At 36.2% G+C, this 72,089-nt stretch overlaps 1 protein-coding gene across 2 annotated transcripts; it reads right to left on the reverse strand.

Moving 5' to 3' along the window:
- Nucleotides 1-19,035: 19,035 nt before the first annotated feature.
- LOC149846876 (TATA-binding related factor (TRF) of subunit 20 of Mediator complex) lies at nt 19,036-59,020 on the reverse strand. Of its 2 annotated transcripts, XM_089998186.1 has the most exons (5): nt 58,921-59,020; nt 36,440-36,582; nt 36,176-36,354; nt 29,848-29,937; nt 19,036-19,575 (listed from the first exon to the last, which is right to left on the reverse strand). In XM_089998186.1, the coding sequence occupies exons 1-5, from the start codon at nt 58,932-58,934 to the stop codon at nt 19,351-19,353; spliced, it is 651 nt and encodes a 216-aa protein (XP_089854312.1). In that variant the 5' UTR covers nt 58,935-59,020; the 3' UTR covers nt 19,036-19,350. The 2 variants fall into 2 exon arrangements, with proteins under 2 accessions (XP_089854312.1, XP_089854313.1); XM_089998187.1 differs by lacking the exon at nt 29,848-29,937 and having other exon boundaries at nt 19,214-19,575.
- Between the last annotated feature and the right edge of the window lie 13,069 nt (nt 59,021-72,089).

A 72,089-nucleotide genomic window follows, 5' to 3' on the forward strand; every position in this document is an offset into this window, starting at 1 on the left:
TCATAGGTTGTATTGTAAGTTGTTATTTCTTTTGTGTAAAAAGAAGGACTCCTTGGTGTAAAGGAGTTGTTTGCTTTCAGTGGGATTGTTACTGAAAGTGGGACCGGTTATGGTCCGTGTGATCTTGTAGTTTACAAGGTTGATAGTGGAAAATTTCAAGCGGGTTTTGCTTGGGGACTGGATGTAGGTCGGGTTTGACCGAACCAGGATAAAATCTTGTGTTCTTTGTGTGTTTGCTTTGAGATTTGCAAAATCCTTCAATATTCCGCAGAAAGTTTTAAAAGCACTATTCACCCCCCCTCTAGTGCTCGTTGCCTCGATCCTAGTGCACTTTCATTTGGTATCAGAGCACAGGTTTGCTATTACTTTGATTTGACCATCAAATAGCATGGCAACTACAACATCTCAGCACAAAGAAGGAAGCTCCTCCGTTCGTCCTCCTCTCTTCGACGGAACAAACTATGGATACTGGAAAGTAAGAATGACAATATTCCTGCAATCCATGGATCTCGATATCTGGAGAGTTGTTTTAGAAAAGTACCAAACTCCATCAACTGATTTCAGCAGATGGACCGATGATGAAAAGAAGACTGCTTCACTGAATGCCAAAGCCATGAATGCATTATATTGTGGCGTTGACAAAGTAGAATTCAATCGCATCTCTCAATGCTCTACAGCAAATGAAATCTGGCATACTCTTCTCGTGACACACGAAGGTACATCAAAGGTAGAAGAATCTAATGAAGAAGTCACCAACATGTGTTTTGTAGCACAAGAGAATTCGGTAAGTCAATTTGACTATGATGAATTATTTGAAGCATTTAATGATTTATATGCTAAATTTAAGAGTCTTAGTTCTAAAAATAAAGAGTTAAAAACTGAAAATTTAACTCTTGACTCTCAAAATAAAGTGTTACTTCAAGAAATAGAAGATCTCAAGAAGGAAAATTCTTGCCAGGCAATTGAGATAAAAGAAATTGGAGTTAGAACCAATCTCTTACAAAAAGAAATATCTAGTCTTAAAGAAAAGTCAAATGATTTTCTTTCTATAGTGACCAAATTTACAAATGGTCAAGAGAATCTAGAAAAACTTCTTGGTTCTCAAAGATGCTCGGTTAATAAAACCGGATTGGGATATAGCTTCTTTGATAATCAAAATAGACCAAACTATGTGGTGAAAAATCAAAGACATTATTCTCAACCTTTTGTTCATAAAACTAAACTTTCTAGTTCTAATAGAAATGCATCTAGAAATGATTATTCTAGAAATGTTTATTCTAAATTCTTTTATAGAAAAAATATTTATTATCAAAGGAAACCAAAATCCAAATGGATATGGGTTCCTAAGACTAACTCTCATGAACCTGAAAATAGAAAGGGGTCAAATGCTCTGTTTTCTGATTTTGTTGTAGGTACACAACATAAGGAGCAAATGGATATTGGACAACGGCTGTTCCAAACATATGACTGGAAGGCCGGAGTTATTTTCAACCCTCCAAAATAAGGATGGAGGAACCGTCACCTTTGGTGACAATAACAAGGGAAAAGTGATAGGTATTGGTAATATTGGTAATCCAAAATTTTCCTTGATAGAAAATGTTCTTTTAGTGAATGGTTTAATGCATAATTTAATATCTATTAGTCAATTATGTGATAAAGGTTTTCATGTTTCTTTTGAAAATGATTTATGCTTAATTTCTGATTTTCAATCTAAAAAGATCATTTTTAAAGGTAAAAGAAGAAACAATGTGTATGAACTATATCTAGATGAATTACCCTCTTTTAATGAAAAATGTCTTATTGTTTCAAATGAAATTCAATGGTTATGGCACAAGAGACTTGGACATGTTAATTTTAAAATTATTTCAAAATTATCCATGAATGATCTTGTAAGAGGCCTACCTAGAATACCATATAAAAAGGATCACTTATGTGATGCTTGTCAAAAGGGTAAACAAATTAAGAGTTCTTTTAAAGCTAAAGATATAGTTTCAACAAAACGTCCTCTTGAACTTTTACATTTAGATCTATTTGGACCATCTAGAATTCAAAGTTTGAATGGTAGCAAGTATGCTTTTGTTATAGTAGATGATTATTCTCGGTTTACATGGGTGATTTTTCTAAAAAGCAAAAATGATGCTTTTTCAGAATTTTCTAAACTTTGTAGAAGAATTACAAATGAAAAATCTACATCTATTATTAAAATTCGTAGTGATCATGGTGGTGAATTTAAAAATGAATCTTTTCTAAAGTTTTGTGATTTACATGTTATATTTCATAACTTTGCTTTTCCTAGAGCGGCTCCACAAAATGGAGTTGTTGAAAGAAAGAATAGAACTTTGCAAGAATGTGCTAGAACCATGCTTCAAGATAAAAATTTACCAAAATATTTTTGGGCTGAAGCAATTAATACAGCATGTTATGTCTTAAATTGTGTTCTTATTCGACCAATTTTACATAAAACATGTTTTGAATTGTATTATGATCGTATACCCAAGATTTTATATTTCAAAATTTTTGGTAATAAATGTTTCTTGTTAAATACTAAAGATAATCTTGATAAGTTTGATTCAAAATCAGATGAATCAATATTTCTTGGATATTCTTCTAGAAGTAAAGCATATCGTATTTTCAATAAAAGAACGTCTTGTATTGAAGAATCTTTACATGTTGCATTTGATGAGAATTGTGAGCAGGTTATTCCTCTAAGCGAAGAAGGAGAAGCAACACTTCAAGAAGAACCCTTGATAGAGAGTACTTCTCAAGAAAATATTCCTCTTCAACCGGTTTGGAAAAAAGTTCCTAATCATCCACATGAACAAGTTATTGGTGAAATACAGAGTGGTGTCCAAACTAGAAGGCAGTTAGAAAAATATATTGCAAATGTTGCTTTCATATCTAAATTAGAACCAAAAAATATCAATGAGGCATGTGATGATGAATTTTGGCTTTTAGCCATGTCTGAAAAACTTAACCAATTTACTATGAATGATGTTTGGGATCTAGTTGATAGACCAAAGGATCATCCAGTAATTGGAACAAGATGGGTCTTCCAAAATAAGCTGGATGAAAATGGTGAAGTCATTCGTAACAAAGCAAGGCTAGTGGCACAAGGCTATAATCAAGAAGAAGGCATAGATTTTGATGAAACCTATGCACTTGTGGCTCGATTAGAGTCAATTCGTATGATGCTTGCTTTTGCTAGTTACATGAACTTCAAGTTATATCAAATTGATGTTAAGAGTGCATTCTTAAATGGACACATCAATGAAGAAGTTTATGTAGAGCAACCCCCAGGTTTTGAAAATGAGAAATATCCAAAAAAGGTCTTCAAATTGAAAAGAGCTTTGTATGGACTCAAACAAGCACCAAGAGCGTGGTATGAAAGACTACGAATTTTTTTAGAACAATCTGGTTTTTCATTGGTCGGGTAGACTCCACTTTATTTATTAAACATTTTAATTCAGATATTCTTATTGTGCAAATTTATGTTGATGACATAATATTTGGTTCTACTAATGATTCTCTTTGTAAAGAATTTGCTAAGGCTATGCAGGAAGAGTTTGAAATGAGCTTGATGGGCGAATTAAACTACTTCCTTGGACTTCAAATAAAGCAAACTGAAGAAAGAATCTTCATCAATCAGGCTAAGTATACAAAAGAACTTCTCAAGAGATTTGGGATGGACTCATCGAAATCAAGAAGGAATCCTATGAGTACAACTACTTCTCTTGATAAAGATGAAAATGGTAAAAGTGTAGATACTAAGATCTACAGAGGTATGATCGGATCTCTATTATACTTAACTGCTAGTCGACCTGATATTATGTTTAGTGTTTGTATGTGTGCAAGATTTCAAGCTAATCCAAAGGAATCTCACTTAACTGCAGTAAAACAAATTCTTCGTTATTTGAAAGATACTTCAGATTTCGGTTTGTTTTACCCAAAATCATCTTCCTTTGATTTAGTTTCATATAGTGATGCAGATTTTGCAGGAAGTAAATCTGATCGCAAGAGTACTAGTGGAACTTGTCATTTCTTGGGAAATTCCTTAGTCTCTTGGTTTAGTAAAAAGCAAAATTCAGTATCACTCTCAACAACTGAAGCTGAATATATAGCGGCTAGTTTAGCGTGTTCACAAGTACTTTGGATGAAACAGACCTTAAAAGATTTTGGTTTGAACTACTCCACAACAACTATTTATTGTGATAACACTAGCGCTATAAATCTTTCAAAAAATCCTATTCAGCACTCAAGAACTAAGCATATTGAAGTTAGACATCATTTTTTAAGAGATCATGTGTTAAAAGGAGATATTTCGTTAAATTTTATTTCCACTAAAGAACAACATGCCGATATCTTCACTAAACCTCTTAAAAATGAAGATTTTATGAGAATTAGGAGAGAACTAGGTATTTGCTCATTTTTGGATTTATAAAAATGCTGATTTTTGAACAAAATCTCAAAATCGCACTACATTAGTCGACCGATAAAATTCTAGTCGACTGATGTTTTATATTTTGGAAAGTATCGCACCATATTAGTCGACCGATATATTTCTAGTCGACTGATGATATTTTTAGAATTAGTCGCATTATTAGTCGACCGATAAAGTTTTAGTCGACTAAGATTTTTAAAACTTAAATGAAGGGACCCGACACCCCTTGGATTTGTTTTTTAAAACCCGTTTTTTTAAAGAAGGCATCGTTTCACTTTGTTTGTTTTTTTTTCACACCTTTTCGTTTTTTTTAACAAAACCCTTAAACCGAAAACCCCTCTTTCTCCTTTGTCTCTCTCTCTCTCTCTCTCTTCCGAAAAACCCTCGGAGTACCGTTCGACTCCATCATCGCCGGGAGTTTCTTACCGTAACAGGGAGACGCCGGAATCTTCTGGTTGTGATCTTCAAACGCCGGAATCATCTTGCAGCAACTGGCGCATCTTCAAAACACTCCGGAACTCTCTTGCCGTGACAGTGCATTACCGGAATCCCCTTTTGGCCGACCTCTCCTCACCGACAGCCACCACATTGTCCTTCGTTTTTTATCGCCGGAAAAGCTTTTTCCCTTTGCCGGACGTCATTTGGAAGCCGACATTTTGGTAACCATGCCTCGCACGAAGTCTACATCTGCAAAAGGTTTAGGTTCTCCTCCTCCTACACCTACTTCAAGACATGGTTTTTCACTAAGATTACTTCGTAACCCTCTTCTCTATGGCACTTTTGGATCAATTTCTGTACCAAGCTGAAATGTTCTATTTCACTTATTTTCTCGTTACAAAATAAGAGAATTATTTCCTGGTATTTCACATCTTTTTGATGCTTGTGCAGATACACTTCACTATCCTTTTCTCATTCATTTGTTTTACACAAATTTACAAATGAATCATGAAACTGGAATTTTATCTTCTCTTGTTCGTGATGTTGAAATCGAGTTTGATTCGAAATTACTTGGAGAAATTCTTGAAATTCCATCTTCAGACACTCTTTTCAACACTATTGAAATGAATGATAAAAGAGTTTTTGAACAAATTCTTCTTTCAGAAGCACCTCACTGCCCTCCTTTCAAAAATACTAATCTTCAAACTCGTGCACGCATTGCTGGACGAATCCTTGCCCACAATGTTCTACCCAAAACTGGTTCTTTTGATTATTATTCCACAGATCTATCTACGGCTCTTTATGTTTTATTTGGGAATATTTCTGTCAACTGGGCCAATGTGTATTTTACAAACTTGTGGAAACAAAAACCATTTCTTCCTTATGGTTGTCTTTTAACCCGTATTTTTAGACATTTTAAAGTTCCTTTAACAAATGAAAAGTACATTGAGCAAAAAGAGTTCTTTGATCAAACAATTTTTAAAAGAATGAAAATTAAATATCTGCCTCCCTTAAATGTTGATCAAACCGAACCATCTGATCCTAATGAACCATCTATTTCTGAACCTTCACCTTCTGCGACACCTTCATCTCATGCAAAAAGAAAGAAATTTTCGACAAATCAAGACCATGATGAAGTTATGCAGAGACTGGAAGCTTTGGAGCTACATCAACACACCTTTCGTGAAGATGTGACTCAACAACTTGCTTCAATTCAGAAGGTTGTAACTGCCATTAAGGATTTGCTAAACTCTCTTTTCTGATCTTTGATCTTTGAAAAACATACTTTATGGGTTGTAATATTTTAAACTTATCTTTATTTCTGCTTATGCTATTTTTGCCCTTACTCTTTTTTATTCTGACAAAGGGGGAGAAAAAGATAAAGATAGCATTACATTGAAATTGCAGGGAGATCTTGAGAAAAAGATGATAGCAATTATATTACAGGAGAGATTTTTCATAAGAAATGCAAAATTAAGAGAAAAAGAAAGCTTTGAATGAATGTATTTCTAAATACATGAATACATGATGAATGGAAATGCAAACCAATCAATATGTGATATATGTGCTTTAAATGTGCTAACTTTTAATGTTTTGCAGCATATTGATAGGGGGAGTAAAATCTCCATCTATGCATCTAAATGCTTCATCTTTGATTAAGTTTGTCATCATCAAAAAGGGGGAGATTGTTACGACAATGAAGCCATACATGATATTTCAAGTACAAGGTTTTGATGATGAGCAAGTAGAATCAACTGCATTTCAGCTAAGGCTATGAAGAAATTGAAGAATTCGGTGAAGAATCCTTGAAGACTAGTGTGCAAATGTTTAATTCATTAAAAGTCTTAGATTCTTGTAAGAGCCTTACTTAGAGTGCATATTTAGGTTGCATTTCACCTAAAAAGTCTTTAGAAAAACTTTTCTAAAAGAAACTCTTTTGAAAATCTTTTTAGAAAACTCTTTTCTTAAATTTTCATGTTTATTAGTCGACCAATAGACTTATCAGTCGACTAATCCTTTCGCGCCATATTTTCTAAAAAGTCATTCTTGTCAAATTAGTCGACCGAAGGTTTTATCAGTCGACTGGACAGAATGTCTGTTTTCTGGATAATTAGCAGCAGTCGACTAATGGTTTTTCAGTCGACTAAACAAAACATGTGTTTTCTGAAAAATTAGCAGCAGTTGACTAATGCTTTTTATCAGTCGACCGAACAGAATGTTTGTTTTTCAGAAGTTTTTAGCAGCAGTCGACTAAAAGGTTTTTCAGTCTACTGATGATATTATCAGTCGACTAACTTTTCTCAAGTCGACTAAGTTTCAAAAGTTCAGATTTTCAAACGGCTCGATTAACAGATCAGTCGACCGACGATAACTGTCAGTCTACTAATAACTAACTATTAGTCGACTAACTGATGTTTCAGTCGACTAATTTTGCCGTTTTCCTGAAACTTCAAAAAGGTGTGTCTTTTCATTTTTCAAACGTTTTGATCGTTCAAAATGGACCGTTTTGACACCCTTTCATACTCTCAACGTATGGAATCTTTTAACTATAAATATGAGTGCATTTTACACTCAAAAACAACAATTCAATCGATTTGAATCTTGTTTTTCACTCTTATTCAGTCAAGTATTGATTTTCTCACTCACGTGATATTTCCACTTCAGTTTTTCACTCAAATCACTTTGAGAGATAGTGAATTCGTGAGTAAAGTGTTTCAACAACCTCAAAAGCCAATTGCATCTCATTTTCATTCAAAAGAAAGGCTCATAGGTTGTATTGTAAGTTGTTATTTCTTTTGTGTAAAAAGAAGGACTCCTTGGTGTAAAGGAGTTGTTTGCTTTCAGTGGGATTGTTACTGAAAGTGGGACCGGTTATGGTCTGTGTGATCTTGTAGTTTACAAGGTTGATAGTGGAAAATTTCAAGTGGGTTTTGCTTGGGGACTGGATGTAGGTCGGGTTTGACCGAACCAGGATAAAATCTTGTGTTCTTTGTGTGTTTGCTTTGAGATTTGCAAAATCCTTCAATATTCCGCAGAAAGTTTTAAAAGTACTATTCACCCCCCCTCTAGTGCTCGTTGCCTTGATCCTAGTGCACTTTCAAGGCAATCATGCATATATGTATGCAATCATGCATATACTAGCTTAAAATCTAACAACATGAAACAAATGACATGAATCTTTATACCTAACAGGCACCGGAGTTCATGTTGAATGCATACGAAGTTCTCCTGTCCTGAAAAAAGTTGCACAACTCATTACAGACAATATTGGGAATGGATTCATTTAAAAAGTATTGCATTTTGTCCTCAAGATGCTGATAGACACCATCCCAAGATATAGCAGGGTCAATCGAACGTTGGGAGTTGATGCTGGTAGGAGAACTCTGAGAGTTGTGGCTGCAGGAGGTAATGACTAGTGTGGTATTCATGTTACTTCCAAACCTGAACACACGACCCTTTTTGGGTTCACCAGTTGCAGTCACCCATGCTGCAAGATCAAAAGGCAGATGCTGAGTGGAGTCATCGTCATATCGATGTATCATTTGTTGCTCGCATGACTCCTACAAAGTAATGATTAGAATATGAATTAATAATTTAGAATTATAATATTTATGATAACATAATTCAAAGTAACTTGTATATTATAATGTTTATTAATACAATAAATACATACAGATGTCGCTCTCTCCTTCTCTAATACAAAATCTCTCATGCTCTTATGTTCATGTGTTTCAACAAACACATCCTTGTAAGACACAATGTTCTTTTTTCTGCTTCTTGCAATGTTAAATGATAAAAAATTGATTAATAAGTATGTTAAAATATTTACGAATTTGATAATATATATATATTGATGAGTTATCATTCTCTTGTGATGGCTCCCAAAAGTCCTAGATTCACTTGTGTGTAGATGGGCATCGGGCATCTTCTGTCGATTTTGTGCAGCCTTTGCTGAGCGGTTTCAAAATTCATTGCTTGCCCATTTGTTGCACATGCCCTCCCAATAATCTCTCCTGATAGTTGAAGGCCCATGCCCTTTCTACTGCAGTGGATCATCTATCCCACCAGCTGCTTTTTTTTTCTGCAGTCTTCATATTGTGCAGCATGTCGATAAATCGATTGACAATCACCTTCTGCCACACTACCCTCGCATCTTTCTCCTCGTTTATAGTCGTGAAGCGATGAAAAGCCTACAAATACTTTCAGAAAGTTAGCACACATAAATTTGAAATATTTTTTGTTATGATAAATGATTGCATACCATCAATGAGGACATTAATCTGCCCAACACCTCTCTCGGGTACTCTTTCCATTGCGCTACTGGTCCTAGAAGATGATACAATAATGACTTTGTAATTTTTTTTATTACTTCTTATTGTTCAAACCTCGTACTGCACATGAATTGATACACATTAACAATCGATTATTGATATACACTTTTTATAAGTTAAGTATTGGACAAGTGACAATGAAATACTTACGATCGATTATCGATATACACTATTTGAATTACTCATCGTATGTCACATTGAGAAGACCCTGCATCCGGCGTAGGTGGGTCATGTATAGGCAAAACAGCACCTACAGAACAATGAGTTAGAAATTCACACAATGCATATTTAAACTAATCAAGTATACAATTATTTAAATGATATACCTATCAAAGCAGCCCGTGAAGATGAAGGCTCAGACTGGCTATCACTGAGTGCTCGACGATTGTGACCTCCACGAACCATATTCTAACAAATAAAAAATGTCATGCAATACATTCAAACATTGCAATACATTTCAATACATTCAAATCATTCACATCAAATATTGTAATACATTAAAACATAAGATATCTTCATGGACCTACATTAAAACAAAATATTGCAATACTTATCCTTAACTTGCAAGATAATTGGATCAGTTACACAACTCTATATCTTCATGGATACATAATCAAATCGAAAAAAACTTCATGCAAGAAATTCAAATATTGCAATACATTCAAATAATTCTAACATGTTACAATACATTCAATTCAATAGTTGAAACCTATCAAAGATACATAATCAAATCAAAAATAAGTTCATACAATACATTCAAACATTGCAATACATTCAAATCATTCAGATCAAATACAGGTATATATTACAAGATGTATTTCACTAGCTCAAGAATGATTCATCATCACTTGTTTGACTTTCATACTCTTCTTCTTCCTCCTCCTCTTTGTCATTATCTTCTTCTTCTTTATTTAGCGCCCATCTACTTGGTATATCATTTGGATCACATTCTTTCATGCATGTGCCATCGGACAATGGAGATATGACATGCATACCATGTGTGACATCATAACCATAAGAGAAGTCATGCATATCATCTAATTGATAGTAATCACCCTCTTCGGCAATCTTGTCTTCCTGTAACTGATCATACTCGGGGTATAGTTTAGACTTCACCTTACAAACTGCCTACCATTCATTTCTATATGACTTTCTTGTTCTCGGATATGAAGTATAGTAAACTTGTTGAGGTTGCAAGGCTAATATGAATGGTTCATATGTTTCAAACCTTGATTTATGATTCACCTCCACAATGCTTGAGGCTTTGTCGATTCTTATTGTTGTGGGATCAAACCAATGACACTTGAATAAAGTTAAGCTATTATTTGTGCCTAAGTAAGTCAACTTTATTATTTCTTCTATAACACCGTAGTAGTCATGTTCATTTTCACTGTAGTTGCTACCCTTGACGCACACGCCACTATTCATCATTGACTTGTTGATACCGTAGTCTTTTGTATGGAATCGATAACCATTTATGACGTACCCATTATAACATTGCACAACTTTGGACGGACCATTTTGTAAATCACATATTTCTTGATCTTTAATATCACCATGGCGGACCTACAAGCATAAACAATGATTGTGATCACAACCAATTAAGTATATTATTGTTGTTTAAAGGGAAAGAATGTATACAATCATCCTTACCAATTCTTTCAACCATGCCACAAACTTATTTTCACGTTCTTTCTGTACACTTGCATCAGTGAGATGTGGAAGTTTTCTTCGCAACTCCAGATCAAATTGTTTGCACGTAACAAAAACTTATTTTACTGAACCATGTACGCACATATAGAACTTAGTGTTGCATATTAAGTATACTTACTCGATGTATGGGTCAATTGTTGAGCAATTAAAAAGGATATAGATTTGTGTTGCATCTTGCGCTCGATCTTTCAAGAGTTTTGACCGGCAACTGCCAAATGCATGCCCAAGTGGTTGAAATATAGACAATTTTTCAGTTACAGTTAATTGTTCTCCATCATCATTATGAGGTGGGCATGTGTAACGTGTTGGAATGTAAGGTTCAAAGTACATAGATAAAAAATTTGACATCTCTTCTAAAATGTATGCCTCATAAATAGAGCCATCTACTCTTGCTTTATTTTGAATCCTTTTTTTGAGGTCAAACATACATCTGTCAACAATATACATCTCGGATTACAATAAATTTTTCAATAGCATTGAAAAAAAAATAAACATATACCTTTCAAATGGGTACATCCACCGATATTGCAAAGGTCCACCAACCCTAAGTTCATATGGCAAATGTATGATCACATATTCCATAACATCAAAAAAATCTGGTGGAAAAATCTTCTCTAGCTGACAAATAGTAGTTACGACAAATTCCTCGAGATTCTTTATCTCAGATACTACGACTTCTTATGTGCACAATGTTCTAAAAAATCTACTCAACTCCGACAATACCTCCCATATAGGTTTGTCTAACATATCATGAAATGCTAGGGATATCAATCGTTGCATAATGACATGACAATCATGACTCTTCAACCTATATAACTGTCTCTCGTCTATCTTCACAGCCTGAGCACTGTTAGAAACGTGTACATTTTGCCATTGACATACCAGCTTTACTTAATCTGGTTCAAGCACGTACTATGCCCTTGGTTTCAATATTTTGCCATTATACTCTTTTAGTTCCAATTCTGGTCTTTTATATATTACTTTTAAATCCATACAGGCCTTCAAAATATCCTTCATTTTTCCTTTCACGTTCATTACCGTATTAAACACATTATCAAACATATTTTTTTCTATATGCATGACATCCAAATTATGTCTTATAAATAAGGTCGGCCAATATGATAGTTCCTAAAATATAGATTTCTTTGTCCAATTGTGATCCTTTTCAAATCCAATAAAGGGTGTTGGCCTACGGGCATCTGTCAGTCTACATGGAAAGTATCATAATTTTCTTAAAATCTCTATGCCATACAACCTTGTGGGTGGACCTTCTGTTTCAGTTGTGCTTGCCTGAAACACAGTCTTTTGTAGCCAGAACGGATGATCGCTGAGTAGAAATTGACGGTAACAATCAAACCAGCACAGCTTCTTTCCATGCGTCAATCTAAACGATTTTGTATCCTCCATGCAGTACGGACATGCCAACCTCCCATGTGTGCTCCAACCAGATAACATACCACATGTAGGGAAGTCATTGATTGTCCATAGAACAACAGTCTTCATATTGAAGTTTTATTTTTTGTGGGCATCGTACGTGACAACACTGTCATCCCACAGTATTTTTAGTTCATCAATCAATGACCTTAAATATACATCAAGATTTTGGCCCGGAGACGTCGGACCAGGGATCAATAGAGACAAGAAAAGATTTTGACGCTTCATACACAAGCTTGGAGGAAGGTTGTATGGGGTGACAAATACCGGCCAACACGAGTATGGGGTTGATCTACCCCCAAATGGATTAAATCCATCTATACATAAACCTAGCCTAACAATTCTTACTTCCAAAGCGAAGTTCTGATGAGTACGGTCAAAGTGCCTCCAAGCTTCTGCGTCAACAGGATGTGTGATCTTGTCTTCATCATGTCAAACTTTATTTACATGCCATATCATTTGTTTAGTTGTCCTCGAAGACATATAAAGTCGTTGCAATCTAGGGGTGAGAGGAAAGTAGCAGAGTGACTTATATGACACTTCTTTTGACCTTGTGCTACCATTTCTCTTTGTCTTTGGCTTGAATCGAGGATGTCCACATGATGGACATAATTTGCTATTTTCTTGATCTTTGAAATACAACATGAAGTGATTGGGACAAGCATCTATCTTTTGATACCCCATACCTAGAGCATTGACCATAACCTTCGCACGGTAGAGATTTTGTGACAATTTCTCATCTTTGGACAACATACTCTTCACAATAGAGCACAGACGGTCAAAACATGATTGGCTTAAATTATACTCTGACTTCAAATTTAGTAGTTGAAGAACTGCAAACAAGATAGTGTGACTCTCGCAACTATTACACAATGGCTCATCAGCATCTCTAAGTCATAAATTATACTAGCTGCATTGTTTATTGCTTCTTCCTCTACCTCAGTTGGTGCATCACTATATCCCATAGAAGAATCCATTCCTGGTCCTACGACATCAAATATCAAATCCACATATGGATTATCGTGCACCATATTTACCCGTGCGTCAAAAATATTTCAAAATTCTTCACCATGAAACATTCAATTCTGATAACCACTAATAAAACTCTTCCTATATAGGTGATGTCTAACGTCATAAGGTTCTGCAAATTGATTGTTCTTACACATCATGCAGGGACATATGATCCAACCGATGTGATCCACTGTACTGACACTTGCCGTTGCGAATTTAATAAAGCTGTCAACACCATCCATATATTCATGCGACACCTCATTATCAACTATCCTACGGTACATTCATTCACAGTTTACAGTCATGTTGTCCTATAATATTACAGATATTATCATCACCAGTTAAAAGAGAATCTTAATAATCCTATGATGAAAAAAAAGTATCTAATTTATTTATTAATTCTTGTTTGGTGATTGTTTGTGAGCAATTTTTTGAATACATAAATTTTCATGTGTAACACCATCACATCATATTTATACACATCATGAGGATATTTAGAAATATGAAATCACATTTCATAAAATGATACATTTATTTAAAACATGTTTTTAGGATACAATTTTACATAGAAGGCATAATTGAATAAAAAATAACTTCGTGCAAGCATGGATACAGACACATCAAACATTGTAATACATTCAAATCATTCATATCAAAACATATACCAAACATGTACCTGCAGCAAACACACTTCAATATCCTGCTAACTACTACCATGTCGAGCATGGAATCCGTACTCCAAAAATAAGAACACTTCTATTCTCATACATTAAAATCATACTCAGCATGATCTCAAAACTCCATCAAAGTAGTCCTAGATATCCACAACTAAGTGAGTGTGTGAAAAGAAAAGTGTTGCATCCAATAAATTAAATAGCATATGATATGCTTACATCACTTACTCACCACAGATATTTACCTGATTTGAATTGCTTATGCCTTTGCATTTTTTTCTTATTTCTGTTTGCATTGCATTTTTAGCCACATGTGATGCTTAGCACTAAGCATCGCGCAATTAGCTCAGCAACGTACCTGCGAAGCACAAATATATAGTATAATACAAGGAGGTGGGTCGCGGGGTTACCTGCAAGGTCGTCAGAGACGGGGGTAAGGCGTTGGGGATGTCCGAAACACGAGCAGAAAAGAGGGGGAAAGGGAATGTCTGGACGGGGGTGTCGGCCTAGGTCGGGTGCGCCACGGAAGGGGGTCGGCAAGGCTGTCGGAGAGGGAGGGGGTAATAGTGAGTTAGGTAGGAGGGTCGGCGGTGATGTTGTCAGGCCGGGGGGCGGGCCGTGGGGCGACAGGAGGCGGGCCGGGGGATGACGGGAGGCGGGCCGGAGGGTGACGAGAGCCGGGTCAGGGGGCGACGGAGGCAGGCCAGGGAAACGCGGTGGAGATGAAACAGAAAAGAGAAAAAAAGAGAAAAAAATTAGGGATTTACGGGGAAATTAGCGACGGATTCACGATGGCCAAATTTTGTCATCAAGTAGCCGCTATTTGGCGACAACTTAGCGACGAAATAGTTTTGCCACTGATCCGTCGCTAAATGGTAATGGATATGAAGAGGGAATAAAATCAATCGTTAATCTGTCGCAAAGTAGCGACGGATTAACGATAGAATATTTGTTGTCGCTAAAATCACAAATAAACGACAATTTAGCGATGAATATCTTTCTCTTACTAATTCATCGCCAATTTGCGATGAATTTTGTCTGTTGCAAATATCTGTCGCTAATTAGTATTTTTCTTGTAGTGGTAACCCTAACCCAACCATTTTTTCCTTCTTTTTTATTCTCTTCTTTCCCCTTTTCCCTCTTCCTCCTCCCACCACCCTCTCACCACCTTCACCACCCATCCTTCTCTAGCCACCAGCCGTCACCCTATCGAACGGCCTCCCGCAGCCCCACTGGCCACTGAATGGCTCCCTTCACCTCTCGTTGCCCCGTCTCTCTCTCTCTCTCTCTCTCTCTCTCTCTCTCTCTCTCTCTCTCTCTCTCTCTCTCTCTCTCTCTCTCTCTCTCTCTCTCTCTCTCTCTCTCTGTGTGTGTGTGTGTGTGTGTGTCGCCTGATGGCCTCCCACTTTGGTGGTCCTCTGGTGAGGATGAGAGAGAAAGAGAGAGGAAAGATGAGTGAGTTAAAGTTACATAGGGGAACCATATGATCTGAAGATCAAACGACTTCTGTTGGTTCAAGCACGCTTAATGAATGGCCAATGTCCAAAAAAAAATTAACATCAAAAACGAGTTTTGCCGCCTGAACGAGCAATAGCGGCGACAAAAATCATTGCTATTGACCTTTAGCAGCAACTTTTGTCACCACTATTGACCTTTAACAGCCACTTTTATTGTTGCTATTGCTCATTTTGGGAAAAAACTTGTTTTTGATGATGGCAGTCCATCAAGCGCAAGAGATGATCAGCATGTACTAAGTATGTGTCAAGTACCTAATGTTTAAGCACCTACGCACTACTCTCTCTCTCTCTCTCTCTCTCTCTCTCTCTCTCTCTCTCTCTCTCTCTCTCTCTCTCTCTCTCTATATATATATATATATATATATATATATATATATATATAATTTATTTATTTATTTATCTATTTATTTATCTTTGACCATTGATCATGGATAGGTCATAGGCACTATTCTTAGGTAGCCACAACGAATGCAAAGCTGAATCACGCCTATGGAACAATTATATTAGTAACAATAAATAACTGGTAAATATTAAAAATATTCGTTTCCACCCAACACATGCTTAAGTCAAGCTTCACATTTTATAAATTGCATATTAGACACTATAATAATTAAAAAAATTATCGTGGTTTTTGTCTGTCTCTCTGGTTATAAAAGAGTAATAGTTGACCCAAATCATGTGAACTAAGGTCTATAGCTTTTTTTCATAAATATAGAATGATTAGTGAAACAGATAAGATTCAATTTAAATATATATATCTTTTCCAAGTCTTCATCGCATCCTTTAATTTGTTACGGTAGGTCAAACAACAAGTTCATCTTTGCATAATCAGTTGCTCTATTTAATTTTTCCTTACATGTAAAAACACAGGCTGTTGCTCTCAAGTTGTAATAATAATATATCCTAACATCTAATAAGAGAATAAAAGAATAAAATATCCATTATCTTGTCTTATTTGACACATCACTACCTCAAAGATCTCGTTTAGATGTATCCTATGATCGACTCTTTTATCTTTTACGTTGTGGAGTTACAAGGTTTATTGAAAAATGTAATCTACATAGTTTGTACTTATGATCATATGAAATATTAGAGATTGACTATTAAGAGAGCAAATCTCATTGCCTGAAAAGGAAAAAATAAATTTATAAAGGTTGTATGAACAATAAGAAAAGGACATTGAACAATAAAAAAAGGACATGGGACATGCCATTCATGGGTAATTTCTCACTATGAATAGTACATAGGAGGACACGACACGAGAGTAAATAGGAGTATCCCTGTGATAAAGGCGGGCAAGTGGCAGCAACCAATCATTCGTTGATAGGCGATATGGATTTTCTTTGAAAAATCTATACCCTTAAAAAAACATATGGATGAGATGTCAGTGTCAGCAACAAATTTAACAAAAAAAAAAATGGTCATGAAGTGAATTTCTCTGTTCAATTTAAAACCAAGTCCAACGTACCAATCTGCAATATTCTGAAATCTTACTAGATAATTGTCAATCGCAAAACACCATCTGTCTTTGGATGCATGGCAGCACCACATTCATAGCTTTACGGTCATATGGAGTTGCTAACTTCGCATAATAGTAGGGGTGTCAATAGGCTGGGTTTGACCCGTACCAAATCCTATAAGGTCAGGGTTTGGTGATAAATAAGGACCAATTAGAATCCGGGTCAGACCTGAAGAGTCCGATTAATATATGGAGCTGGATATGGTTTGTGAAATTTCATACTAGACTCAGGCCCAACCCTTGCTCTGACCAAGATTCATAATTTTGCAATATAAAAAAGATGAAAAAATATTATTTTATCGGGTATGATCCGGGTTTAGTTCATGTCATCCTTATAGGATTCTGTTATGGTTTCTCTTATGGTGTAACCAATTGGACCTGGGTTCAAGCCCAGTAATATCATCTCAAATCAGGACTGGGTCTGGTTTCACTTGGGTTTGAACCAAACCCAACATGTTGACACCCCTACATAATACACAGGGCCTTAGCTCAGTCCATTTGGACAAGTGAGATCTATGCTATTAGTGAATTTGATTCAGGTTATGTTCAAAATTGTGATGTGCAGATCAATTTGATTTTTGTTTGGTAATATCAAACTCAGTAAATTAAGCAAAGACATACAAAACCATGGCACACTATTACGTAGCAAAACACACAAACAGACCTTGTCACACTAATTCAAAGAAGACGGCAGAACAAAAAAGTCTGATTCATTGCCTTTAAAAAAAAATGTCTGATCCAAACACCATCCTTCCTGTAAGTTTATGTGCTTTTCTATTTATATACGAGAACACTATTCATTGGCCCATCTAGTAGCCACCTTTAATCACCTACAAGGGCTCTGCACACTTGGCTAGATGGGCCGGCTTAAGGCATTCAAGTTGAAGGATGTGGCAAGTTCAATACCCAGGGTGTGCATCCCATGTTGCGAGGTTGAAGCCAATGAGAAATTACCCTGGTGACCAGTGAGGAGTACTTGTGGAGATTTACAATGTGGACACAGAAATAGACACAATTTATGTGACACCTCTCAGCCCGAACAGGGACTCCAAACCGTAAGAGTGGTTCCTAGTTACAAAAACAAATAAAAAAAAATCACTAGTCTTTGCAGCAGAGTGCAAATACTTCACATTTTTATATTTACTTTGTCATGCATCTTGCATTTCTTTCCCTCCGAACGTACCTCCGAGCTTGAAATACTACTAACCTCCAAACCATCAACATTTTTTATCCAACTTGTAATGTTCGGTAAATGACTTATTTACCACCTGTCTCAACATGCAAACTAAGATGAATATTGCCTCAAACCCAATGCATAAAAGAATGAGCATCTCTAAAACATGTACCCTGTTGACTCTTCATCTTCACAACAAAGAATCATAGAATTATTTCTATTTGACGATAGCCATTTTGAGACGTGCCATACATCTTTGATGTAGGAAATGGACTTTTCAATGTCAGAAGAATTGCACTTCCTTTTAAAAGTGATGTTTTTATTACAACACCTACACGCATGTTAAGCACCTTTGATAAAAATGCTTAAAAGATACACCAAGCAAAAACGCATTCTCTACCTACTTTTTTCAAACCACTACTCCCTCACTCTCATCACTTCTTACTCTCACCTATGTTTCCTAAATGTCTGCGCTTCACACCCTAAACACTCATTTCTCACTTCACATTTCGTGTCACTTTTACCCACTTCTAGGTAAAGACACCAACAGGGCCTCCGAGTGGTTGGTCGGAGCTGTCATTGCACATCTCGTTGTGGTGGGACCTTGCAGGTTCAAAACCCAGTGGTACAGTTGAATAACTGGTGGGGGTCTGCCTAACCCCAGCTGGACTTTCAAAAAAAACTGTTACAGACAATGAAACAACACATAAGAACATGTTCACCTTCAAAATCATATTGTGACACATCTGAGTGATGATTGATCTTGTACAAAATGCACCATAATGGACTGGATAAAACCGTGTATTAAGCAAGGGACCTCGGCCATCAGAGTAAAGAAGCATAACTGGTGTCCAATATTGAAAAAAGAAAAAAGAACATACAGAATCAAGCATTTGATATTTCTATTCAACAAAGATGCACCCGTAGGAGGTGTTGGGATAACAAAATCCAACTCTCGTGCCTACTTAAATTACTACCCAAATGAACAGAGTCTTCCTATACAGCAAGTCTAGATATTCTTGTAAAAAATTAGTAGAACAGTTTTGAATGCTTTACACCTATCGTTGTTCTGAGATAAGCTAGCGATACATGGTCTGATTCTCAACTTCTCACTGCAGCAATAAGATGTCCCATGACAACAACATACTGTACAGCTGTGTGCTGTGATGTGTAGCGATCTGTTAGACCGTAATCTGAGAAATTTGGTTCATTATGCACAAAATGGCCTGGCAACGATTTCTTTGACACTGTTTCCTGCCAGAGATCCAAGAATTCTTCCATGATTTGTCGGGCTTTCTCTACTGAAGAAATTGGCATATATTCCACCTGATGAAGACAACAGAGAATGATATATCAGAAATGTGAACAAAGTATATAGGAATATTTCACATTTCAGATGATGCCTTCCCTACAGAATATTAAGACATTCCGGATTAAAGCATTAAATAATTCAAGAATGTTTTATTTTTATATATATTTCTATTACTACCTAGAAGTAGCGATTTGGAAAATGCACACATGCACATGATTAAAACAAGCCTTAAGTTCAGCAATCGTCAAAATGCTAACAATTAACATGAAGTGCTTGGCAGGTGAAAACAGGAACAGAAGAACTAGCAACATGGTCTTGATCTAACATCGCCAGAGCATCTTGCGAGAATATAGTAACCACCATCGGATCTTATGAAAACACCCACCACTCATTTTACCTCTCTAATAACATGAATATCTAATTTCACCTAGCTAGGACAGGCCAAATACCAACTCTCTACAAACACCTAGCCAGTTTTCTGGCTCACAGAGCTGGAACAGCACAAAGTATCTCTTATGTGCAGTCCTAAGGAGAGAACTTCATTCAAGATAATTATATTCCACAATCGAATACAATTCCGGCATAAATATGTGTGGGTCCCATAACATTCTCAACACTCACACAAAAGGTACTCCCCTACTATTACAAATAGTATTCTTAGAAAGGTCAAATCAACTTGATAGGGCTTCAAACTGTTTCCACAGAAAGCAGAGCAATCGTGTGAAACAAACAGGACACCTGCCAAAAGAAATTACATGTTGAGATTCAAGCTTGTCAAAAGAGCCCTTGTTCCTCATCCAAAACAACTAAAAGATGCCAAGAATGGAACTCAATCAGTGTGACACGACCAGCTATGGAATTCCAAGAAGCAAGCTCCTTTGTTACCATCGACAAGAGGCACACTCAAACCATGGTTGAAACATTAATATAATTAAGGTTAAGCCCATATAAGTTCCTAATTTCAACCTTACTTCAATGGATAGTTGGGAAGTTAATGAACAAAGAATTATTAAGAGAGAACAACAACTGGATCTAGATATTGGATCCAGATCCAAATCCAATATGTAGATCCAAGATCCGAAGTCCAGACCCAATATCCAGGTCCAGCATTCAGGAATTGATGACTCTTGCTGTCATATTTATGTATGCCTCCTATTAGTGTAGGTTTCCTATTTGTGTAAGGTTTCTTATGCAAGTTCCTATGTGTACAAGGTTTCGTTTTTTAGTATGTCTCTCGTCTAGAGAATTGTTGTGTTTGGGAAGGTCTGCATTTCATATTCTATAAATAAAGGAGAAATCACATGATTTTCCTATTGGGAATCATAAGATCAGTGAAACAGCAGCCCCAAGCTATACCGTCTCCCTTTCTTCTTCATAGTTGTTCTGGACACACACAGGTACCAAATTTATTATGGTATCAGAGCAGGAGCATGTCTCATTGTGTCTATCAAGGTAAGTTCTAAGAGATCTTGGATTTTTCTATCTATTTGCCTCTTTTCAGGTTTTCCCAATTTCTGATCGTTGTTCTTCTTTTTCTTCTTCTTCTTCTTCTTCTTCTTCTTCTTCTTCTTCTTCTTCTTCTTCCTTAAGATCCCTATTTCAGCACCTAATCCATTTTATGCAGTTGTTCCCAATCATGTTTGCAATTGTTATCGTTGTTTTCAAAAAAAAAAAATCAGCAAAACCATATTTGTTGTTTTCCCCTTTTATTTCTAATTGACGTCAACCACAAAAATTCTTTTAGTATTTCTTTCTTCCTGATCTTGACATCATAAACACTTCTTTGATCTGTTAGTAATGAAAATCTGAATCCTGCATATTGAGTCCTGTATATCTACACTGAATCCAGCACATTAAGCCCTGTTTTTGCAGAAAAGTTAATATATATCACGTCACAGAGTCCTGTATCGTATCAAGTTTTTTAGGTCAGGAACTTCTGGTTTCTGATCAGTTTGTTTTTCATGCTCCACTGCTGTGAAATACCGACCAGAAAAAAAAGGTCGGCTTAGCTTTTAAGTTTTGTTCTTGATACTGACGTGATAGACTGAATATTCTTGCTCCCACTGTTCTTGTTATCCTTCTCATCCATGGATCTGAATTTTCAGCTGTCCCTATCTTCTACCTTCTAAAAAAACTCCAATTTTCTGACTTGGAAGAGGCAAATAACTCCTTTCATTGGGAGTCAAGATCTCTCTGAATACCTTTATGGGTCATTGTCCCTCCGCTGGAATATGTAATCAAAGAGGAAAATGATGATGAAGGGGTTGTGATTTCTTTTGTTCAAGTCAGAAATCCAGATTTTATTTTGTGGATGAAGAGATATCAAGCATTGGTTGTCTATATTATTTTTGCTTTGTCACAAATACTCATTGGGATGCCTGATGATTGGACAACTCTTCAACTCTGGACTAAATTAGTTCAGACATACTCAGATCTCAAAATCCAAGGTAATGTTTTTTAAGAACTTCCAGAATTTAAAGAAAGGTTCCATGTCAGTCATGGAATATCTTAATAAGATGAAGAACATCATTAATCAGCTCGCGATGGTGAGGTATAAAGTATCGGATAAGGATATAGTTCAACAGGTTCTCAACGGTCTTGGCCCAAGTCCTTTTTACCACATTGTAGTATTCGGATTTGTTTCCTACACTCAAAATTTTAAGAGCTAAATTATTACACAATGAGATGACCCTTACTACTGATGTTAATGCCTCTAATGATGCTCAGGAAGTTTTGGCCACTAATGTCTCACAAAATCGTGAAAGAGGTAGTCATTTTAGAGGGGACAGGTAACGTAGTCGTGGAGGTAATCAGGGAGGCCGAGGCATTCTGTCCACACCAAATATTTTTCTAATACTACTACCCAAGGGCATCGCCCTATTCTTATTTGCTTCATATGCAAGAAACCAAGTCATATCAAAGTGAATTGTTGGTTCAAGGATGACCCCATATATAATCAGGGGACAACATAGAACAAAAATCAAGGCAATACCCAATTTGGAGGTCAGAGTAGCGAACCAAATAGTGGAGAGAATCAACTTCCAATAGACAAGCAATTATTATTTGTTGCTCTTGCATGACTCGATTTAAAGCAAAATGATCAAGGAGTATGGTATCTTCATTCTCAAGCTATCAATCATATTATAGGTGATGAAGGTAAGTTCTTAACATTGATTCTTTATGATAATAAAGATAGTATAATTACTAGAAAGGGGGCTCATCACCCCATCACACACACTAGAAACGTGTTTATCCCTTTGTCTAAGTACAGTTCCCTACATCTCTCTAATGTCCTTTTTTGTCCCCAACATTAAGAAGAATCTCATTTCAGTTTTTAAACTTGCTGATAATACCAATTTATGTGTGGTATTTACTTCGTCCTATGTTTGTGTAAAGGATCTTCACACAAAGAGGACATTCATTGATGGGAAAAGATCGAGAAACATGTACATCTTCAAGGAAGATCCTGCATCTAAATCAGTTGATTCCATTTTGAAGCTTAGTATAGAGTCATCCAGTCCATCTGCCTTGTTTAACTCTTATGTTTCAAATAAAGCTAATGTTTGGCATAGTCATCTTGCTCATTGTAGTTATGCTTTTATTGAAAGATTGGTCTCTAGTAAGCTTATTCCCGAATCTACTTTAGAGAGTGAGTTTGTTAGTGTTATTTGTCCAAGTTTTCAAATTGCGAAGAGTCATGTTCTTCCTTTCAACTCTTTGAATGAAAGAGCTTCAAAACCTTTTGAAATTGTGCTTTCTGATGTAGTCGTTATTATGTTTCCTTTATTGACATTTTTTCTCGTTATACATGAATATATTTTATGAAGCATAAACATGAAGTATTCAATATATTCACAAAATTTCATATGTTAGTCAAAAATCAATTCTCTATTCATGTTCTTAATTTCTAGTGTGATGGTGGAGGCAAGTACTCTTTTAAGGAATTCATTACTTATCTTGAAAATAATGAAATCTACATAAGAGTATCTTGCTCTTACACACCCTAGCAAAATGGCCTTACAGAAAGAAAGCATCGTCATATTGTTGAAAGTGTCCTAACAATGTTGCATGCCAAAAAGACTCCTTTATGCCTTTGGACAGAAGCTTTTCACTAAGTTGTTCACATAATAAATATGTTGTCCACGAAGGTTTTGAATTACAAGTCTCCATATTATGCCTTGTTTGGAAAGCATCCCGATTATAATTCTTTATGAGCTTTTAGGTGCATTTGAACCTAGAGCTCACATTTGCAAATTTGTTGGTTATGTTGATAATTACAAGGGATTCAGGTGCTATGATATTAAGAATAAATGTACTCGTATTTCCAGCAATGTGGTATTTGATGAGAGTTCCTTTGAGTCTTATTCCAATGCAGAACAAGTTCAAAAAATAGAGGGTAGGGTTGAATATTGTCAGTCATGGTTAGATAAGGAGTTGTTTTCAGGGCCTAATGATATTTTCACACCACAAGGAGTTCCAGCGAACCACAATTAGGAAAAAGAACTTCTAAAAAAATGTAGTTATAAATGAAAGATATAAAGAATGCCATGTCTATACCAGAAGAAATAAAAGGGCAGCTGATTTTGAAGTTGGGGAACAAAGGGAAACTAGTAATTAAGTCATACAGGAGAAAGGAAACGTGGAAAATACTATCACCCAATTTAATGATATGGTAACAAAACCAGAGTTCAGGAGGATCAAACAAGGCCAAACACCCTATTGAAAGGTGGGTAAGTTATGAAAATTTCATCACAGAACATCTACCTTTTCTTATTCAGATAGAAAAACTACTCATATGGAAGCAGTAAAGTAGATTCTAAGGTATTTAAAGGGTACCATGGGTGATGGATTGTTTTATAAGAGAAGAGATCAGAAAGAAAATTTTCTCTCAGTCAGGGCCTATTCAAATGTTGATTGGGCAGGAGACCCAAATGAAAGGAGATCAATTTCAGGTTATTATGTATTTGTTTGAGGTAATTTAATTTCTTGGTCAAGTTGTAAACATAGAGTCGTAGCTCGGTCAAGTACTGAAGTCGAATACGAAGCTATGAAAGCAACTGCCTAAGAATTGACATGGATAAGGAGTTTATTACATAAACTAGATGAAACAGTCCAAGATTAGTTTTATTATGTGACAATCATAGCACCATCAATATCTCCTTGAATCATATTCATCACCTATGTCACATGGGTGCGGGTGCGGGTGCGGGTGCGGGTGCGGGTGCGGGTGCGGGTGCGGGTGCGGGTGCGGGTGCGGGTGCAGGGATTCAGCACTTCCAAAAAACCCGGGTGCAGGGGTGCGGCAGGGGCAAAAATGTAAAATATATATATGGGGGGTCCGGGGGTTCCCCCCGGCGCGGGTCCCATGGGCAACAAAAGCACAAGCGTTCCTAGAAGAATGGTTGTTGACCGAGTCATCGATGAACCAAGTCCTCGGCGTCGATGATTTAGCAAGACAGCGCGCAATGGTTTGGTCATGGATCGACCAACTTGGGAATGTGAGTGTCACAAGTTCCTGCCCATATGAGGATGGTGTTTGTGGGACTCGCATGGGGAGTTGAAGTGGCCAACTCTGGTGCTCAAAATCCAAGCCCTGTTAAAAAGGCAAATACCCACCCCGCGTAACCTTGGTGACTTCTGAGCGGGTCAGCAGTCGCCCCGCCTTGAATACGCACTATGTAGGTTTGACTAACTTGTTTCAAATGATCGACTAACTTATTAAAAGCAAGTCAGACTCAGGAGTCGCCCAAAAGAACCAGTTATAGACTATAGTCGAGTCGAGTGAGTCTGCCAGGATAAAACAAAGAGCTATTTTGAGTGTGGTTGGAGAGTGATGAACTGAAATGAAAGGCTCGAAGAGCGTGACAGCCTGGCACTCTATGGCTTTTTCGTTTCAAAAAGCTGGAAGCGTCGTCCAAAAGCAAAAGCAAAAACAAAAAGGAGGGACTTCCCATACATACAACCAGTGACTAGTTGTCGCGTTACGCCTGTTAGTCTCCCAAGCGTCGAACAAAAAACGTTTCTTTGAAAATGAAAGGTCACATCGACCACGTCACGTAAGTCCAAAGACATATGAGGACGATGGAATGATCATTATCCTGGGCTTGGGCCTGGGCAAAAATTTTTTTAAATTCCGCAGCCCATTTCATAGGGCAAAATTTAAAAAAAAAAACAAAAAAATGGACCAAAATGACCCTGGGTGCGGTCAACGCACCCAGGGTTAGGTTGACCGCACCCGGTGCTGCACCCGTGTCGAGTCGCGTCGACACGGTTGCGACACCCTGCTAGCCGAATCCCTGTGACATAGTTCATCATGGAAAGACCAAGCAAATAGAGATTGATCAACACTTTATCAGAAGCAAAATTGAAGATAGGGAACTTGAAGCAAGATTCATTAGCTTAAGAAAATCAAATAGCAAATCTCTTCACAAAAGGCTTGACAAAGCAAAGGTTTTGGTACTTGAAATCCCCATGGTGATTACCATGTACAACTTGAGGGAGGTTATTAAGAGATAATGACAATTGTACCTAGATATTGGATCCAAATCCAATATCCAGATCCAGCATTTAAGAATTGATGTCGCTTGTCCTATTTATGTATCTCTCTTATTTGTGTAGGTTTCCTATGTGTAAGGTTTCCTACTTATGCAGGTTCCTATTTTTACAAAATTTCCTTTTTTAGTATGTCTCGCTTGTCTAGAGAGTTGTATTTGGGAAGGTCTGTATTTCATATTCTATAAATAAAGGAGCATATCACACAATTTCCCTATTGGGAATCGTAGGATCAGTGAAACAGCAGGCCCAAGATATACTGTCTCCCCTTCTTCTTCGTAGCTGTTCTAGACACACACAGGTACCAGATTTATTAAGAATTACTATCATTAATCATGGAGCCTGAAATTCATCAAGCCCCTCAACAGTAATTGAATTCTTAATTAACCAGCTATATCATGAATACAAAAAGAGAGACTCCATAAAAAAGGTATAGAGGTTCAATGGCCTACGTAAACTACAAATAATAGGGGATTCTTGCACTGCCAACATCAATCTCCTAGAGAGTCTTTTACAACAACACATCAGGAGTATTTGGACTCCTTATTCCTTGTTAATCGCATACTTGAATATCTCGTTAATCAAGACCACCAAAACAGTAGACATGCAAGGTATAACTCAATCAACAAAATCAAAATCAACTAAATGAAATGCATTCTGTTCCTCAGTAGGCTTCAGGCAAGCCAATTTTCAAAGTAATTGACAGTCTAGATGTCACACAATTTCAGGAAGCATATGCAAGTTACCAAAATATACCCCATGCAATTATACATGAACAAAAGCATGCCTACGGCTCAATTCAACATACAAAACAGAAAGAGTATATACTTGCCCTTCATGTTCTCCCTAGCATGCCATTCACGAGGATTTACAAAAGTAAACTTTTTCATAAAAAGATATAATCTCAGAAGTCATGCATTTGCAATTCATGGGGAAAAGAAGTGCATCATCATTCAAATGCACAGGTCAAAAACCTAGACTTCATTCTTCCTCCACTACAATCTAGATGACGTGGTACTTGAGAATTCTTAACCCCATCAAATTTGGACCTCCATCAATTTCCACCACTATGGTTCCAGGGGTGGTTGGGGCATCCAATGATATAGCCAATATGGTTTGTTTGCTAATGAGTTTTTCACTTCAGCTAGATACCCACCACATTAAAATCATCATAACTGTTTTCAGATGAATAAAATTCTGATCTCATCTAATGCTCAAACTAAATTTCAAGCACCTACACCTCCCATCCTTCAGCCAGATGTATAATACAGGCAATGTTGATGAATATAAGAACCACAATAAGAAGATTTCTGAATTCAAAAAGAAGTTCCATAGGATGTGATCAGCTAGAATTGTCAGTTTTTACTTCATGAAAAGGTCCCATGAAATACCTCCAACATACAGATGCGGAAATCAGGTTTGCATTTGAAGTTTGAACCCTTTGTGATCTGACAAAACACCTCATCATAACATATCTAGATTGAGAGCATTGTACTCGAAGTGATAATCTTAAATGTGAATTTTGGATTTTCACAACATTATAGTCCTTACAATTTGTTAGGTTGTATATCCAGGGATTTTTTTGAAATTTATTATGTATTTTAATCTATTCTTTGTTAAGAATCTATATAATTTCTTAAATGAAAGCTCTAACTTCAATAACGATTAATGACTGTATAAGATACTCAGCATGTGGGCGATCCTCCAGTGCTGCAGAGGAAGAATCATCAACACACTAATCAACTTAATATGTCTTGCCGGAACAGTATATGCTTGGAAAAGAGTAACAAATGGCTAATTATATGGAAATGGTGGTTATCTATGGTGTTTTTTTCTACTTGGCTGGAAAGAAATTGGCTGCTCTAAGCGGACACAACTTCCTTATCAATGCAACAAACTTGGGAAGCAAAACAGCTTATGGCTGTGGGCTTATGAACTGCTTTTAATTCCTATTCAAGATAGGCTCAGCTGGAAGACTGTCACCCTTACCAGCATTTCCTTGGGTGACGGCTAATCATCCACATACCCCTTCTCACCTCACTCCCTTTCTCTGGCGCAACATCATAGAATAATAAAGGAACATTTATAGAATGACAAGTAAAAACCTGTGGGAGCACATCTTTTGGATGGATACTCCCAAACTGTGTATTTTGGGATGAAGGCGTAGTTGTTGTTGTTGTTGTTGTTGTTGTTGTTGTTGTTGTTGTTGTTGTAGAGAGAGTAAACCAGAGACAACCTGAATTCCTTGGACCCAAAATAAAACAGACCTAGTAGAAAACCTAGTTCAAACATGCTAAATACACCTCTACAACACTGCATAACAGATAGAATACAAAGGATACATATTGCTCTGAGGCAGCATGAATTGGATGGATCAAAAGAAGGTGCATGCAAGCCATGGTGGACTGGAGGACACCAAAAAGGTGCAGGAACTATGATACTTCATTGATTAGTTCACCAAGGGTTTCTTGAGGTAGGCAATAGCAATAACCAATTACCAATCTACTCAAGAAAATCTTTGCCAGTTAATTGCCAAAAATCACAAATACACTATGACACAACCCCCTTTCTAGACATGAGTTTGAAATGTGTAACAAAACAATGCAGATCAAGGCAAAAGTTCAATCATAACAACAACAACAAAATACCAACAAATAAGAAATTGAGAATCACAATAATACAGATATTGATATAAATACATATAAAATGCACAGTTGGCAAACTTGTGATTCGTATCCAGATTGCCTGTCCCTTGGCCCACAAGTCAGCAGGTTGACTCAGTAACTCAGATGGGTTAGGACTATGCATATTTCGTGTTACTATACAAATAAGGTATGGAAAAAATCAAACTACAAGTGGCGTAATCACTAAATTTAGCACATGAAATTGATGATTAATGTATGATTTAAAAATGGGAAAATATATGGTGGTTTTGTACCATGATACCTTATGGTGGTACAGACCCTTGTTTGTACGGATCTACCCACCAAATGATAAGTCTAACCATATAAATGTGTTTATCATGGTTTATTTACTATGCTAGAAGGCTTTATCATGTTTAATACACCAGAAGATTCATTTTTGGTATGGTGAAAAATCAACAGCTCAAATTCATGAAAATAAGGGAGGTTTAGAAGTGGAATAAAATAAGAGTCAACTTTAACACATGAAAATAGCAAATAGGGCATACTAAATGCCATCCAAAGGTTAGATTTTGCTTTTGGAGATAGAAATATGTAAATCAAGTGTGTTATGGTGGTACAGTACCACCATAGAAGCACCCTTTATGAGCATTATACATTTTGATTCTTTATAACAAGTGTCTTTTTATGAGCAATATGCATTAAAACCACAAAATGCATGACAAAAAACACATAAGAGGCAAGTGGATCAGTGGCCCTGAATCAGTGACCCATTTGGCATCTGATCCAGGTTGACTCGGGCGATTCCCGAGTTGGTTTGCTTTGCTGGGTTTGCCAACTATGATAATAGGAACCATAAGCACCATCAACAAAGTTTTGAAAAGGAGGAAACTGAGAATCACACATAAAACCAAAGATTTTTCATGTAAATGAAGAATGTAAAAAAGAAAAGCAAAATCAAGATTAGAGATAAAAGCAGAAAATATATCTGAAAAATATACAAAGATGAAAGGAGTAAAGATGGGATTCCTATGGGCATGTAAAAGAATATCATCAATTGACATGAAATGAAAAAGCTTATTTGAAATGTACCTCCATAACAATCCCCCTTAAGTTTTCAGAATGAGAAAGAACAACTTTGCCCACCCTTACTTGGAAGTCACCAATTTGGTATTGAACTCCCTAAGGAAAAAAGAAAACAATGCATTATAAAATATAGCATGTAGCCACAGGAAGCATACAAATAAACGATGCAATGAAAAATAAGAAAACAATCAAGCACACAAGATACCGCCTACATTCATGAAGCAAGTACATGAGAGTACAAGGCTCTTGACAACAAGAAGAAATACACTAATATGCAGTGAATACCGATTACCTCGATCTGATAAGTCGGTGCCATTAGCCCGACAAACTGAGACCCTTCCAATGATACCTGTGACTGCACCTCCTTTTTTCTACCTTGTTGTAAGCCCCAACAAAATGTTTTTCACACAAGAACCTTAATCACAATGCACACACCCAACCCAATATTCCAAAACCTCTCTCTTTTTTTATTTTGTTTTTTTACCTCTCATAAGACATCCCATGTTGGAACCAGAGTTACCAGTCGAGGAAGCGGGAGCGGGAAGCGGGAGCAAGAAGCGAGGCACTTTCAAAAATTTAGGAAGCGGGGGACCACTTAGAAGAAAATTATGAACCGTCTCGGAAGCGACCTAGGAAGTGAATCGGAAGCGAACCGGAAGCGAGGGGGAAGCGAAAAAAATGAAAAAAATGAGGAAGCAAGGGGGAAGTGTGCTTCCCATAAAAGGGAAGCGGGTTTCCCAAAAAAGGGGGACGCTTCCCCTCACGCTTCGGAAGTGCGATGTTCGTGCTTCCCCTTTTACCTAGGTGCTTCCGGTAACTCTGGTTGGAACCACCCTCTCATATGAGTTCCCAATTACCATCCACAAAAGTGGGTTCACAAACTACCCTCATGAGAAGTTTCCAAAAAAAAGAGAGAAACTCCCTAATATGTTGGGGTTTCCTTAGAGCGAAAGGAAAAAGGACTCCTGGGTCTCATGTAACAAGTCAAAGTCCCACACCCAACAATCTTCACTTTGGGTTTGGCTTGCCATCAACCATGTCAAAATTCCCTATCACCTTTAATGCCCCCTCTCCCAGGGGCCCATGCTTCTAACTTAAAATATTAACAAAGTCCAAGCAATGTCTGAACTTATCACCGATAAGTGGCTTGGTAATCATATTAGTTGTATTATCCTTCTTGTAAACCTTCACCAAGTCTAATTCTCCATCTTCTATCATATTTTGAATGTTATGATACTACACATCAATATGCTTCGACATGAGATGACTTACTGGATTATATGCCAAAGAAACATGGTTTAGATTAGCATCAAACTTGAAATGTTGTCAACTACGCACATGAACATAAGTAGGACATCCAAAGGCTTTTAAAATAGAAAAATCAATTGGTTTATTTGTTCATATCTCCTCTAGAATCTTGCAATCAATTCCTTTAAATGGTGACATGTTGACAATAAAGCAAGCCATGTTAACTGCCTTTGCCCAGAAGCTTTTCTCCAATCCTGCATTTAACCTCATACTGTGAGCCCTTTCCATAAGAATCTTGTTCATTATCTCTATCAAACCATTTTGTTGAGGCGTATCGGGTGTGGCAAAGTGACGAATGATTCACTTATTTCTATAGAACTCCATAAACTTATTAAACTTGTACTCCCCTCAATTATCTGACCTCGAGTATTTTATCTTTTTTCCTGTTTATGTTTCTACATCGGCCTTCAATTGCTTGAATTTCAACAATCCTTTTGCTTTGCTCTTCATGAAGTAAACCTAAACTTTTCTTAAGTAGTCTTTTACAAAGGTAATGAAATATTCAACCCCACCGTTAGATTTAATTGGTGCAGGCCCCCATAAATTTGCATGCACATAGCCTAAGATGTTAGGACTAGTATGCTTTGCAGTCTTGAAAGTCATCCTGCATTGCTTTCCTAATACACTATTTGCAAAAATTTAGTTTACATGACGTAACATCATTCAACAAGTTTCTTTTATGATGTTTCATTATACCTTTTTTACTCATATGCCCTAGTTGCACATGCCAAAGAGTGGTTTGACCCATGGTTGCCAGTTGAGGAAGCGGGAGCGGGAAGCGAGGCACTTTCAAAATTTTAGGAAGCGGGGAAGCGTGGGACCACTTAGGACCGATTCGGGAAGTGTCTCGGAAGCGACCTCGGAAGCGTCTCGGAAGCGAGGGGGAAGCGAAAAAAATAAAAATAAAAATAAAAAATACAAAAAAATTGAAAAAAACAAGGGAAGCATGGGGGAAGCGAGGAGGAAGCGTGGGGGAAGCGTGATGGGAAGCGCGCTTCCCATTAAAGGGAAGCGCGTCCCCCATTAAAGGGAAACGTGTCCCCCATTAAAGGGAAACGCGCTTCCCATAAAAGGGAAACGTGCTTCCCCCACGCTTCGGAAGCGCAACGTTTCGCGCTTCCGAAGCGCGCTTCCCCTTTTAGCTAGGCGCTTCCGGTAACCCTGGTTTGACCTACAGTAGCCTCTTCATTATGGTCACAACTGCTCCACCTAAAACGATTTTCCCTATCAACTAGCTTGTCATAATTGTCAAAGCTCCTTTAATCACCTTAGAGACTCTACTTGTTGATGTAAACTTGTAACCACTTACATCTTAAGCACCCAAAGAGATTAAACTTTTCTTAAGTTCGGGCATATAGCTCACATCAATTAAGGTTTTTATCACCCTACAACACATCTTGATTTTCATTGTTCATATTTTTGTGATCTTACATACAACATCAATACCCATAAGAACAAAATCGCCATCATAATCCTGATAAGTATCTAACTAATCTCTATGTGTGCACATATAATACAAGCTTTTAGAATCCAAAATCTAGTGAGATGAAAATGGATTCATACTTGCAAAAACTAAAAGAACACTTACACCATCACCTCCATTTATGTTGACTGACACACTTGCTTGTTCGGTGCTATTGCCCTTCTCTTTTCGACGTCCTCATTGTGATTTTTGCAGTCGCTCCTTAAGTGTCCCTGCAATAATAGCAAGTAGGAGTGCTTTTTTTCCTCTCAACTTCTATTGATTCCTATTTCTAGGACCATGTGACTTTGACCTACCTCTTTCTTGACCTGAAATCACTTCTTTTTAAAAGCCTTAGCCTTTTTCCTTAAGGGTTGGTTGGTGTCGAGCTTTTTCCTTATCTCATTCGATAAAAGACTCAGAGTAACTTGATCCAACTCAAGGGTCTCCTTCCCAAATAAAAGAGTAGTTACCAGATGATCATATGATAGAAGAAGAGAGGCCAAAAGTAACAAAGATGGATCTTCTTAATCTTTATTTCAAAACTCAACAACTGAGTCAAGAACCTATTAAAGATATTTAAGTGATCCTACAAATTTGAGTCTTCAACCATCTAAAGATTATATATTTGCTTTTTCAAATAAAGTTTGTTAATCAACGATTTAGTCATATATAAGCTTTCTAATTTCAACTATAACACTGAAGCGGAGTCTATATTCATGATATTATAGAGGACATCATTTGCAAGATTAAGCCAAAAATACTAAATGCACTTTCACATATGTCGTGTCAATCATCATCAGACATATCTTTGGGTTTCTTATCTTTTCCATAAAAGGCTTTAACCAACCATTGTTGAGTCAAGAGATCTTTCACTCAATGTTGTCATAACCCAAAGTTCATCTTCCCATTAAATTTTTTTCAATCTTGTACTTCCGCTTGATCCTTTCATTGCCATCACAAACAAGCCCTAAAATTGGGTCTCACTCTAATACTAGATTGTAGGCACGGAAAGCATATAAACACACAGCGCAATAAAAGATAAGAAAGCAACCAAGTACACAAGACACTGAATTTGCGTGGTTTGGTGAAACCGCCTACGTCCACAGGGAGAGCACGAGTAAAATTATATTTTGCGGCAAGTATGTGAGATTACAAGTCTCTTGACAACAAGAAATACACTAATATGCAGCAAATATTGATTACCTTGATTCGACAAGTCGGTACCGTCAACTTGGCAAATCGACACACTTTGAGTGATACCTATGACTGCACCTCCTGCTTTCTTCTCGTTACAATCCCTAACAAGATGTTTTTCACACAAGAACCCTAATCATCATGCACACATCCAACCCAATACGTCAAAACCTCTCTTTTTTTCTTTTTGGTTTTACCTATGTCACATGGACATTTGTAAAAGGTCGACGCAATGCAGGTTCGGGTGCAGGTGCAGGTGCGGCTATCATAAAATCAGCGCACCGGGTGCAGTCAAACAATCTGGGTGCGGTCAACCGTACCTAGGGTTATAAGTGTCTAGAAATGGACTCAGTCAACTATGACCTAGTCAATTTCGGTCCGAACAAAAAAAATAAAACGGGCTTTAAGGGGTGGGTTAGGGCACATTTGCGTAAAACACTCCCCCTCTTCTCGACCCTTCCTCCACACCTCCTCCTCCTACTACGTACGGCAATCGACAACGCAATGATGGTTCTCTGCCGGCAATAGGTAACCTACGTCCTTCCACTGCCTCCTCCTCTCTTTCTTCTTCTTCCTTCTCCTCCTCCAACTCTCTCTCTCTCTCTCCTTCCTTCCCCTCCTCCCCTCATTACCAAAGGGTCGAACCCATGGTTGGGTTCGGCTCCTAGGTTAAGTTTTGTTGGGTTTAGCATAACCTAATCCCAGGACTGAGTTTAGCTTTGTTGAACCCAGGCCTGCTAGGTTAGGCTCCTGGGTTCAGCAGAACCAAACCCAGGGTTGTTGGGCTCAGCAGAGTTGAACCCAATCTTTTTTTTAAAAGGCAAGATGGGGTTAGGCAAACCTCTACCAGTTATGAAACTATACCATTGGGTTTTGAACCTGCAACGTCCCAACACAAGGTGACGTGCACCTGATGCTCCTACCAGACAAGTGGAGCCCCACGTTATTAACAAATATTGATCCAAATTTGGATCGAAACACAAAAAAGGTCCAATAGATAATACAAATTAATCTTATCCAAATGCATATTTGGATCTTATTTTATGATCTATATTGAGAATAAAGTGGTGGATTAGAGGCCAGACAAGAGCCGATCAATTATTTCTATTGAACCCAGGCCTAGGTTCGACAAAACCTAGGTTCAGAAGAACCGAACCCAGGCTTGCTCGGTTTGGATCTACTTCATAAGAATTGAAACCCTGACTTGGGTTCAAAAGAACCGAACCCAAGCATGTTGGGTTCGGATCTGCTAAACCTAAGTTTGGGTTCGGCAAAACCTGAACCTGGATATGGGTTCAGCAGTATCAAAACCCGGACCTGGGTTCAGCAGAACCTGAACCTAGTGTGGGTTTAGCAAGAACTGAATCCAAGTTTGGTTTAGGTTCTATAATTCTATTCTAAATTTAGCTAGTTATTTTTATCAATTTTATTTTAATAAAATGTTTTTTTTTGTTTTAAGGACAAAAATGGCAGACAAAGGGAAAGAACTCACAAACCAAGAAAAAGGAATTGTGTCATCTTCATCTATACATGCAAGTTTGACTGCTAGTGGTAGTGTTGGTTTTCGTACTTCAGTTGTATCATGTGTTGATGGGCCACTATGGGCACATGTGGAGAGACATGGAAAAGCTAGAGGTGGTGGTGGAAATATCATATTTTGGTGCAATCTTTGTGAAGTAAGTTTTGTAGGGTCTTACACAAGAGTTAAGGCTCATTTGTTGAAGATATCAAGATATGATATTTTTGGATATAAAAAAGTTGATGAGCAATGCAGAGATAATACAAAAAAATACAAGATGAATATGAAAAGAATAAGACCATGACTGAATCTTGTGAAATCAATGAACACCTTTCAAGCCATCAAGAAGATGCTCAAGAAAAAAAAATTATTGTAGGAGGTAGAGGATTATGAACAATACAAGCATTATTCAATACACATATAATTATTTTTATTTCATTAGTAATAGCTTAAAACTGTTATAGTATATATATATATATATATATCCTCCCCACACCCAAGTTTTTTTAAAGGGTCGCATCTCCGCACCCACGCCTATGTGACATAGGTTTTTACCTTTCATAAGACATCACATGTTGGAACCAAACTCATATGTTTCCAATTACCACCTACTAAAATGGCTTCCCAAACTATCCTCACATGGGTAGTTCCCAAAACAAAGTGTTGCAGTTACCTTGGAGCCAAAGGAAAAAGGACTCCAAGTGGACCCCATGTGGAAGTCAAAGCCACACACAACAACATAGCATGCAATGACAACTATCTTGAATGAAACATAAAAGGAAACTCATCATCTCATAGAACAACTTGGCATTCCGTAAAAGGAATACAAGGTTCAAATTTGACCTTACCTCAAAAAAGAGGGACATACGGGATTTATAGGATTGTAACTTCTCCATTATAGTTAAGATAGTAGAATCTGCTTCCACCACAATTCGAGCACTACGAAGAATGAAGTAGTGTTTATTAGGTTGTTCATGAAGTGAGATTCCAAGGAAATCACGTGCATATTCAGCAGGGGCATTTTGGTCTGCAGGTACAAGAGAAACAAATTAAAAACATAATTCCTGAAATACATTAAAAAGTCATAAACTTATAGAGTACAGAATAGGAACCTCGCAACATGGCTTTGTAAAGAGTGATCGAGGCTTTCCATCTCCCTCCTTTGACCCCATTCATGCTCTCAATACATTGAGAGACTTCCATGAGAATTTGGCTGTTGACAGTAGTGCCACTATTTGGTTGCCAATGTAAAATCCTAAGAGCAATAGGCAATAATACAAAATACATTTATCCAACAAATACACCTTTTTGGAAGCCAAAATGCTAAGAAGTTCTCACTTTTACAAACTATAAACTGAGATCAATTATTTTACATACCATACAAAATATAACAGTTCACTAAAATGGAAATTATTCACAAAATACATATGACTATGCAAGGTAACCATCAGTAAGAAACACCATCCATATAAAGTGGTCAGAAGGCCTGAAAATGTCCCATTGCTAAAAGTGCAACCAATATTCCACTCTCATAGGCACCATCAATGACATAAAGTGGACAATATGGCTTAACATAAAAGCAATACAAAAGGAGTAATAAATTGTCATTTCTCTGAGAACACTTCTCTTCCAATGCCAGTATAATCTTTGATAAACAAATTGAGGAGAGGGTGGTCAGGAACATGGTTGCCAGTTGAGGAAGCGGGAGCGGGAATCGATACGGGAAGCGGGAGCGGGAAGCGAGGCACTTTCAAAATTTTAGGAAGCGGGGAAGCGTGGGACCACTTAGGACCGATTCGGGAAGTGTCTCGGAAGCGACCTAGGAAGCGTCTCGGAAGCGACCTAGGAAGCGTCTCGGAAGCGAGGGGGAAGCGAAAAAAATAAAAATAAAAAATAAAAAATACAAAAAAATTGAAAAAAACAGGGGAAGCGAGGGGGAAGCGAGGGGGAAGTGTGGGGGAAGCGTGATGGGAAGCGTGCTTCCCATTAAAGGGAAGCGCGTCCCCCATTAAAGGGAAACGCGTCCCCCATTAAAGGGAAGCACGCTTCCCAAAAAAGGGGGACGCTTCCCCCACGCTTCGGAAGCGCAACGTTTCGCGCTTCCGAAGCGCGCTTTCCCTTTTAGCTAGGCGCTTCCGGTAACCCTGGTCAGGAATAAGCAAAGGCTTTCAAGATCCGTTTGGTCTTGGAAACATCGAGTATCACAGAATTTTTCAAAACTACGGAAGACAAGAATGCAAACTTTCCACAGAAAAGTAGAAAGTTCGTAATCCTGTTTCATATTTTGTGGCAGCAGAAGATAAAAGATGATATAATCCAATAAATGAAAAAATATCATGAAATAAATAGCAATCACACTCCAGCTGCTGTTCTAAGACACAGAAAAAAACTCAGGCTTATTGTGAATTGGTCATAAAAGTTTGACTTATAAGGTTAATATTGCCATTGGAATGAAAGACTAATCAGTATGTCAAAAAGACATGGTTATGATTTATGTTTAGGTGAAACAATACAACACCAAATATGACACGTCATAATACATGTTGGACATGGTCAATGTGCTTCTTTTACCTATCATTTGTCATTTTTCATTATTTTGTTTTTGTTGTTCTTATCCACATAGCATCTGACCTGTTCTATCATGAGAAACCTAGGCACATTAAATCATTTCATAATGGAAAAGGTTGAAGCTAGACTGTTACAGATTGCCCGTGCTTACAGATCTTCAGCTTGCTTATATTCTTCCTAAGGTGGCTTATAGATCATGTCTCCAGGAGATTACACGCATGTTGGGGATGATTGACATCTTCTCCCAAACATGAGGGGAGGGGGAGGGGGTGTTAAAGAGAGCATTTCTGTCCTATTTGTTATTACTTAGGTAGACAAGGGCATTGTTAATTTTTTCCCCATTTCCCATCCAAATTAAGATAGCTGTCTTTTTGTGTTATCCACAGGATATTTTAGTCCAAGAAAGTTAATTTCATAAATGTTACATTAGTCTGCGGGTGAAAAAAAGAGGGTATGATAACAGCCTTAATTCACCTGTTCTTCTCTGCTCTTCTCTCATCTCTCAGTCATTCATCTTCACCCCTCTTTCTACATAATTTCTACTTCTAAAATCTCAGAAATTTAGCCAAGAGGATGAAATACTCTGTATCATAAGATATATCTCCCCTTCAGTAAATGGAAACAGTTTTCCAGTGAGTGTTTTCAATTTTTCCTGCACTTTGAATATATATTGTTTTCAAAAGTAGGGTCTATGCTTCAACTAGGGCACTGTTGTCTATAGATGAGAAAAAGAAAAGACGGGGGGGGGGGGGGGAGAGAAGAAGAAAATCTGCCCCCATTGTGACCTTGAACCTTGACATTTAGTGCCATAACTGCTTGCTGATGCCTTACTTTTCATCTTATTGTTTGACTAAATTTTTGTGTCATTATGAACATATGAACCTAGCTTTTGTAGTGTTTTAACTAATGATGCTTTATTTTTCATCTTATTGTTTGACTACAATTTCCGTTCATGTCATTATGAACATATGGACACTAGCTTTTGTACCATTATTTCATTGAATTCTAAACATTTTCCAAGTCCTTATCACGATTCATATATTTTAATGTCTGTGGATTGGATACGCAATTCCATTATTTTTATAACTAGTCCTGCTTAGTATTTCAAATGTTTATTTTTTTCTTTTGCATTTTTTTTCTTTTCTCTAAAATATATTATTTTTAATTTTTCAAATTTGTTTGTTATTCAACTTTTCTTAAATTACATGATCTTACAAATCTTAAGACCCTTGTAATTCATGATATCTTACAATGTTTACAATATTTAGCTCATGAACATGAATCTTGACAGTCAAATAATTGTGATGATAAGCAATTCAAGTTCACCAAGATGACATGGCACATTAGGACATGTAGCAAGGACCTGGTTCTAAAACATGCATAAGAAAAATAACAGTGCAGCTCTTTATACTAGTGGCTGACAACTTCATAAATTACATAACATAAAATTTTCTTCAGCCAATTCTTGTCTCTAAATCATTCTGGAAAAAATTGTCCTCTCTTTTGAAAAGATAGGGCAAGAGAGATTACAAAAAAATGAAAAAAGGTAGAAGATATAGGAGAACTAGCAAAAAACTACAAGAAAAAAGTTGCATAAATAGTAATCTTCAAGAAGAAGGAAGATGATGATGAATGAAATATCTACAAAGACATACGTGAAATATTAGAAGGCAGGGCTTGAAGGAAAAAACAATGGATATATCATTGATGTAGTATTGAGATATTTACCAAAATATTAAAACAAAATGTCTAACAAAATACATGACTGAATTTGCTTGTTATATTGTACATAATATATAATGAGATGACAACCTCGCTGAGACAATTGTGATCTGTGATAGTGTCATACACATTTTTTGACATTGATTGTTCCTCATATATATATATATATATATATATATATATATATATATATATATATATATATATATATATATATATATATATATATATATATATATAAAATCACATGTATTGACTTCATTAGTAAAATTATAAACCGCAAGGCCCAATGTTGTTAATAAAATATAGGATCATTTGTCGACGAGAATCTCTTTATTTTTAGAAATAAGTTTGAAATAAATATGACACTAGCTAGGTGATGCATTTTAATCTTTTGGTTTCCTTTATTCCTCCTTTTCTTCAAGTCAATTATCACACTTCCTTTGTTCAACAAACTTCAGCTTGAGTTTGGAGTATACCACCACAGAGGGTTTATCAGTCAATAATGCAGATTTATAATTTATCTATAAGGAAAAACATTAAGTTAATTAATGTAACAACTAAACTTAATCACCAGAAAGTCTGCACCCAATCATATGTAAAACTACAAACTTCAATTGTTCGACAACTCTGCTACCCCACACAACAAGGTATAAGAACCACCGAAGGACAACACTTATCAATATGTGACATTCCACTTAGAGAAATAAAAATGTAATCAAAATAAGAAGAAGAAACAGAAAAATAATCAACTAATGTAGCTTCTCCCTAGAAACACTAATTTGATCAACTCCAGACAGCCAAAATATAGAAGAAATCAATTCGTGAAACCTGAGAAACATTAATAACAACCCTCCCCCCCTTCCTCAACCAAAGAAAAAAAAAGAAATATAAGCTTAAGCACAAATTATATATATAGCATTATAATGTTTACCCGCCATAAAAAGTTATATTTAGAGCTCAAATAGTCGCAACACATCTAAAGAAATAGCAAGAAAACCTCAACCAACAGCCATCAACCTAACGAATATTAAATTTAAAGCTTGCCTATTTAGTACCCAATATAAAAGAAATTCAAGATTCTAGAATCTCAGTCATTATGATCCCTCCGACTGATTACGAACAGAATTTTTTTTTTTTGGGAGAAGATTATGAACAAAAAAAGGTTCTATAAGAACAAACAATTTTTAAGATTGAACTCACAGAATCCATTTAAACACGTAATGGAGAGAGTGCTTAGACCTTGTAAAGACTAGTGCATAATTCCTATACTGCAAAAAAAGAGAAGGGGGTTTCACCACAAGGGTTGTGTTTTAGCGTATCATTTCATAGGCATCTTCACTAGACTTTCTTCGAGCAAAGGGGAACTGAATCGCATGAGCGTCAGGGAGAAGACGGGATGCACCTCCTTGCATGCCGACAATCCACCTGGTTGGCCGAGTTGTGAGAGAGCTAACACTGAGGTCGTTCATTTCACCCCTGAAAAGCGAGAAACATATCCTATCTTTCCTATGAAAAAAGGTATCTTTCCCAATGGGCGGTGAGGCAAACGCCCCGTGAGAAAGGATATATGGGGTCCACCACATTTCAGGCAAAAACAGCCAGTTTTGTGTGAAAGTAGTGTCAGATGGCCTTCCCAAAGGTGGAGTCCTATTTGCACGATTGGTGTTTCATAAACGGAGTCAGAAACTTGGTTTAAACCAAGGTTGTCAAACTAAGAAGCGGAAGTGTAAAACGATACGGGAAGCGGAAGCAAGAAGCGATACATTTTAAAATGTATAGGAAGCGAGAAGCGAGGCATAAAAAAATGAAATATAAGAATTGAATGATAATCAAAATGAAACACAAATAAAAACTAAAATAAAAGTGATTAATATTAAATTTCATGATTTTTTTGTGTAAGAATTAATTTTTTGACAAATATAAAAATGATGACTACCAATTTAGAGAAAGCACATGGAAGTTAGTGAGAGTGAGAGAAAACACATAAAAAACATGAAAAGTTGAGTAAGAGAACATATAAGATGAATAGATGAAGCGTGTGGAAACCATAGGAGAAGCATGGGGGAATTGAGGTTCTCATCAAGTTTCGAAAGCGAGGAGTATCGTGATTCCAAAGCGAGTTTTCGGGAAGCGGGCTTCCCACCTATCTAAGAAGCTTCTGACAACTCTCGTTTAAACAAAAAATAAGTAATACAGTTCCTTTAATTGTTGAAGGCCTTCTTAGCTATGAAGACTATAACTAGGAGGCTAATTTGAACAATGACAATCATCCTTAGCTCTTTGATCTTAAAAACTCTCTTTAAGGTCATTATAGAACTTGTGGAAGTGACTAATTATGTTACTCGTTGCATGATTCGCCTTAAGTTAGAGAAGTTCACCTTTAGTCTTGGCCGTCATCTTCTTTCTTTCTCATCAAATTATGTTATGGTACATAGATTAAGATACTCTCGCATGAATTCAAGACATGACAACTTTGTGTTAGGTGTCATAGGTTTCTTTGTTGGTTGATTAAATACTCCATTGCTTTCCTCGGTAGGCCAAATACAATGTAACGGATCTAACAGCTTTCTGTGAGTTCAAGTTATACATTGGCATTAGACGCAAATTAAAGGATTAAGGGTATGTTTGTTGCATCTCATGTCATTTGGAATCACGTGAGATGGAATTAAATGTGATTTGAAGTCATGATTTCAAATCACATATTCCACCATGTGATTTGGAATCATGAGTCACTTCAAATGTGATTTCAAATAACATTAAGTTTCTTATTTGCATGAGATTCCAAATCACATGTTTAGTTATCCGTGCAAATGAAAATCCTTCTCTCATTTGCGTGAGATCTCAAATCACATGTTTGGTTAGTTGTGCAAATGAGATTCCTTCTCTCATTTGCATGAGATTCCAAATCACATTTGAATGCAACCAAACATACCCTAAAAGTAATTTATACTCGTTTACTTCATGTAAGTTTTATGGAAACTGAAATCACTTTCTCTCCCTTTTCCATCATAGATGAAGCAGATATCTAGGCATAAAGGTGGAATTATCTAAAAGTGTCATGCTAGCACAAATGGGCTGCAGTTTTTTCTACCACCTTTCTCTTTCACATGAAAAGTCCTTCATACCTCTTTCTATATAAAAGAACTTTCATTTAAAGGACATGCTCGCAGGATTTTTTACGAAGACATGCAAATTCTCATGAAAAGGTGCTCCTTTCCATGGGAATGAAACAACTGTTAAAATGTAAACTATAATACATATATATTATTTAATATTATTATTTTTTCTTTTTATTATTTTTTTTATTTTCCTTTATTTTCTTTTTTAGCATCTAGTTCAATAGAAACTAGATATTTGATCCAGTCAAGTTCCTGTTGGAACTTGACTGTGCAAATAGTTGTTGGACTGTAGTCCAACAGCTATAATAAGAGTCGTTGGACTAGAGTCCAACGTCTCTTTTGGAGAGCTCAAAATGAGATCTCCTCTCTCTTCCACTTTTTTGTATATATAGGGGTGAACCCCTTCAATGTAAATAATTATGCTTCTTAAGCATTTTGTGCATGAATAAAGTATTATTTATTTTTCAAGTGTTCTTCCTTTTATACCCTTTCAAGGGTCATGCTTGTAGTGTCTCCAATAGATACTTGTCTATGAGTTATTCGTGCATTTGTTGAAGACCACCATTTCATTACATGATGACTCAGTTTTAGCTGTGTCTAGACCGAGGAATCATATTCGTACTTACAAGCCGCCTCATTTTGGAAGGCAAAACGGTGACTTTGATAAAAGAAAAATCATTTGTCATCATTGTCATGAACCGGGGCACTATAGGCCTCAATATCCAAAGTTAAAAAGAAGAGAAAAAAAAAAGAGTTGCAGCTGTTGAATCCGAGTCAAAAAATCAACATGCACCTGTATCTATAGCTCAACTGATGGAAATCCTTCAACCTCTTCTCAAATGGGTATCCTCCTCAATCGAAGCCTCAACCGGAGCGGCAGTTGCATCTTTCTTCGGTCCAGGTAACTTTACTTGGCTTTTAGATTTTGGTGCTTCTTTTCACATGACCCCAAATGTTAATAGTCTATCTGAATGTCTTAAAAATAACTCAAGTGTGTCAAACGTTTTTACAGCCGATGGCACATCTCTTGAAGTAAAAGGAATAGAATGTTTTGAAAATCTTCAAAATCCAAAAAAAAAAATTATCCCAGAAGTTAGATATATCCCTAAACTTAATTTGAACCTCTTATCTGTCTCGCAAATATCTGACTATAGATGTAATATCTCCTTCTCTTCTCATGGTTGTTGGGTACAGGATCGTCAGTAAGGGAAGCTGATTGGGGAAGGTCATAGAGAAAGAGGACTCTATTACATAGACTTTTTGGAATTACCCAAGAATGCATTTTGTTATAATGTTCAAAAATTAGAATTGGATTTATGGCACAAAAGACTTGGCCATCCTCATATATCTAAAATTCAATATTTTTCAAGTTTGAAAAAAAATTGTAATTCTGAAAATTTTTCTTGTAAAGACTACATTCTTGGCAAATGAAAAGGTTATCATTTCTTAGTAGAACTTTTGTTTCCTCACGACCACTTGAGTTAATACATTCGGATGTTTGGGGCCCCGCACCAGTTATATCTAAAGGTGGTTATACATATTATGTCATTTTTGTTGATGACTTTTCTAGACATACTTAGATTTATTTTCTTAAACATAAATCTGAAGTCTTTGCTAATTTCCAAATATTTCATAAAATGATTAAAAATAAATTTCAAAATGATATTTCTGTTTTTCACACCGATTCAGGGAGAGAGTTTATATCCAAAGAATTCAAAGACTATCTCAATTTACATAGTATTACGCATCAAAGATCATGTCCACACACTCCACAGTAGAATGGCCTAGCCGAACGCAAACATCGGCACATTATGGAAACTATTAGGACCTTGTTAATTACAAATCATGTTTCAAAAAGTTTTTGGGTTGAAGCGGTCCTAACTGCCACCTACCTCATCAATAGGATGTCATCTTCCTCATTATAGAATACAACTCCAATAGAAAAACTTGTTAATTTAACTCCAGATTATTCTAGATTAAGAGTCTTTGGATGCAAATGTTTTTTTTCACCAACAAAAATGACAAACTCTCTCCTCGTGCAATCCCATGTGCCTTTTTAGGATATGTTGATAATCAAAAAGGCTACAGGTGTTTCGATTTTCAAAATGACAAATTATATGTGTCAAGAAATGTATCCTTTTTGAAAAAAGAAAGCTTCTTTAAATTTGAAAAATCCAAGGATGTCACTGAATACTCGTTTTTAATTGATCCAACTTCAAAATCCAATGAATGTGATATTGGATGTGACCTTGACAATGATCAAAGTCCTATTGTTATTGAAAATGATGATAATGAAGAGCCAATCCATAGGGATGTTAGTCTACAATATTCAAGACGTAGAGAGCAAAATCTTCCATGTGCATTACAAAAATACTCCGAAGTTTCACCCAGAAGAACGTCTAGAATCTCTAGACCTCCTGAAAAATTGGTGTCTTATGAATCTTTTTCACCCGCATATAGGGCAGTCATTACATTAATACAATCATATGTTAAACCATCATCCTATTCTCAAGCCAAAAATCATATAGAATGGATAGAAGTCATGAAAATAGAATTGGATGCACTAGAAAAGGCCAACACTTGATGATCCAAGATATCCCTCCAGGTAAGAAACCTATAGGTTATAGGTGGGTATACAAAGTCAAAACCAAAAGTGATGGGACCCTGGAAAGGTATAAGGGTCGTTTAGTGGCAAAAGGATATGCTCAAGAGTATGAAATCGATTATGAAGAAACATTTGCTTTTGTAGCCCGTATGACCATTGTTAGAACTTTAATAGCCTTGGCCTCTATTAGAACGTGACCTATCTTTCAATTGGATGTCAAAAATGCTTTCTTGAATGGGAATCTCGTTGAAGAAGTATAAATGGAAGCCCCACCTGGTATTAGTATCCTTAAGAGTAAAGCTCTTCGTCTACAAAAAGCTCTTTATGGTCTTAAACAGGCTCCAAAAGCCTGGTATGACCAATTTAATCATGTTATGCTTGATATTGGTTTTCAACCTTGTTTAACTGACATTGCTTTGTTTGTTAAGAAATTTAATGCAAGCATCATTATTCTTCTTCTCTATGTGGATGATATGATCATCACCAGAGGCGACAAACAGGGAGTTGCAAATATCAAATCTCTTCTTAAAACTCACTTTGAAATTACTGACTTAGGTTTATTAAGATATTTTTTAGGCATTGAAGTTGCTTATTCCCCTCGGGGTATTTGATATCTCAATCTAAATTTGCTTTTGATATTGTTTTCAAGTCTGGAATTACAGATGATAAGAAAGTGGACACTCCAAAAGTTGTCAATGTTAAAATGAAAATTGATGATGGAGAACTTCTTGATGATCCTACTTCTTACATACAGCTTATTGGAGTTCTTTCTTATCTTTTCATTACTAGGCCAGATATAGCTCATGTGGTTCATACAACCAATCAGTTTCAGTATGCTCTCACCTCTGTGCATATGGGAGCAATTTTGCGTAGTATTAGATACTTAAAATCCTCTCTTTCACGAGGACTCTTCTTGTCTGCTTCATATTCATTAAATTTAATTGCATATATTGATGCTGACTGGGGAGGTTATCCCAATAATAAGGACTCAACTACTAGTTTTTGTGTGTTCCTAGGTGAAGCTTTAATTTCGTGGAGGTGCAAGAAGCAGCAGAAGGTCTATCTTTCCTCCACCGAAGCTGAATACAGAGTCATGGCAACCACCACTATGGAGTTTGTTTGGCTCAGACGATTGCTAGCGGATAAGAGAGCTAAAGCAACGCAAGCTTCAAAGATATGTTGTGACAACAAAAGTGTGATCTACATTGCAAGCAACCGGACATTCCATGAGCGCACTAAACACATTGAGATGGATTGTCACTATGTCAGAGAGGAATACTTACATAGAACCATTGATCTGTCATATGTTACATCAGAATATCAATTAGCAGACTTCTCCACCAAGCCTCTGTTTGCTCCCAGATCTCACTTCCTCTTAGACAAACTTTCGCTCATTGTACCGTAAGTTTGAGGGAGAGTGTTAAAATGTAAATTGTAATACATATATATTATTTAATATTATTATATTTTTCTTTTTATTATTTTTTTTCTATTTTCCTTTATTTTCTTTTTTAGCATCTAGTTCAATAGAAACTAGATATTTGATCCAATCAAGTTCTTGTTGGAACTTGACTGTGCAAATAGTTGTTGGACTGTAGTCCAACAACTATAATAATAGTTGTTGGACTCTAGTCCAACCGCTATAATAAGAGTCGTTGGACTAGAGTCCAACAACTCTTTTGGAGAGCTCAACTCTCTCTTCCACTTTTTTGTATATATAGGGGTGAACCCCTTTAATGTAAATAACTATGCTTCTTAAGCATTTTGTGCATGAATAAAGTATTATTTATTTTTCAAGTATTCTTCCTTTTATACCCTTTCAGGGGTCATGCTTGTAGTATCTCCAATAGACACTTGTTTGTGAGTTATTCGTGCATTTGTTGAAGACCACCATTTCATTACAACAGGCCCATGTGTTTAGCCATGTTGAGTGGATTTATGTAGATATCAGATTTTTTTAAGATTGTTTAATCAAGTAAAATTGTCTTTATGTCAGATGAGGTAAAAATGAAAACAGTTATGCTGAATTCTTCAATGTGATAAAGACATGTTTAGCCATGCTAAGTGGATTTATGTTGATATCTGATTTTTTTAAGATTGTTTAATCAAGTAAAATCGTCTTTATGTCAGACGAGGTAAAAATGAAAACAGTTATGCTGAATTCTTCAATGTGATAAAGACATCTAAATCTGTTTGAATTATCTTCATACCTCAAAGTTTTCATCTATCTTTTCTTATAATCCATGAATTCTTATAATCCATGAACATGTTATTTTCTTTCATTAATTCATTGTTTATTGACTTTGTTGTTCAAGCATTTAAACATTAGGAAATTCAAATATATTTTCTTCCGGAAAGTTTGAATGCAAATTAGATACAGAGAATGAAAGAAAAACAAAGGCCTGATATAAACTAACTTTTCAATGCAGACAAATGGATCAAATCAAAGCTGGTATTAAGTTGACTTGTTGAAATAGAAAGTATCTAATATTAGTGTGTATGTTCTTTAGGGTTGTTAGAGCTGTAAAAATGTTGAAAAACTTACTCAAAGGGATTGAATGAGATATCTGGATCGTTAAGTCACATCGTCATCGCCAGGGGTCTAGGGTTTGAATCTCCTAGCCCTCCAGGTCAAGTTTTACTCTGTGAAAATAAGGTGCAATTCGAATCTGGTCAAATCTATTGCTTATAAATCAAAAACCCAAATCAGGACTTAGGATGTGTTTGGATGACAAGAGGGAAAACTCGGTCAGGTTTCTCATAAACCTGGTTTTCTTTAAAACTTATGTGGTTGGGTGGACACCCAGAACCTGGTTACAAACTAGGTTTTGGGTGCTAACCTGTTTTGATGTTTAAAACTGGGTTTGGTAACCCGTTTGGGTGTCAGTCAAACCCGATTTTGATAAAACCAGGTTTTTACAAAACTGAGTTTAAACTCGGTTTTGCAAAAATGACTCAACCTCATCTTGTTTTTTTGTCAAAACCTGGTTTGTCGCGGTCGAACCACCTTCCCCCCTCCTCCCTCATCCGCCCATTTTTCTGGCATCCATTTGCTACAGAGGACGATTTTGGCATTCCAATACTCTCTGTCTCTCTATCACTCTCTATATATTTCTCTCCTCTCTCTCTAAAAGAAGAAGAAGAATGATAGTCAACAGCCGAACAGGTATAGTCCCCCCCCCCTCTCACTCCCTTTTGCATGGGTTTCTTTCAGTAGTAATGGATTGAGAAAATGGGGCAAAGTTGGTAGTTAGGGTTTAGGGTTGCTTCATTTGATTTAGGGTTTCTTTGATGTGGTTTTGGGTTTCTTGAGGGGAAATTTTCGCCAAAGGATGATGGTGTTAGGTTTAGTTTAAGATCTATTCATCTAGGCACTTCTCTCTATTAAGAATCTTGATTTTTTTTTTGTTGTTGTGTTTAATTTCTTGAAGAAGTGGAAATGAGGGTAGTCTAAGCATGATATTATGGACCAACCTATGCTTCAATAAATCTAGAGATTTTTGGTGCAGGTGAGGAAAACATTGGTTTGATTGGAATCAACTGATGCCTCTGTGTATTGACCGTGTTTTTGTGAGCTTTTGCCCCTTTTGTTGAAGGATGAATTGTTTTCTAATTCCTCGCATTTTCTATTGTTTTTTTAGATAAACAAGCTGGGGTTAGGCAGCCCCCTACCAGTACCAACGAAGAAGGGCAGAACAGATATCTGCTTCAGGAAGTCCCCCTTTACCAAAAATGAAGATAATTTGTTTCCATGTAGGGATAACTGTACTGCATGAAATGAAAATGTGATCACATGTTTCTTCATTCCTTCTACATAAAACACACATATTGGCTAATGAGACACCCAAATGCTGCAGTCGCTGTTGAGTCATAAGTTTATTAGCAGTAGCCCACCTAAGTGTCAAAGCTGCCCTTGGGGAATGACTTTTGGTCCATATAAACTTGAAAATAGGAAGGTGTGAGCCTGACTGACGAATAATATTCCAAGCAGCTTTGGTAGTAAATTGGGAAGAGAGATCAGACACCAGAACATCTGGTTGAGTAAGATCTCTTGGATTACCATTAATTGAACTTACGATGTAGGAAGGAAGTTGCACATTTTTGCTAAACATCTGCATTGGTCCTATGATTCACTGTCTAACATATCATGCAACATAACAAAGTGAATCTCATTATATCTGTTCAGATTAAGCGAATCCTCAAGCAATGCTATCAAGGAGAAGTGACCAACCCTAGCCTCCCGAGATATAGCCGATACCGATATTTATGACTATGATTTAAACCATGTCAACTCCTTTTAAAGGTACTTAATACACACTGAGTCCAAGGGTTAGACACACCAGAGACTGGCATCCAGAAAAGCTTAGCTAATAATGCTCAATTAACATGAGTCAGCTGCCTAATAACTAAACCGCCTTCTAGTTTAGGTTTGCAAACCTCTTCCCATGATAGCTAGTGAGTAGATTTACGCATGTGGCTACCACTCCATAAAACGCATTTTCTTGGTGATTCAGAAAATAAGTAGTTGATGTTCCATCTCTCTAAGTGAAAGAGTTCTGCTATTTCTAGCACACTCATTGGAACATAACCTGGGGATCTAATTGTTAGATAATCATTGGCTAGCTTCTCTTTTTTATTGGTGATATCTCTACTAGGTGTGCTCACTGATTCTCTCATATTGAATGCAGTCCATCTAAGATTTGGTCCCTGCCACCTTCTAGTTTTTTTGTGATGGGGAGTTCATCTGTGCTTTGAGCATAAGATCAATGGGTTGAACCTTGAGCTGCATATTATACCCAAATAAACCAACATCAACTCTTTCCTGATAATCTGATACCAGTTATATACTAAGATGCTTTCTCTATGAAAAAATATAGAACAATGGTTTATCTGCTTAACAACAACACCTAAATAACTCAAACTAACAATCTTGCATTATTGTCATGTGCAAATTTAGCTACCTAGTTACGGTCTTCATAGCTAAGAAGGCCTTCAACAATTAAAAGAACTACATGACTCATTTTGTTTTTAAACAAGTTTTTGATCCCGTTTATGAAACACCAATCACACAAATGGGTCACATTTGCGTAGGCTCTCTAACACCACTTTCACATAAAACTAGTTGTTTCGCCTGAAATGTGTTGGGTCTCATATACCCTTTCTCATGGGGTGTTCGCCTCACCACACGTTGGGAAAGATACTCTATTTTATAAGAAAGAGAAGGGTTTGTCTCACACTTTATAGGGTGAAACGAGTACCCCCAATGTTTGACTCTATCACAACTCGGCCTATCGGGTGGATTGTCGGTGTGCAAGGAGGCACATCTCGTCTCCTCTATTACGCTTCTACGATTCGCCTTCCCTTTACTCGAACAGTAGAAGATGCCCATGAAATGGTGTGCTAAAGTACAACCTCTATGGTAAAACTCCCCTTCTTTTCTTTCTTTTTTTTTGCAGCATAGGAATTGTGCACTAGTTTTTATAAAGTCTGAACACTCTCTCTATTGTGTGTTTAAATGGATTTTGTGAGTTCAATCTTGAAATTGTTTGTTCTTGTAGAATCATTTTATGTTAATAATCAATCGGAAGGATCATAACAACTGGGATTCTAGAATCTTGAATTTCTTTGATGTTGGGTACCTAAATGGGCAGGCTTTAAATTTGATATTTGTTAGATTGTTGGCTATTGATTGAGGTTTTCTTGTTATTTATTTAGATGAGTTGTGACTATTTGAGCTCTAAGTATAGCTTTTTAGAGCAGCTAAACATTATAATGTTATCTATATAACTTGTGCTTATACTTATATTTCCTTTTTATATTGGGGGAGTGGGGCTTGTAATGTTTAACGTTTATCAAGTTTCATATATTGATTTCTTCTATAATTTGGCTATCTGGAGCTGATCGAATTGGTGATTCTGGGGAGAAGCCGCTTTAGTTGATTATTTTTTTGTTTCTTCCTCTTATTTTGATTACACTTTTATTTCTTTAAGTGGAATGTCGCATATTGATGAGTGTTGTCCTTTGATGGTTCTTATACCTTATTGTGAAGGGTATTAATTAAGTTGTTGAGCAATTGAAGTTTGAAGTTTTACATATGACTGGGTGCAGACTTTCTGGTGATTAAGTTTAGTTGTTACATTAATTAACTCAATCTTTTTTTGGTCATGTAAGTTATGAATTTGCATTATTGACCGATAAACCCTTTATGGTGGTATACTCCAAACTCAAGTTGAAAGTTTGTTGAACAAAGGAAGTGTGATAATTGACCTGAAGAAAAAAAAAAGGAATAAAGAAAACCCAAAGATCAAAATGCATTACCTAGCTTGTGTCATATTTATTTCAAACTTATTTCTAAAAAGAAAGATCATCTCATTTATGTCAAATGATCATATGGATCATTAACAGCATTAAGCCTTGTTGTTTATAATTTTACTAGTGGAGTCAATGCATGTGATATATATGAACGAGGTGTTAGAAAGTGACTTTGAATACTTTAGGTTCGATAATGAACCCATACACATGCACATTAAGTGCGAATATACCCACTCAAGGGAACAACACAAGCACATCATGTGCTAATACATAAACCCATAAAAGGGGTAAGTATGACTTAAAGTCATAAGTTGAATATTATTGAAGAAATAAGAAGAAGAGGGTAAAAACCCTATACAATGGAGCATAAGCTCCTCCAAGAAGTGTCGAATACAAAGGGAGAGACCCCTATTTATAACACAAGAGAGGAGCCACATAGGGGGCTCCCAAAGGAGTCGTTGGGAGCCCCCAACGGTCACATTTGTGACCGTTGGGGGCTCCCCAACGACTCTTTGGGGAGCCTCCCTAGGTGGCGCAAACCACAAAAAATAATAAAAAAAGAAACTAAAAAATAAAAGAAAAATTACATGCATATTCCAATTGGAATATGCGTAAAATGACAAATTACAAGAATACCCTTGAGGGTATTTTAGGAAGAGAAAATATCTATATTTATATATATATATATGTATACGTATCTTTATATATATATATATAAATATATACTTGTACATATAAGGATTATATTTCAACATATTTTAACACCCCCCCTCAATCTTTGCGGGGAAACGAAAAGATTGAAAAAAGACGCAAGACTCCAAGAGGCTTTCGTAAGGATGCTATTGAAACTTGTAAATGCCTTCTTCCAATTGCCTTCTAATGGTGAACATATGTCCCGATCCATCCGGGGTACTTCCTTTTATCCTATCTCCAAGATCATGTGGAATAACAACAAGGAAACAAGTAAAACATATCTTTGCACTTTACTCAAATAGAACATTTCTAACAAGATTAATTGAAACCATATCGGATGACACATTCGCAAAACAATGGTGCAAAAATATAACTTATGCATAGAAATTTGAAGCACATGATAGGATACTTATTTTAGCATGAAAAGTAAATTTAGAAAACCAAAGTTTCAAAATCATACATCATGTTAAAGAGTGAGCGGAAGCAAATTATGCGGAAATGAATTGCAAGAATGCATAATGCATTCATAAGGTCCAACATTGGACAACCATAACCCCATAATGGGGAATAACACAATGGTCCCCTAAGGGACACCACAGTAAGCCTACGAAGAGGCATAAGTTACATATGCTTTATTGAATGAGAGCCTAAAAAGCCATAAAGAGCATATGCATATACTATCATGAAATGAATTAATACTTAAAGGAATCATTAATGAGCATGCTCCAAACATGTAATGAAGTGCCAAACAAGAGAAACGAAGTCTCCAAGCATACTTTAGACAAAATGAACACAAGAGTTCAAAAGGTATTAAATCCATTTAGGAGGCAAAATAATGAGTGTTATTTGAGTAGAGAATCTTATACATTTAGAAAAATCTCACTCAAATGACAAAAAACTCATTTTTCATATCAAATACAAAAGTGGCCAAAAATATCAATTTGATTTTAAAATATGCATATCAAATATATGATTCACTTGTATCTAAAAGAAAGCGACATATGAATGAAATTTCATAAATTTCAACAATAGTTCATCCATTACAAGCAACTACCTCATTAGTCCTCCAAAAACCCATAAATCAAGTGTATAAGCTACTAGATCAAGAATAAATATAATGTCATTAAAGGCCAAAGACACAAACAAAGGTGAGACAAAGAACATCTTGTCTACATGTAATAATACTTGAAATGAGTGCATCAACGACAAAAACAAGAGAATACCCACCAACATGGACCAAAAGCATCTCTTGTCTACGTAAAAATACACTCAAGACCAAGTATGTTCAGCTACTAGATCAAGAGTATCAAGCCAACCATGGGCTAAAACACAATACGTCTCTTGTCTACATAAGATGGCACTTGAAATGAGTGAAAGAAGCCAACCATGGGCATACATCTCAGCGACTAGAACAAGGACACAAATGCCAACATAGGCTAAAATCACACACCATGGTGTGAATCAACGTGCCTTGTCTACATATAATAACACTCAAGACAAGTGTGTTCAGCTACTAGACCAAGAGAACAAAAAAAACCAACAAAAGGCTACCAACACACGAAGGTGTAATAAAATTCTTGTCTATATATGATGACACTTAGATAAGGGGCATAAAAGGAGAAGACTTTTGATGCAATAAAACTTGTAATGAAAAACATATAAATAAAACCTTGAAATAATATTCTTCAAAAAGAATACCCATAACAATATCATTTTGGAATAAATACACACACCAAGAACACTTGTGCACAAAAGCACAAAACATAAATGTGCAAATGCACTCACAAGATTCATAAACAATAAAAGGTTGGGCAATAATCCCCAAAACCTTGATTTTAATATACCTTAAAACATTTAAGGTTTCAAACATCATATATCTATCACATTTATATATAAATAAGAGCATCCATAAAATCAATGGACAAAAACAAACGAGTAACACACTCATAATTAGAGATCATATACCAAATCATTCTAGAGTCCCAAGGTGCCCATAACTCACCTCAATCACCATCTATAATATGGCAAGTGGACAATCTAAAATGACATAACACAAGGTGCCCATAACTCACCTCAACAATCATCTCTAATATAATAATAAGGCCATAAAAAAGGATTGATGCATCATATAACATGTGATGGATAGAAGATAAAATGCCATAAAAGGCAATGAACTCTTAGGGAAAACATTTTCCAAATATGTGATTTTACAAAGAGGGCCGATTCAAAGGTCCAACATAATTAATCACAACAATATGCTTTATAACAACAATTTTGCATAAACACGAATTATGCTTAATCTTCAAAAGAAGTCATTTATACAAAAAAGACTTATTATGCAACTAACACAATTATGAAATATTAAGCAACATCATGCGTAAGATCCGATATGGAATAATCAAAAAGTCAAAAACAAGCATCAACTATGATAGATATAAAGTGCAATTAAATGCACACCAAATGATAATAGATGCACTTTTATGCAATGCAAGATTTTTAAATGACAATAATCTTGAATGAGCAAATAACAAACTTAGGCCAATATAGGCATTCATAAAGATGGTGAAGTTTGAAAATCTTATGAAATCCACTATTGTAACTTAAAAAATGATGCTCACAACCAATCTCAAAAGATCCACAAAGGGTTACAAGTATTAATGAATCTTCGAAGGATATTATGCAAGGGAAAAGATACTCACAAACAATCTTCTCACAACAACTATGAAATCTTCATAAAAGAGTATATACTCACAATAAGATTATAAGGACCGAAATGCTCCTTAAAGAGAGCTTCAAAAAAACACACAAAATTCCCAAAGAAGTGGGAAACTCCACTAAAGTGAGAGAAATCCCAACAAAGAAGAATAATATATTTGTTAAAAAACCTTATGATAAAGTAAGATTGTACTATGGCATAAATCTATAAAATTAAACATTTATTGAGGAAAAATTCAAAAGCTCTTAAGTTTTATCAAAAAACATGACTTAATAGATTATTACCAACTTCTAATGTAATAAGTACGCAACAAACATTAGTGAAGACCATAAATTTTATAATGAGACAAGCTCTTTAAATCAAATTGAAAAATCTTTTAAGAGTATAAAGATGCAAAGAAAATCACCATATTCCATAAGACTATTTTAAAACTTAATTCAACCGAAAAAAAAAACTTTCTTAATTAAATGTTGCTCATATAAAAAGGACACATTAGGTAAGTGAATCAAAACTTATTGAGGAATTTTTCATATATGCCAAGAATTTTTCGAAAAACTACATCTCACAAACATTTTAATCTTAACATACCTTTCTTTAATGACTTACCATATATAAAAGGTATTCTTATAAACAAAGTTAGGTTTAAAATATAAATTCAAGGCTTCCATGGTCATAAATTTTTACCGACCCATTAAGTTTTGAGCAATCATATATCTAATTTTTCGCCAAACAAGTTATCATTTTAAAAATTTTCAAAGAAAAACATACGAAAAAGTATGTATACGAAAAAGATTCAATAGAGTATCAAGTAACTCAAATTTTTATAAAAAGACATAATGACAAAGAGTACACATAAAAAAAAGAACATATTAAATTCTTCATACAATACTTAAAGAGATAGAATGCATACCGAATAACTTTAAGGAAGAAAAGAGAGAGAAATGAATACTTCACCATTTTTCTTTAAGAACTTCTTGAATACCACGCTTCCCGATGCACCAAAGAGCAACTCGATCTCAACCTTGCTCTGATACCATGTTAGAAAGTGGCTTTGAATACTTTAGGTTCGATAATGAACCCATACACATGCACATTAAGTGCGAATATACCCACTCAAGGGAACAACACAAGCACATCATGTGCTAATACATAAACCCATAAAAGGGGTAAATATGACTTAAAGTCATAAGTTGAATATTATTGAAGAAATAAGAAGAAGAGGGTAAAAACCCTATACAATGGAGCATAAGCTCCTCCAAGAAGTGTCGAATACAAAGGGGGAGACCCCTATTTATAACACAAGAGAGGAGCCACATAGGGGGCTCCCAAAGGAGTCGTTGGGAGCCCCCAACGGTCACATTTGTGACCGTTGGGGGCTCCCCAACGACTCTTTGGGGAGCCTCCCTAGGTGGCGCAAACCACAAAAAAATAATAAAAAAAGAAACTAAAAAATAAAAGAAAAATTACATGCATATTACAATTGGAATATGCGTAAAATGACAAATTACAAGAATACTCTTGAGGGTATTTTAGGAAGAGAAAATATATATATTTATATATATATATATAAATAGAGATACGTATATATATATATATATGTATACGTATCTTTATATATATATAAATATATACTTGTACATATAAGGATTATATTTCAACATACATATATGTGTACGAGTACACATATTTTAACACGAGAGACAGACAACGTCAAAGAATGTGCACAACACAAGTATCACAAATCACAATTATCTCTGATAAATTGTCATCTCATTATATATTATCTACATTATAAGAGGCAAATTCAGTCACGCATATCTTCTGACATTTTGTTTTTTGTTTTAATTTTTCGATAAATATCTCTATACTACATCAATGATATATTCATCATTTTTTGCTTCCAGCACTGCCTTCTAATATTTTGTATATGTCTATGTGTAGATGTTTCATTCTTCATCATCTTCCTTCTTCTTTTTCCTTTTAATGTTTACTATTTCTGCAACTTTTTTCTTGTAGTATGTTTACTAGTTCTCCTATATCTTCTATCTTCTTTGTTTTTTTTTAATATCTATTGCTTTATCTTTTCAAAAGGCATGACAATTTTTTTCAGAATGATTTAGAAACAAGAATTTGACCGAAGAAAAATTTATGTTATGTGATTTATGAACTTGTCACCCACTAGCATAAAAACCTACAGAGTCATTTTTCTTATGCACGTTTTAGAACCAGACACAATAACACCTAAATAACTCAAACTAGCAATCTTGTCATGTGCAAATTTAGCTACCTATAAGAACCATGTGCTAATGGGATAACTAAAATAATGGTTATTTCCTTCTCTTTCTACATTTATTAACTATCTATAAGAATCATGTGTCAATGTGAACTACCCTTGTTTGATTATCAGGTTTTTATTATTACCACCAAATATACCACCACCATTTGGTAAACAAAGTGCCTAATTTGTGGATGAACTTGTTTGGATGAAACCAAGGTTGTCCGTTGAGGAAGCAGGAGCGAGAAGCGATTCGGGAAGCAAAAACAAGAAGCGAGGCTCTTCTAAAATTTTAGGAAGCAGGAAGCGTTGAACGAATTAGAAGCGAAATGGGAATCATCTCGAAAGCGAGAAGAGAAGCAAACTGGAAGTGACATAGGAATCAAGCCGGAAACGAAAAGAGAAGCGGCCTAGGATTGGTAAGGGAAAGTGAAGTGAATAAGATTCGGACAAGACGCAAAAATGATAATTGCTATGAGCATTCAAATTCTCAAATAATAGGAGAACATCAAATCAGCTTAGAGAACATCATTATACGCACTGTACACACTCCCAAATTTGCTGAATTTTATCTCAAAATGCAGAAAATAACCAAAGTAAAAGAAAAGGATCCATACAACTAAGTATTTCTTACGATCTAATATGAAGACCTAATCAGAGCACTAGCAGAACTACCGCATCAGTACCTAGCATGAAGTAGACCAACATTTTAGCCAAAAAAACAGAAAAACAGAAAAATGTCATCCAATGGAAATGGAGATTCAACATTCATTTCTGTTTCGACACCATACCCTGCATTTCTTATTGAAACCTCTCCAAGGAAAACTTAACGAGAAATGTAAACGAAACGTTTCAAGTGGTCACCCTTGTTTCAGTATTTGAAAAAAAAAGACGGAAAAGAAAAAATAAATAATGGAGAAGGTATATGCAATATGTAAAGGAAGAATTTTAGCACTCTGAAAATTAGAGACAGAGTAACAGACAGAGAGAGTCAGAGAGACAGAGACAGTGCGAGAGATAGAGAGAGAGTGGGAGCGAGAGAGACAGACAGAGAGAGTCAGAGCGGGAGAGAGTGAGACAGAGAGAGCGAGAGACGGAGAGCGGGGGAGAAAGCGAGGGAGAAGGTACCTGAAGACAGTATATGCAATATGTAAAGGAAGAATTTTAGCACTCTGAAAATTAGAGACAGAGAGAGAGGGACGGAGAGAGGGGGAGAAAGCGAGGGAGAAGGTACCTGAAGACAGTATATGCAATATGTAAAGGAAGAATTTTAGCAGTCTGAAAATTAGAGACAGAGAGAGAGAGAGAGGGACGGAGAGAGAGAGAGAAGGTACCTGAAGACAGTATATGCAATATGTAAAGGAAGAATTTTAGCATTCTAAAAATTAGAGATAGAGTGACAGACAGAGAGAGACAGAGAGAGTCGGAGTAAGAGAGAGAAAGTGAGACACAGACAGAGAGAGTGGGAGCGAGAGAGACAGACAGAGAGAGTCAGAGCGGGAGAAAGTGAGACAGAGAGAGCGAGAAACTGAAAGAGGGGGAGAGAGAGGGAGATAAAGAGAGACACAGAGATAAGGTACCTGAAAACACCCATGAAGGTCGCCGGAGCTTGCTGAAGGTCGCCGGAGAGAGAGGAGCGAGCAAGAGAGTAGGTTTGGGAATCGAAAACCCCAAACCCTTTCTACTTTATTCTTTTAAAAAATAAAGTTTCTTTTTACTTGTTCAGGTAAATATAATTTTATTAAAGGCTAAAACTGTCTAAGCTCATAAAAAAAACTCAGCTTCTCCGTTAACCGGGAAGTGTGCATCCCATTTATAAAGTAGGGTTGTCAACGGGTCGGGTTTGGTTGGGACTCAGGTATAATCAAATTTGAATTAGATTTTCAAGTATGGTATCTGGTCTGAACCTGGGTCTAATCAGGTCTACTATAAGAAAAATCCTACTTGAATCCGATAAAAATTACATAAACCAGACCATTATGAGTAAAACCATATTTTTTATTATGGTTATGCAATATGTTGGGTCGGGTATGGATAAACCAAACCCGTTGACACTCTTAATAATTTAATGCACTTTTCAAAACGTGTTTTTCCAAAAAGGGCACTTTTCCAATCACATGGCGTTTCCGGTAACGCTGGATGAAACTTTATGAATTTGGATATACGAAGAAACCACTCAGATTAGAAGAGGAAATATGCAAACCGTAGCACATCTCAAATCTCTCCCATTCACTTTTTTTTTTTTTTTGAGGGAAAGAAGAAAATTTATATTAGATCAGAAAACAAAGACGATGAGAATCGTCATACAGAAATGGAAACAAGTTAAGACGCAGATGAGAGTTTAGAGGCACTCCATCAAATAAATAGTCCCAGAAGTTGCGACCCAATCTACGAGTGGTCCTGCTTCGGCCAAGCTGCATAGACCGAATGAAATAAATCTGATTGAATGGTCAAGATTACGCGATCCACATCTTGCTTTTCCCCCCAAGAATATAGCCTGCCATTCCTTTCGTTCCAAGTCTGCCACCAAGCAAAAGAAATACAACATTTTCATACCCAGCCCCAATTTTTTTAGAGAATTTGACAAAATGGGTGCCCAAAACCAGGTCACTCATAGTTGAGTTTGGATGAACCATGACGAGTAAGTAAATCCCTCCATGCAGTCTTACAAATCAATTGAAAGAAGGGGTAGGACCAAAATAAATGTATGGCTGTCTCCGAATAATGCTCACACAATGCATCCCCCATTTTTTTATATGATCTAGAGTATTGACATGACCAGCTAACAAGGTCCAAGTCAAAAATTATGCGTGGGGTGAAGGACCCACTCCCCAAATCGATCCTCTCGCAACCAATCCAGGCTAGGATCCAAACATGTTGCATAACAAGAAGCGATGGAGAACTCTCCATTTGAGTTGTGACACCATTTGATTCTCAATCCATTAACGGATGAAATTATGAAAGATGAGAAAATTTGAAAAATATTTGAATATCACCTCGAATTTTATTTTTTCTCTCCCTACTCTCTTTTGCTTCTCTGTGGGTGTTTCCCAGAAAGGGGAGTTCTGCAGCAGTCGTTCAAAGAGGTTGTCTTCTAAGGGTGATCTACCATCGGAGTGCACCGATCCAGATCGTTGAGGCTATTATATCCTGAGAGAATGACGTCGGACTCTTTTTGCACCGTATGTGGAGGCGAATCTTCTCTAAAGGGAGTATTTTTATACGCCTTAGCCTATTACAGAATATTAACATGATTCTATTTTTGTTCTATGCATATGATTGATCTGTTGTCCTCATCTAGATTTTGGTTTAAAACTAAACATGACATGCTTGAACCATGTTACGATTTGAATCAATTATTATATATGCATATCATGTTGTATTGTAATCTGATTTGCATTATGATATTGTTATTGGTTCTAACAGTCTTAGGGAAGATTCTAAGCATGTCGATTTTATCTAGTTTTATACCAAAAGTAGACATGTCTGGTATGCCTGAAAAATTTGTCAATCAAAATTCTAAGCGCTGACAACAACACATGAAAATCTGGTTCAAGATTATAGGCTTGTTATCTGTTCTAGGGTTCGAATGCCCTTCGGTTTCTGAGATTGATCATGATTCTGGTGTTGTTACTACAGCTGTAGAGTGGAAAGAAAAGGATGGTATATGTCGTGGTTGCATTATGTTGGCTCTGTTCAACACTTTATTTGACGTATAGAGTTTCTCATATACCACTACTAAAGTCCTATGGGATCAACTTGACAAAAAGTATAATATTGAAGACCAAGGCCTTGAGAAGTACTTGATTGTCAAGTTTCTGAAATAGCAGATGGTTGAAGGCAAGTCGATCACTGAACAGACACATGAGTTTCTGTTATTGGTTCATAGTTTGGTTGAGACTAATATGAAACTTCCTAAGAAGTTTCGAGTCATGACCATCGTGAAAAAATTTGGGTAGACTTTAGCATGTCTCTCAAGCACCGTAGAGGAAAGATCTCTCTAGATGATCTTATAGTAGCCATATCCATTAAGGAAGAGCATAGAAGTCAGAAATAAGTTGTGATGCCAATTGAACAGCCTAAAGTGAATATGATGACCGGATCATTTAAAGGCAAGGGTCAAAAAGTTAAACCTGCAATGAAAAATCAATTCAAACCTAAGGAAAAAATCTAGAAAAATACAAAGAACAAACCTTGTTGGAACTGTGGACAGGTTAGGCATTAAGCCATGGAATGTCCTTCCAAGAAGGCCAAGGCTCATGGGAGCACAGATGGTCTCCTCAAGGCAATATGGTGACTGAGGTCGTTGGGACCAGTGATGGGTATGTTTCTGTTAACCCTCAAATCTATCATGTTTATGAGCCAATTGAGTGACTGATTGACATTAAGGCTAATGTGCATGTTTGTGCTGATAAGTTTGTCTTTGTCTCTTACCAGGCTGCTGCAGGCAGATTCGTGACTATGGGCAATTCTATGACTGCAAAGGTATTGTGAATTGGACGCGTGGACCTAAAGTTTTTATTCAGGACGAGTTCTATCTCTACACAAAGTGCATCATGTGTCTGTAGTTAGAAGGAATATTTTAAGTGGTTCATATCTAGTTAGAGAGGGTTATGAGTTTTAACTTTAAATGTAATAAAGTTGTTATTTTACATTCTAGAACATTTATTGGCAAGGGGTATTTAGATGATTGTTTGTTTAAACTTCATATTGAACATGTTTGCAGTAATAAATTAGAGAATGATATTTCTTTTTAATTCATTATTTAATGTTGCTTACAATATAGAATCATCTGATTTGTAGCATAATAGATTGGGTCATGTGAATTTCAATTCTGTAAAATGCATGATGAACTTGAAGATAATTTCTGAACATTACATAGATTAAACTAAAAAATATGAAATTTGTGTGCAAGCAAAACAATGTAGGAAACCACTCCATACGATTGTTAGAGATTCTGAAATATTGAATTTGGTGCATACAGATATCTGTGAGTTTAATAAAGTGTTAACTAGAAATCATAAAAAGTACTTTATCACTTTTATAGATGATGACACTAAATACTATTATGTGTATCTGCTAAAATCAAAAGATGAAGCTTTTGATAAGTTTCTTATTTTTAAGAATGAAGCAGAAACACAAACTGGTAGAAAACTTAAAAGATTATTGTCTGATAGAGGAGGAGAATATACGTCAAACAAACTTGATGAATATTGCAAATCCGTTGGCATAATTCATGAGTTTACTGTTTCATATTCTCCTCAATCTAATGGGATTGTAGAAAGAAAGAATAGAACCCCAACTGACATGATAAATGCTTTACTTCGGAGTTCTGGATTACCTACCTATATATGAAGAGATGCTATGAATACTGCTTGTCATATTCTGAATAAAATTCTCCAGAAGCATAAGGATAGTAACCCATTTGAACTTTGGAGAAATAGAAAATCTAGCTTAAAATACCTCAAAGTGTGGGGGTGCCTTGTAAAGGTACTTGTCCCAGAGTACGACAGGAAGAAGTTGGGTCCTAAAATTGTAGATGTTGTCTTTTTGGGTTATGTAGAGAATAGTTATGCCTATAAGTTCTTAGTAATAAAGTCTGAGATATCTAGCATAGATGTAAACTCTATTGTTGAGCTTCGAGAAGCTACATTCTTTGAGGATGTATTTTCCATAAAAGTTGGAGTACCTCAGAATCTTACTTCTTTAGATGTACCTTTAACTTTTAGTTTCATTCACGAACATGTGGAAAAGATGACAGATGTGAGGATTAAGCCATCTTGTTCTCACTCTGGACCAAATGAATCTGAGGAAGTGGTTGAACCAAAAAGGAGCAAGAGACCACATATTACCAAGGATTTGAAAAGTGATTATATCACTTACCTTATCGAGGATGATCCTCCCACTTTTTGAGATGCAATGGCTTCACTTGAAGCAAGGCATTGGAAAGAAGTCATAAAGTATAAAATAGACTCTATTGTCTCTAATGTCACTTGGGAACTGGTTGACCTCCCTCGTGGTAGCTCTACTATTGGGTGCAAATGGATCTTTAAGAAGTTAAAACCAGATTTATCCATTAATAAGTACAAAGCTATACTGGTTGCCAAGGGGTTCAAACAAAAGGAAGGAATAAATTATTTTGATATATATTCTTCGGTTACACGGATGACTACAATTAGGGTGCTTATTGCACTGACTTCTATTTAGGATCTATCGGTCCATCAAATGGACATGAAGACCGCCTTTTTATATGGTGATCTTGAAGAAGAGATCTATATGGATCAACTTGAGGGTTTTGTGGCTCCTGGTAATAAAAATAAAGTTTGCAGACTTGTTAAGTCATTATATGGATTAAAATAAGCCCCTAAACAATGGCATAAAAAATTTGATAAAGTTATTTTATTATTTGGCTTTGTTGTCAATGAATCTGATAAATGTGTTTATTGCAAAGTTAAAAGTAATGCATTATCATTTTATGCCTGTATGTAGATGACATTCTATTGTTTGATTCTAATATGAGAATTGTAAATAAGACGAAGTCGTTTCTTAGTAGTAAATTTGATATGAAGGATATGGGTATTGCAAATAGGATCTTAGGCTTAAAGCTGACTCGTTCAGCTGATGGAATAGTTATTTCTCAATCTCACTTTGTTGAGAAAGTACTTGAGAAATTTGGCTATAACAAAGAAAGATATGTAGCAACTCTATATGACCCTTCTACTCCTCTTTATAAGAATACGATTGGTGTTCCTGTGTCTCAATTAAGGTATTCCTAGATTATTGGAAGTTTGATATATCATGTAAATTGCACTAGACCAGATATTTTATTCTCTGTAATAAAATTAAGTAGATACACAAGTTGTCCAACTCACACTTATTGAAAGACATTAGACAGGATACTTAAGTACCTGAAATGAATTATTTTCTTGAGTTTACATTACAAGAGATTCTTTGTCGTACTTAAGGGATATAGTGATGCGAGCTGAATAGCTATGAACTCTGAGAGTTATGGGGTAACATGGTATGTATTTATCTTGGGTAGCGGCGCAGTTGCCTAGAGGTCAGTAGAGCAGACCATCTTATCAAGGTCTACTTTTGAAGCTGAGCTCTGTGCTTTAGATATCACGAGAATGAAAGTTGAATGGTTAAAGGGACTTCTAGAGGAACTTCCGTTAATGAACAAGTCAATTCCTGCAATATCTATGCATTGTGATAATATGACCACAATTATAAAGATTAAAAGCACAAAATATAATAAAAATCATAGAAGACACATCCAAGTCAGAATAAAATATGTAAGAGAACTGGTGTCTTAGTTAGTGGTTATTGTGGACTATGTTGGATCCAAAGAGAACACAACTGATCCATTAATGAAAGGATTAGATAAGTCATTAGTCTTGAAATCCAGAGAGGAGATGAGACTGAAACCCATCAGTAGTTCATCTATAGTGGCAACCCAACTTATCTGAGTGGAGATCCCACAAAGTAGGTTCAATGTGGTAATAACAAGTTGTAGGGTGAACTGGATAACACCTTCTTAATGTGATACTATGTATCTATGTCTTTTCCCTTAATTACTCTGGAAAGGTGTTGTAGTTGTAAGTAAAGGAAGAGTGAAAACTCTGAATGGGTTCAAAGCCTTCTAGGCGAGATGTTAGCAGTGCATGTCTGGAGAAGCCCACCTATGTGAGTGCGACTGTGTGAGTGCAGTTTAAGAAATTGGGTTATTCCTGAAGTCACTCATGAAACAGGATTCGGGCGCCTGGCCATTAACACGCCGCCCCTAAAGATTACAACTATAACCTTTATCATGTTGTTGCTAATGGATACTCCTACACCAAAGGTTCAAGTTCAAAATTTTAGTTCACTTCGTTCTTGTGAGGGTAAAGTTAGCCAACTAAGGTAGTGGTTTAGACCGGAAGGTACCATTACTGAAAGCATGATATGTCCTATTGTAGATTACTCCATCTTGCATTTTTGTTTCCTCCTGTTTTCATTCTTTGAATATGTGGGGGAATATTGGATGTAAGAAGAGATGATGAATTAATTCAAAGGAGAAAACAATTTGGGAACCACACCTTTATGGAGTTCTTTTTGGACATTGATGATGTGGAATAGTCCCATATTAAAGAATCTCAAAAAGGTTGTGGGGTTTATAACCTACATGGAGATTCTATCACTTGTTTCAAAGAAAAATGGGATGGGATAGTTACCACACACACACGCGTGCGCGCCCACCCGTCGTGTCGTGCTGAGCTTAGTCAGGCCAGGTTCGGGTTTGGGTAATTGGTCCTTTAGGGCCATATTCATTATCTAAGTCCAATGTTCTTTTTGTCCCGCATTAATTGTTTTATTTGGATTAAATAAAGGAAACTGAGAAATGGATAATGGATCATTCTATTGATGGGTCACATCACTTTGTAACACCGGTAACAAATCTCTTCCACGTTTTAGTACCCATTCAGGGATTATAAAATGTGGTTATAGGGTTGCGGTTACACAGACAGACACTAGTGACTCTCGAATTTTATTTTCTCTCTCCCTGTTCTCTCTTATTTCCCTGTGGGTGTTTTTCAGAAAAGGGAGTTTTGTAGCAGTCGTTCACAGAGGTTGTCTTCAAAGGGTGATCTACCATTGGAGTGCACTGATCTAGATCTTCGAGGCTATTGTATCATTGGGGAAGGATGTCAGACCTTTTTTGTACCGTATGTAGGGGCGAATCTTCTCTAAAGGGAGTATTTTTATATGCCTTAGCCTATTACAGAATATTAACATGATTCTATTATTGTTCTTATTCTGTTCTATGCATATGTTTGATCTGTTGTCCTCATCTGAATTTTGGTTTAAAACTGAACATGACATGCTTGAACCCTGTTATGATTTGAATCAATTATTTTAGATGCATGTCATGTTGTATTGTTATCTAATTTGCATTATGATACTATTTTTATTCTAACATGAAAATCTCTGATCCCACAATGCATGCATGGGAAGCCATTGCGCCAATGGTTCTGAGATAAAATCGTAAGCATCGGATATTGACAAATCTGAGCTCTTTGTCGATTTCCATCGTAATTGATGTTGTCTGTCATTTAGCAAACTAAAGATAGCATGTTCATTTGCTAAATCCATTCCTGAGTGATTATATGAGAGGGGGTTGAGCGTAGGACAATATCCCAACCTCCAGAGACAAATAACCAACATGTCGCAACCAAACTGCACTTATTTCTTATTGCACAATACAGGGAGAGAAAAGTATTCACATGTGGAGCGTTCAGAAGCCACAAATCTTTTCAAAATCGAGTATCCAACTCACTGCCGACCTTAACCATTGAACCCTTTGCGACCTGGTCCACAACCCTGCTCCATGCCTTCCAAATACTTGAGCCTAATTTTCACTTGTGGTTGGGAGTTCACCTCCATGGAAAATGTGAGTTATATTTGGTTCTCATAATGATGGATCAGTCACAAATATGAGCTATATTTGATTCTCATAATGATGACCTAGTCCTTGTCCTCTTTGCTTAACAACCATATCAACTTGATGTGAAATGCCATATTCAACTTCCTGTTGTCTCTAAGCCCAAGCCACTATATATGATCGAAAGATTGATTTTTCAAGATACCAGACATGGGGCATTCCCCACATTAGACCCATTCCAAATAAATTTCTTGAACATTTATGCGATCCTTTTTATTCACATTGTTGGGCATGTTCGGAATCTACATAAGATGAGTGGGAATGACCACAAGCAGGTGACACACCAAAATGAGTCTATCTGATGCCACTAGCCTTCGATCTGATCAACTCTCAACCTTCTAACCAGATTTTCAACTATCGCCTAATGAGCTACTCTAGTGACACTGCTATGGAGACATCTTATTGCATTAGAAAAGACAGATAAAAATGCTTAAAAGATGAACCAAGCAAAAACACAGGCTCTACCTACTTTTTTCAAGCCACTACTCACTTCCAAAATGGTTGTGCTTCACACCCTAAACACTCATTTCTCACTTTACATTTCGTGTATCACTTTTACCCACTTCTTACTTGGTAACTATGTTTCAGGCCTACTTAAATAACTACTACCCAAATGAACAGTCTTCCTACACAACAAGTCTAGATATTCTTGGAAAAAATTAGTAGAACAATTTTGATTGCTTTATACCTATAGTTATTTTGAGATATGTTGGCGAAAATCAACATGGAGAACAAAAACATACCAGAAGTTTCTATAGTCGATCCAGACGAAGCGTGTGTAGACGCAGACACTTCCTTAACCTACCGATGCCCACATTGAGCTTAAGTCGTCAGGTCGAAAGGTGACCATATCCCTTGAACCCAAATGAGAGAGAGAGCTTGTTGGTTGCACTCATCAAGCAACCACGTCTCTCTTTATATAGAGAGAAAGAGTGGGGGTTTGTGATCATCGCAAAATTTTTCCTCTCTCGTGGTTTATCTCTCTTCCTTCTCTTTTCCTTTTCTAACCTCTATTTTCCTCCTTTTTGAAGGGAGAAAAATAAAGGAGAGACAAGAAAGAGAGAAGAGAAAAGAAAGAAAGAAAGATAGAGAAGAGGAACTATTTTGCGCGGTCTCACTTGACCTTTATTTGAAAAATATTTAGAAATTTAACTCGCCTCCGTTTTGAAAATGTTGCGGGAAAATGGAGAGACGGGATTCGCTCGTCGGTACGAGGTTCGACCGTTCCTGGCGCCTTTACCAGGGGTAATCGAACCAAGGATCGAATCTATGCATTTTGCTTTGCTAAAATACAATATAAGAATCTATCCTAAGTCTAAATGCACAAAGAATCATACTTGTGCAATGCAGGAATGTATGCTCTTTTGGAAAAATGTTTTGAAAATTTCCAAGTATTTCGAGATGAACTTGATAAGGGAATGAAGAAGATGATTGAATTTGACTTAGAACTTGAGATAGATCAGAGAAATTCCAAAGTCTTTGGAGTAATTTAGAGTTGAAAAAATAAATTTTGATTTTGAGAAAGAATGATTTGAAGCTTTGAAATGAAAGGAAATGAAGTTTTAAAGTCAGAAATGGATTTTGAATTTTGAATTTGAATTTAAGAAAGGAAATGAATATTTGAGATGGAATTGAATTTAGATTTTTGAAGTTTGAAATTTAGAATGGATCTGAGAAATGGTATTTAAAAATAGAGATGAATTTAAGAAATTCAGAGGTGATCTGTAGGTGGAATTTGGATTTAAAAATTAGGAATGGAATTGAATTCTGGATCCTGAAATAGAATGGATCTGAAGTCTGAGATCCAAATATAGAGTTGGACTCTGGATCCTAAGATGGATTTGGATCTGAAGTCTGAGATCCAATGTGAAATTGGATTCTGGATCCTATAATGGATTTTGGATCTGGAATCTAAGATCCAAAGTGGAATTGGATTCTGGATCCTAAAATGGAACTGGATCTTAAATCTGAGATCCAATGTAGAGTTGGACTCTGGACCCTAAGATGGATTTGGATCTAAAGTCTGAGATCCAAATGTGAAATTGGATTCTGGATCCTATAAGGAAATTGGATCTGAAGTCTGAGATCCAATATGAGGGTTGAATACTGTGTTGAATATTGGATCCTAAAATGGATTTGGAGTTTATATTCAGAAGATGAGTCAAAAGACTTCCAAGTTAGATTTGAACTTGGAAAATAAATTTTGAATATACAGATGAATCCCAAAGTCAATTTGGACCTTGGATTTGAAGTTTGAATTTGAAATTTAGAAAAATGAATCAAGAATCTGAAAGTTAAATTGAACTTTGAGTTTGATTAGGGCTTTTGAAAATGAATTTGAAATTTCAAAGTCAATTTGAACTTTGAAATCTGATTTGAATTTGAATATATAAAAATGAACTTGAAATCTCAAAGTTGGATTGAACTTTGAGATTAAAAATAGAATTTCGAACAATGAAAGGATGAATTGGATTTGAGAAGGATTGAAGATAGATTGAGGAAGATATTTACATTACTTGGAGTTTTTGAAAAAGGAATTTTGAAAATATGATGTAGTTCTATCCTAAATGATGAATGAATTTAAAGAATTTGAAATTGGATTTTGAAAAGCTATTTCATTCTTTGGATGAATTAAAATAAGATTGAGGATATAATACATCCCTGACTATGGTCATTGAATGTATTATATAATAATCTATATTTAAATTCAGGTGAAGAATAAAACACATTTGGTGCTTTTATAGAATTTAAAATAAAATTAACTCTCAATATACCCTGACTATGGCCATTGGTATATATTTTGAATTAATTTTAAGTTAAATTCTGATAAAAGATGAAATATTTGAAAATATGATGATTTTTTAAAAGGATCCAGTGTGGATCCAGTGTTATTTTCTAAAAGATAAAAATCCTAAGTTTTGTTTACATCCTGACTATGGCCATTGATGTAAATCATCAACTTAGGATTAATTACCTCTTACAAAATGGTGCATGTGCCATTCGTGTTTCACCATTTGTGAGAATTTGAGAAATAAATATAAAGATGCATGAAAACAAGCCATTCATAATATTTACAATGCTCATTCATTCTATCTAAGACAGGAAATGTAAATTCTCATTTATACTCTGTCTATTTCATTATTTGAATTGAATTTAAAGTGTTAAGGCTTCTAAACCAAAACAGAAATCCTGCAAAACAAGAGTTAGCCTAAGCAAGAGACAAAATACCTTATAAGAAATATTATAGTGGAAGCTTTTAAAACAACATGATGGAAAGATGGGAAGCGATGTATATACTTGTATACCTACTTATATATATGGGTACATATATATATATATATATATATATATATATATATATGTATGTGCCTACATATGCATATATGATATATATGGTAGTTTATGAATGATGATGACACAGCGGGTACCGTGAAGATGGATGCTGCTATAGGTGGAGATGGAGTACAGCAGGATGCTGCTATGGAGGGAGTTCAGTGAAGTGCGATTTACAACATATGCTGAAGTAGCAGGAAACGATGAGAATTGGCTGGAGGTGGTGGATGATAGAGCTGGGAATGATGATAATGATAAAGAGACGTGGTGGCAGTATAAAGAATGATTGGTTGTGATTGTAGACAACTGGGATACTACATTGGTGTGGGACATATGACAAGAGTGGGGGTATAGCAGTGTGGTAAAATGAGGGTAGGGGGTGTTGCTGGAGGTGATAGAGGCTGGACCGTGCATAAGAGATGCTGCTGCAAGCGGTGTGTGACATCAGTGGGAAATTGGGTTTCTACAGGTAGGAACGGAAGCTACGCGCAGGTCAGTGGGCTGCTGAGCCTAGGCATGTGATTAGAATGCTGGAATGTGATGATGGTCACGAATTGGAGATCTGCTAAAATTTGGTGACAGCAAATGGTGCTACTGGGGAAGATGATAAGCTGTGATATCCCAACTAGGGGGTTTCCCAAAAGATTTGCGAAAATATGGAAGGCTCTATGATTTGAAACTGCTGTCAACAGTTTTCTTCAATTGTTGGGCAAGCTGTCTTCATTGCCCAGCTTTTGTGACCTGGTGTCTTCTCACGGATGGACAAGTATGAAAAGGTTAAAGTTAAGAGAGAAAAAGAAAAAAAATGCGATAAGCATCAAGAACAGACGCCTGAATTTCTCAAAAGCATGCTTCTTATAATGGAAAGCAATAAGACAGCAAAATAATGGAGGATGATGTACAGGGTATTTTGATGAAACAACAATATCATCACCAGGTCTTTCAAGACCATCTATTTGGAACTAGATCTGGCAGGGGAATGAACCAACAGATGAACAAATCTTTATTTGACCCACTCTAAATCATTTCCAGGATATAATCAATAACTAATACAAAATATCACTGAAGGCTCATTATGCACGATTGTGAATTAACTATTGATGATTAGTGCTTGTAGTGAATAGCATGTTGGAGACATGAACACGCAGGAACGACAAAAAGGACAGAACAATCTATGTAGTTGCCATGGACATTATGCTGTGTAAAGGAAAGCTGATGTTCTATGCTACTGTGGTGGATACCGTGGTAAGATGTTATGAATGGTGCTCTTTGCACGAACCTTAGAGATATAAATCCCTGGCTGTGCTGCATCACCACAGGTAAGAGAATTCAATTTGGCTACTAAATTCCGCCTATCTTCGTAGTTGACATGACAATTAGTGGGGCAACTTCTGATTCCAGATCTCTGTAATCTGAAGCTTTGTATACTGGAAATCTTGGCTGGAATGACAAGTATAACCAAGCATTTTACTGATGGAAACTGATGTAAAGGGAAGTGACCTTGGCTCGCCTGGATGGTTGATTCAACACGAGGTCATGGTGAGGCTCAGATTACGATCCCATATAACAGTTGGGGGAAGATAGAACAGCGGAAAGTTCAAGGATTATGCAGTTGAGGGGTTTTGAGCTCTGATGAGGAAAAGAACCGTGCATATATTTCAATTGAGAGCTTCATAACTATCTAACTATTTTAACAATGGCATGACATGCTCATAAAACTTCAAATGGATATCTAAATAAAAAGAAAACCTTAATATCAACATTGCAACATGAAATCAATCTGCTGTACTGACCTTTTTTTTTTGATGAGCATAATATACTAGGTTATCAAAATATATTTGGAACCAATCCCAATCAGGACGAAATTTTAAAGGGATGTGAATGACACCCAATGGATCCAAATGGAGATTTTCCAAACTTATATCCCAAACCAAG

Source organism: Nuphar pumila, chromosome 2 (assembly GCF_984573655.1).
Source record: "Nuphar pumila chromosome 2, dmNupPumi1.hap1.1, whole genome shotgun sequence".
NCBI lineage: Eukaryota > Viridiplantae > Streptophyta > Magnoliopsida > Nymphaeales > Nymphaeaceae > Nuphar > Nuphar pumila.

Coding starts and splice junctions, on each gene's coding strand:
- LOC149846876 (XM_089998186.1), bottom strand. Junction 29,938..36,175: donor GTATGTCCCTCTTTTTTGAG/GTAAGGTCAAAT, acceptor TTTTTTCCTTAG/GGAGTTCAATACCAAATTGG. Junction 19,576..29,847: donor TAAGGGGGATTGTTATGGAG/GTACATTTCAAA, acceptor TGTCTTCATCAG/GTGGAATATATGCCAATTTC.